General features: G+C 41.6%; 1 long non-coding RNA gene across 1 annotated transcript; it reads left to right on the top strand.

Annotated features, from left to right (window-relative positions):
- Positions 1–41,060: 41,060 nt before the first annotated feature.
- Positions 41,061–64,706, top strand: LOC124711234. Its single transcript, XR_007005445.1, has 3 exons — positions 41,061–41,156; positions 53,958–54,059; positions 64,574–64,706. It is a non-coding gene; the product is annotated as an uncharacterized LOC124711234 (long non-coding RNA).
- Positions 64,707–72,089: the final 7,383 nt, after the last annotated feature.

The following is a 72,089-nucleotide window of genomic DNA, read 5'->3' as shown; positions in this document are numbered from 1 at the left end:
CTTCTGTTCCTACAAAATTTTCCATATCAAATTTGGCCACATTTTCAGGTTTGATTGTCATTTTAGGAGCTTTTCAATCTGTGACTCATTGTACTTATTACTAGATGGTGGTCTGACCTTATTTCCACTCCTCAGATGGATCTTACTACTGCACAGATCGCCTTTCTATGTCTGTTACATATGAGAACATGGTCATTTTGTGTTACCATTTTCTTAATTCTTGAATTACAGGTTTCTTTATGTATATATTTTTGAGGAAAGGTCATGTTGCCAGTAATCATTCCTGTTGATGGAGCAAAATATATCAACCAAATGGCATAGTCATCACTTTCTTCATGTAAACTTTCATTTCTAATAGTAGATTTGGAAACATCCTCATACCCTACTTTTTCATTAAAATCCTCTATTTCTTTCTTGACATTGTGATTTGGTATCTTGTTCTGTAAATCTCAGCAGTTTTCATAGAAGTTATCCTTTACTTTGTCATTTATCATTGATGAACTAAAGCATTTTGGATCTCAGTCTGAGATAGCATAATCTTTCATCAACTGCTTCACAGACTATTACTACAGAAAGAGAGTCATTTTTTATGCAGAACACTGTTCTAAATTCATAAAAACCCCTTTCTCTACACCTTTAAAATTTTATTTTTATCGGTACCCATGTATATTCCTTCCCAACAGCTTAGTCTCCTGTATTGCTGCTATTGTTACACTGTAAATGTCCAGTTGTTCACTGTGCCACATGGAGGATCCCATTTTAAAAATATTTTGTACATTCGACATTCCCAATTTCATGTCAGTTTCCTAGGTACAGGTCATCATAGAATGAAATTTTCACTCTGCAGCAGAGTGTGCACTGATATGAAACTTCCTGGCAGATTAAAACTGTGTGCCAGACCAAGACTCAAACTCAGGACCTTTGCCTTTTGAGAGAAAGTGCTCTACAGACTGAGCTGCCCAGGCATGATTCACAACCCATAATCACAACTTTACTTCCACCAGTACCTTGTCTAATACCTTCCAAACTTCACGTAAGTCCTCCTGCAAGACTTGCAGGACTAGCACTTCTGGAAGGAAGAATATTACAGAGACATGGTTGAGCCATAGCCTGGCAGATGTTTCCATTCAGCAGAGCACTTGCATGTGGAAGGCAAAGATCCCAAGTTTGAGTCTTGATCTGCCACACAGTTTTAATCAGCCAAGGAGTTTCATATAAGCACACACTCTGCTGCAGAGTGAAAATTTTCGTTCTGGAAACATCCCACAGGATGTGGCTAAGCCATGTCTCCACAGTATTCTTTCTTCCAGAAGTGCTAGTCTTGTAAGTTTTGCAGGAGTCTGGAAGGTAAGAGACTAGGTACTGGCAAAAATAAAGCTGTGAGGATGGGTCATGAGTTGTGTTTGGGTAGCTCAGTCGGTAGTGTGAGTGTACAAGCTGTGGTGTGAGCTTAGAGCAGCAGTTTCCTCTGCAGAACACATGGCTGGCAGTTGCTACAAGGCCGTGGCGAGTGACTAGCGTGTATGTGGCATTGGAAAAACCTGAGTGGACGCTTGGCAGGGGCGCATATGGCCATGTTTGTGCTCTTGGAGAAATTTATATGCCACAGAAAAGTTGATAAAAACAAAACTAATAGTGACACGGAGGTGTGAGTTGGCACTCATGGACGGAAAAATTTGTAAAGCTAAATTATCTGGACGTGCCACAAAAATATATGACAGTTTAAAACTTATTGTTGTCTTAAAGATTATAAATTTATGGAAGTTTGAAAGCTAATCCCTTGGCAATGCTTTGCTGATTAATATGAACAAAGTGTCTACAGATGCAGCTACTAGAACTGCATCGAGCAATCATAACCGATTTAGCAAAACAGGTACCAGTTTTGAATGAGATGTTGGAATATGGGATTTGACTGAGAGAAACTGTGTTTTTGGTAATAATTAAATTTAAAGGGACAAAACCTAGAGGCAGCATTCTAAAGTTTAAAGAGGTAGATGAATAATTAAGTATGTATTTTTATTTGTTTATTTATGTTTAGTATAAAAAACTGAGAAAAGCAAAATCATGTCACAAGAACATTATTTGTGAAAAAACAATGGCAGATACAAAAAAAATTGGACTTTAAATTGTTGATGCCCTGGAAATTTCCATGTTTTTCAATATGTCATGTTTAGTTTTCGAATATTCATAATTTTTGTCAAACATTGTTTTGAGTTATGCAGTCATTTTGAGGGTGGATAGGGTGGCCATCTTTGAGGACAGTCAGTTTTGAGCGACGCTAAGAGCCGGACATGCCTTGCATCTGGCAGTGGTAGTGGATTGCTAGCCTTGTTCGGGGACAAGTATGTATGTAGCGATGTTTGAAAGAGATGAAGTTGAGTGCAGTATAGTGGTTTAGGACAGCAGACAATAGTGTATCACGACATATGAATTTTATAGTGAAGTGTTGTAGCCATCAGTTATTAATGGCCGCCCTTATGTAAGAGGCCCTCAGATCTCATTTTAAGTGTTTAATGAATATATTGAAGATAAATAAACTAGTTGTTCAAATTATAAATCAGCGTGAGTGACTCAATATTTTAAATTTCATCTCAATACCTGCCTGCATTGTTTTGTTATATTTTATTTCAGCTTAAAAATTGAGTTTACAACAGGTGTGAGCTGGCACCTTATGATGCAAAACGTAGCCAAACATTGAGACCAGCCACATCTCTGGGCCACTCAGTTAAGCTGAGTGTAACAAATATATATATATATATATATATATATATATATATATATATATATATATATATATATATATATATATAGGGAAACATTCCACGTGGGAAAAATATATCTAAAAAGAAAGATGATGAAACTTACCAAACAAAAGCGCTGGCAGGTCGATAGACACACTAACAAACACAAACATACACACAAAATTCTAGCTTTCGCAACCAATGGTTGCCTCGTCAACCATTGGTTGCGAAAGCTAGAATTTTGTGTGTATGTTTGTGTTTGTTAGTGTGTCTATCGACCTGCCAGCGCTTTTGTTTGGTAAGTTTCATCATCTTTCTTTTTAGATATATATATATATATATATATATATATATATATATATATATATATATATATATATATATATATATATATATATATATATATATATTTTCATGCCATAGCATATGGGGGTTCAAGCCAAACTACTCAAACTTGAACGTGTAGTGCCCAGTACAGTTGTAGTAGAGCACTTGTCCACTGTCCACAAACGGCAGAGGTCCTGTGTTTGATGTTTAGTTTGGCACACAGTTTTAATGTGCCGGGAAGTTTCATATCAGCACACACTCAACTGTAGAGTGAAAATTTCATTCAGGAAACATACCCAAAGATGTAGCTAAGCCATGTATCTGCAGCATCCATTTTGCCAGAAGTGCTAGTCTTGCAAATTTTGCAGGAGAACTTCTATGTAGTTTGGAAGGCAGGAGATGAGGTACTGGTGGAATTAAAGCTGTGAGGATTGGCTGTGAGTCATGTTTGGGTACTTCTGTCAGTAGAGCACATTCCAGCAAAAGGCAAAGGTCCCAAGTTCAAGTATCAGTCTGGCACGCAGTTTTAATCTGCCAGGAGGATTCAAAGGTTATCATGTTTTTGGGTTCATACTTCATCAGAGACATATATGAGTCAGTGTAGTCTCGGAATTTTTTCCATTGCTGGGTTGAGAGTCCTGCACAAAACCATAACCTGGAGGACTGGGTGTTTCCTGTAGCTATCTTTCTACCATAGACCATAGCCTTTGTATATTTTCTCAACCCACCACAAGACAGCAGTGTCATTGAAAAAAGAAAAAAAAAAAAAAAATTCAGCTCTGCAGCAAACAATATTTTGTCAAAGTTTAATTTCTTTCCATGTTGCCAACATTTAGGCTTGTGCTTCACAAGCTGATTTACAGGATATAGTGCTTTGACTTGACGTTGATTACTGCTTATTTATCTGCTATCACTTCAGGCAGTTTTGTGTGTACTCCTGCATAAAATCACTTAGTTTCATTGACATTAACATGCTGTTGAACTATTTACTACAATGCCCAGCTAGAATATCTCTCTCTTGAAACATATAATGTTTCCTTAACAGCTTATCAAGGACATTAGTCATCATTAATTTCAAATGAAATTAAATTTAGTCTTTATAGTGAGGTAAATTTGTTTTACTGCACCAGACTTAGTAAAGGAAATGTTACAGATGAGCAAAAGAATTGATTTCAAGAGACTCGTTAATTAGGTAAACTCTGGTCTCGAAATTGTGTCCCACAGGGGTGTGAGACCCTCTTATCTGTTTGTCTCACCATTATGAAAGAAAATCTGTGAGGTTGAGTTTCCAGCAGTCTCTTTCAGGCAGCTTTCTTTGGGATTGTGATCCTGGGGAAAAGAAAAACCAAATAAACAACAAGGCAGAAAACATGCTGACTAATGCTTGCCAGTCACATGTTTTGCCTGACAACTCAGCATGGTGGCATACTATAAAAGTTGCAAGACCCACTGCAGTAGCACAGTTGTTGATGCTGCGTTGTCAGACACCACCAACACCACTACTACCAACATAGTCATCACCTTTGTAAAAATGTGAACACAAAATGCACTACTACTAGTATAACCCATATGTATTTTGCTTATCAATACACTGTTGTAATACAAGAAAGCAGGGACTCAATTTTACAGACTTTTGAAGAATCTGGGTGATGGTAGCAGCACAGTAAGCACTGTGTAACTATCAACATTGGAGTAAGCATGTCTTCATTTGATATTGAGCATGAGACACATCAACACCAAATTTGGAGCGGCAGTGCTGGTTAATCTGAGGGAGTACAGCGAGTATCTGTTGCTGAGAGTCTCGACTATCAGTGCTGCTGAACCTGACTTTCTCAACAGCAGTATGGCATGCATGATATATTGGGGAAGAATGAACAATACAGACACAGTCAGTTTCGAAAATATTGGTACATAATATTTTATACTTGCTGTGTTTTTTTTTTAAATATGTTTCTATTCACAAAGGACATGCAATTGATTTGTACGAGTTATTAATATTGATTTCTAAAAGACTGTTGGCTTCTTGTTTAATTCACAATAGTGTTTAGTTCTAAAAACTTTTACAGAAGCGAATAAGAGACAAATAGACTCGCTTCAGAGGGAGCACTTTAGAGAGTCTGTACACGTTCTTATTTTTGAAGTTTAAGACAAGTAAGAATGTGTTTATTACCCAGAAATATCTCTGTTTCAGTACAACAAAATGGCTGATTTTTGCATTAAAATATATTATTCGCAGTGTATACTGTTTGCCCACAAAATGCACTTTGGTGCCATTTCAATTTTATTAAGGCAGGTGCAGAGGCAAAACTTGGTTTTATAATGGAGTTGTCCCAAAAATGTACTCAAAATGTAACATACTGCTGTTTTCAAAAGATGATGATCTAGAATGTGGGGAAGACAACAATTCCACTATGTGTGACAGTATAAACTGTTTGAGTTACCTATGAAAATTTGTTATATCCAAATTATTTTTATATATATTGTTTATTTTTCCTTTCATCCCTTCAGTAATAAATGAGGGGTGCTCTAAAGAAAAGGTGCAAAACAACTCTATGGGTATAATGGTAGTCTTTATTCAAAATTCATCACCAGAGGAATGAGAGCAACTGTCCTATTGTATCATAAGTGGAATGATTCCATATTCTCAGACTTCCTGTGACTCTGACAGGACACAGCTCTCTACTGTGTCCTTCAGTTCACCATCTGAGTTGAAGCACATCCCTGTAAGACATTTTTAGTGGACCACGCACATGGAAGTTTGCAAGGCGACATATCCAGGCTGTAGTAGAGCAGAAGGTCAAGCAGCTGGGACTTGAACTTGGTCATTACAACTTGTATGACCTTGGAGAGGTGTGGAGATACAGTACTGTGGAGAAGAATCATTTACTCCATCAGCAGCCCAGCCCATTTGCTCTTGATGGAGTTGCCAAGGAGTGTCTCACAGTACATCAGACTGTAACCCTCACCTTGCCCAATGAGGGCCATACTTTGAATTTTTCAGGAGGTGGTGGTGTTGCATGCTTCCACTGCCAATATGTCTGACACTACTATCCCAAAGCGCACTTGTTTAGTTAAATCCATCAAATCATTGTGTAATTTCGTAATTAGCAGGGGCAGATTTGCATTTTAATACCTGTCACGTGTAAACTCGCATAGCATCTGTCATTTGTTTATTCCTTTGTACGTTACTGGCAGTACAGTTAGCCTTCTTCTGCTGGACAGTGTGTCAGCAATGCGCAAGTAACAGCATTACTGCATTTACTAGGCAGTCTGATATTTTAATAACCGTTTTAATTTTTTGGCAAATTGTTTGTGCTCTCCGTAGATTAGTTCAGACGTTCTTTGCACAACAGTGTTTAGCATGGATAGGGACTGCGACTGCTGTGTTCGGATGCGGGCTGAGTTGGCATCCCTTCACTCTCAGCTTCAGGCAGTGTTGCCTTCGGTCACACAGCTTGAGGCTGTTGCCAGTAGGCATCACTGTGGAGGTCCAGAAGGGGGTTTCTTGGGGACAGCCAGCTCATCCCAAGCATCCCCCTCTCAGACTACGGCTGTGGCTGCCCAGGATACTGCCCACATTGAGGCTGACCCCATGGTAGAGTGGGAGGTCATCTCGAGGTGTGGCAGGGGGCAAAAGACATTCCGGAGGGCTGAAAGGAAGGCCTCTCCAGTTTGTCTGACGAACCGGTTTCAGGCTCTGTCTCCAGCTGATACTAATCTTCAGCTGGACATGGCTGCTAGTTCTGTTCCAGAGGTTGCCCCTCAGTCTGCAAGATGTGGGCAGTTGCAGAGGGTGGGCTTACTGGTAGTTGGGAGTTCTAATGTCAGGTGCGTAATGGGGCCCCTTAGGGATATGGCTGCAAGGGTGGGGAAGAAAACCAATGTGCAGTCCATGTGCATATTGGGGGGAGTCATTCCAGATGTGGAGAGGTTCCTTCCAGATGCCATGAGGGGTACGGGGTGCACCCATCCGCAGGTGGTCGCTCATGTTGGCACCAATGATGTGTGTCACTATGGAGCGGAGGAAATCCTCTCTGACTTCCAGCAACTATCTGATTTGGTGAAGACTGCCAGTCTTGCTAGCGGGATGAAAGCAGAGCTCACCATCTGCAGCATCGTCGACAGGACTGACTGCGGACCTTTGGTACAGAGCCGAGTGGAGGGTCTGAATCAGAGGGTCAGATGGTTCTGCGACCGTGTGGGCTGCAGACTCCTCGACTTGCGCCATAGGGTGGTGGGATTTCGGGTTCTGCTGGATAGGTCAGGAGTCCACTACACACAGCAAGCAGCTACACAGGTAACAGGGGTTATGTGGCGTGGGCTGGGCGGTGTTTTAGGTTACATGGCCTCGGGCAAGTACAGAAAGGGCAACAGCCTCAAAGGGTGCGGGGCAAAGTCAGGGCATGCGGGGACCAAGCAGCAATCGGTATTGTAATTGTGAACTGTCAAAGCTGCTTTGGTAGAGTACCGGAACTTCAAGCGCTTGTAGAAAGCACCGAAGCTGAAATCGTTATAGGTATGGAAAGCTGGCTGAAGCCAGAGATAAATTCTGCCGAAATTTTTACAAAGCCACAGACGGCGTTTAGAAAGGATAGATTGCATGCAACTGGTGGTGGCGTGTTTGTCGCTGTTAGTAGTAGTTTATCCTGTAGTGAAATAGAAGTGGGTAGTTCCTGTGAATTATTATGGGTGTAGGTTATATTCAACAAGCAAGCTAGGTTAATAATTGGTTCCTTTTACTGACCTCCTGACTCAGCAGCATTAGTGGCAGAACAACTGAGAGAAAATCTGGGATACATTTCACATATATTTCCTCAGCAAGTTACAGTCTTAGGTGGAGATTTCAATTTACCTGATATATAGACTGGGACACTCAGATATTTAGGACAGGTGGTAGGGAAAGAGCATCGAGTGACATTATACTGAGTGCACTATCCGAAAATTACCTCGAGCAATTAAACAGAGAACCGACTTGTGGAGATAACATCTTGGACCTACTGATAACAAACAGACCCGAACTTTTCGACTATGTAAGCGCAGAACAGGGAATCAGTGATCATAAGGCCGTTGCAGCATCCCTGAATATGGAAGTAAATAGGAATATAAAAAAAGGGAGGAAGGTTTATCTGTTTAGCAGATTTCAGACTACCTAACAGATCAAAGCGAAAATTTCTGTTCCGACACTGACAATGTTGAGTGTTTACGGAAAAAGTTCAAGACAAGCGTAAAATGCGTTTTAGACAGGTACGTGCCGAGTAAAACTGGGAGGGACGGGAAAAACCCACCGTGGTTCAACAACAAAGTTAGGAAACTATGCGAAAGCAAAGAGAGCTTAACTGCAAATTTAAATGCAGCCAAAACCTCTCAGACAAACAGAAGCTAAACGATGTCAAAGTTAGCGTAAGGAGGGCTGTGCGTGAAGCGTTCAGTGAATTCGAAAGTAAAATTCTATGCACCGATTTGACAGAAAATCCTAGAAAGTTCTGGTCTTACGTTAAATCAGTAAGTGGATCGAAACAACATATGCAGACACTGTGGGATGATGATGGCATTGAAACAGAGGATGACACGCGTAGAGCTGAAATACTAAACACCTTTTTCCAAAGCTGTTTCACAGAGGAAGACCACAGTGCAGTTCCATCTCTAAATCCTCGCACGAACGAAAAAATGGCTGACATCGAAATAAGTGTCCAAGGAATAGAAAAACAACTGAAATCACTCAACAGAGGAAAGTCTACTGGACCTGACGGGATACCAATTCGATTCTACACAGATTACGCGAAAGAACTTGCCCCCCTTTAAATTGCCATGTACCACAAGTCTCTAGAGGAACAGAAGGTTCCAAATGATTGGAAAAGAGCACAGGTAGTTGCAGTTTTCAGGAAGGATCGTCGAGCAGATGCGCAAAACTATAGGCCTATATCTCTGACATCGATCTGTTGTAGAATTTTAGAACATGTTTTTTGCTCGCGTGTAATGTCATTTATGGAAACCCAGAATCGACTCTGTAGGAATCAACATATATTCCGGAAACAGCGATCATGTGAAACCCAACCCGCTTTATTTGTTCATGAGGCTCAGAAAATATTAGATACAGGCTCCCAGGTAGATGCCATTTTCCTTCGGAAGGCGTTCAGTACAGTTCCTCACTGTCACCTGATAAACAAACTAAGAGCCTACGGAATATCAGACCAAGCTGTGTGGCTGGATTGAAGAGTTTGTAGCAAACTGAACACAGCATGTTGTTCTCAATGGAGAGACGTCTACAGACAGTAAAGTAACCTCTGGCGTGCCGCAGGGGACTGTTGTGGGACCATTGCTTTTCACAATGTATATAAATGCCCTAGTGTCGGAAGTTTCATGCAGCTTTTCGCGCATGATGCTGTAGTATACAGAGAAGTTGCAGCATTAGAAAATTGCAGCGAAATGCAGGAAGATCTGTAGCGAATAGGCACTTGGTGCAGGGAGTGGCAACTGACCCTTAACATAGACAAATGTAATGTATTGCGAATACACAGAAAGAAGGATCCTTTATTGTATGATTATATGATGGCGGAACAAACACTGGTAGCAGTTACTTCAGCAAAATATCTGGAGGTATGCGTACAGAACGATTTGAAGTGGAATGATCTATAAAATTAATTGTTGGCAGGGAGTGTGCGAGATTCATTGGGGGAGACCTTAGAAAATGTAGTCCATCAACAAAGAAGGTGGCTTACAAAACACTCATTTGACCTATACTTGAGTATTGCTCATCAGTGTGGGATCCCTACCAGGTCGGGTTGATGGAGGACATAGAGAAGATCCAAAGAACAGAGGCGCGTTTCGTCACAGGGTTATTTGGTAAACGTGATAGCGTTACGGAGATGTTTAGCAAACTAAAGTTACAGACTCTGCAAGAGAGGCGATGTGCATTGCGGTGTAGCTTGCTGTATAGGTTTCGAGAGGGTGCGTTTCTGGATGAGGTATCGAATATATTGCTTCCGCCTACTTATACCTCCCGAGGAGGTCACGAATGTAAAATTAGAGCGATTCGAGCGCCCACGGAGGCTTTCCGGTTGTTATTCCCACAAACCATACGCGACTGGAACAGGAAAGGGAGGTAATGACAGTGGCACATAAAGTGCCCTCCGCCACACACCGTTGGGTGGCTTCTGGAGTATAAATGTAGATGTAGATGTAGCAGTGTACACAAGTTTTATCTGGTTTGATTGTTATGAGATTTCATTGGAACATTTCTTATATTATAATGAAAAGTGAGATGTTGACTTTGTGTGTATGTGTGTGTGTGTGTGTGTGTGTGTGTGTGAGAGAGAGAGAGAGAGAGAGAGAGACAGAATGTGATTACCTTGTATGAGACAGATGACATGTGTAAGGAGTAAAGTATTTGACACATGAGATTTAATATTACATGGTGCAGAGGTGTGTGTGTGTGTGTGTGTGTGTGTGTGTGTGTGTGTGTGCGTGTATGTGTGTGTGTGTGTGTGTGTGTGCGTGTGCAATTTTATATAAATATCTTTGACTTTCATACAAATAATAACATTTAAAGAATAATCATGTTTCTGTATTAACATTACATCAGAGATATGTATGCACAAACGATTTTTCTTAAATATCAAAGAAACAATGCATATTTTGACCTCAGAGACATTTTACACATCATTTTAACATTACACTGGTCAACTACACAGAGTTTATAAATATATACAGCGAGTATAGTCTACTGTGCATGTTCTCAACATCAAACCAGGTTAGTCACATGATTTGGGGATGGCGTTGTTTTTCTACACTTTGTGGCAATAGAGAAATCTGAATATTACCTCAGTTTTTATATATGTTTAAGCTTGGGTTTTAGTAACAGCTATGGCGCAGAATTATCATTGCTACAGATGTAAAGACAAGTATGTGAATGGAGGACAAGTTACTTTTCATAAATATGTACAATAAATGTATAATTGTGAATGTCATATTATACGAGGCATTTTAAACTTTTAAAAATATGAAGTGTTGTATTGTAGAAATAATTTCTGTGATATTAAAGCCCCGTGATTACGAGGGATGTGCTAGATATATTTGCAATTGTGTCTGAGTACACTGCCAGTCACTGTATACATATTGGAGCTATACTAATATTCACATAAAATTTATACATGACAGTGATTAATTTCCTCCATTTTATGCAGTTTCTCAATGTCTTGTGCATATCTAAGTATCACAACGATATTTTTCAGTCGATATTTGTACTATCAAAGGTGGAAAGGCGGACAGATGAAAACTTGTAATCTGTACTACAGTTGACCTATGTAGGTCAACTGAAGAATAGTATACTAGTGCCCACAAAGATGAAAAAAGCCACATACGTGCCATTGGCATATTGTACCTCAGTTGAGCTGCAAACGTAGTATCCTGTTCTTCAGTTGACCTATATAGGTTAACTGTTATACAGGATACAAATCTTATGTATGTCTTTATGTTTCACCTTCACTGGCACTAGTATCCTATTCTTCAGTTGACATTCATAGGTCAACTGATGTATGGGATACAAATGTTGCTGTTTTAGTTTTTTGCCATTGCTAGTACTAATATGATAATTACCATTAGCATCAAAGCCTAAAAGTAAAATTTGTATCGCATACAATAATAAATTAGTAATTACTGTTGCACCTCAGAATGATATTTGACCTCAAGGTATAACGTATCCTATAAATGCAGTTGCTATAACTACTCTGCAAATTTTGGGATACAAATTTTATGAATGTCACTTTCTTTTGCCTTCGCGTCATTCAACTGTTGTACAGGATGGCAATGTTACATACGTCTATTTTTTCGTCTTTGCTAGCATTAGTATTCTATTCTTCAATTGACCTATATAGGTCAACTGAGGAATGGGATACAAAGTTTACGTTTCTTGTTTTTTTCGCCCACGCTAATACTAGCATCAGCTGAAGAATAGGATGTTAGTATAGCGGAGGCAAAAAAAGAAACACCTGTAAAATTTGCATCCCGTACTGCAGTTAACCTGGAGATGATGAACTGAAGTTTGGGATACAATTCATATCTGTCAACTGAGGCATTCCATGCTAATGTTACTTGTGTCCCTTTTTTTCCTTTCTTTCTTTTTTGCGCCAATGACCTGCTATATTGACTTCATTGGTAAGTCAATGACCTCAGTCATGTGACATCATAAATGTAAACAAAGTGGGCTGGAGTCACCGTAGCATTCTTACTATTATGATTTTAATGTCAGTCTTTGCTTCTTTAGCTCTTCCTTTTTCTTTTGTCTTTTTCTGTTCCTTAGTCAGGTAAGTCTCGTTTCAAATGGTATCAATTGGATGGACGTGTATGGGTGTGGAGACAACCTCATAAATCCATGGACCCTGCATGTCAGCAGGGCACTGTTCAAGCTGATGGAGGCTCTGTAATGATGTGTGGCGTGTGCAGTTGGAGGGATGTGGGACCCTTGATACATTTAGATAAAACTCTGACAGGTGACACGTGGTCCTGTCTGATCACCTGCATTCATTCATGTCCATTGTGCATTCCGACGGACTTGGGCAATTCCAGCAGGACAATACAACACGTCCATAATTGCTGAAGATTGGTTCCAGGAACACTCTTCTGAGTTTAAACACTACCGCTGGCCACCAAACTTCCCAGACGAGAATATTATTGAGCATCTCTGAAATGCCTTGCAACGTGCTGTTCAACAGAGATCAAGAATCAATAATTTTATTCGCCATTGATCATTTTACAGTGACATTGGCTTCATCATACAGGATGTAGAAGTACATACACAATAATAAAATAAACTAGTGTCAGTACATTAGAGAATACATTTTAAGCGTGGCAGTGTACCAAATTACACCAGGATGGTTTCTAAAAGTTAATGCAATAAGCTATGCTATAATCTAATATAATATTGTATTGTGTCGTGTATTGTATACACTACATAATTACACATGATTAACACAGGACACAATAATATGTTTAACAACAGAACTTTTAAATTCTAATATCCTCCTCAGGCATCTCAAAGAATTCTTTAGTGTCATAGAATGGATGATGTGACAGCCAGCTGTTCCACTTAATTAAAAAAAAAAAGTATATCGATAGACCGGACATGATTTGGAAGTTTACTGAACATTTTGAGTGGATTTATTTTGTGGGAATTTCCTGTTCTTGATAATCTGTGGCGCGGTACGTCTAAATTACCCTTAGCACTGGTGTTGTGTTCATGTATTTCCCCCCTGGCAATAAATTCTTAAATATTATTTTTAATGTAGGGTACAGACAAAAGATGTATAAATTTATAGTTGTGAGTATTCTGAGTCTGTAAAAAAGAGGACGACAGTGTTCCCTATGACCTCTTTTACATATTATGCGTAAGACTTTTTTTTTGTAATTTCAAGATGTTCCTGATGTGAGGGGAGTGCCCCCATATAATCAGACCATATGAAATATGTGACTGGAATAGCCCAAAGTATGTCACCCTAAGGTACTCCAAGCTCACTACCTCCATTAGTTTCAAGATAAGGTGTGCCACCACGACATGTTTCTTCCAAAAGAGTTTTGAGTCAATGTGAATACCTAAGAGTTTTACTGACGTATTGCCCACTTCTTTTGACATTCCCATTTGGTGTTGTTGGGTTTTATCAGGATTGCACAGGACCTAATTGGCTGCAAACCAGTTCAGGGCCTTGTCAAGTGTTTCTTTCATTAGGCTATTCAGATTAGAAATGTCCTGCAGATCTCCACCACCTCATACTCTTACGGATTTAAAGACAGCCCCGCAGGATTCATGGTGTCATTTCCCTCCAGCACTACTTCGAACATTAGTCGAGTCCATGGCATGTTGTATTGCAGCTCTTCTGTGTGCTTGCGGGGGCCCTACACTATACTAGGCAGGTGTACCAGTTTCTTTGGCTCTTCAGTGTAGGATGCAAAGTTCCATCAGACATGCATATATTGCATCACAGTTAAGAATAACACAGGCACTGCAATATCGTATTTATCCTCTAACATTGGATAAGCAAATTTCAAGTAAAATGTATCCCCTGTATAGAAATATGCATAATGGATGTATGAGTACAGGTTGTAGACACGTTGATGACATGTGCAAGTTTGGGTCTGCCGTGAGTCGTGCTCGGACAGCCAGCTACTAAGCTGACGACTCGCGATGAGTGAGAAGTCCGGGTTCGGGTACCGGTCAAGTACAAATTTCCATTGTTGCCATTCCATTTTACAGCAGATGTTTCTCCATATTCGCAATTGCGAATCCATTTCATGTATTTCTGAAGATTTAGCACGTGTCAGTCTTTCATTTGCATTAGAATAACAACAAAATACTTAATACATGAATTAGGCCATCTTCCAGTGATCTTACGAACCATGTTCTTGAGCAATGTAGCTGAAACCGGGTGTCAGGATGGCTTGATGTGGATGAGTGATCGTCTACTGGAGATGGATATGGGTGCAGCAGAAGAAGACAGCTTGTGAATGCAAAAGTCCCCTTTTTTTGTTGTTAACATTCGCTCGTTCCTCGTATGCTATGCTCGTATGCTTTTGATCCTCCTTGAGTGTGGCAAATACACTGACAGGGCGTTTTCTGGCGTGTTCACCACTAGTGACATCCAGAATAACTGGCCCACGTGCCGGCCACACTATGGTGTCTGCTGTTGTCTAGGAGAAGACGGCAGGGCGACCCAAAGCCCCGAGCTCCATATCGGAGGTTGGAGGCTAGCAAAGGTGGCGTTGGGCTTCAGTAGTGCAAGGCTGAACACTCCGTAACGCCAGGTTCTCATTCAAAATAATCGAAAATTAGATTTTTTATTGTGTTAGTTTGAATGATATATGTGTCTAGAATATTGGGACAAAAAGGTTCTTTTAATGCATGCGTTACAAAAGTTTCTACAGCCCATTGTTCATAGCAGTGTTATGGCCGCCGTGTGACGCTCTCAGCCAGAGATTGGTTTCGGTAGAAAACTTGTCGTGCCATGACGCACGTTCACAAAGTGATTTATACTGCAGTATGCATGCAAACATGTTAGCCGAACAAGCCGACGAACAAAGTGTGCAGGTTACCGAGTGCAGCATACGCAGCTCAGACAGATCGGGTTTTCTGGCCAAGAAGAATGACGGAATTGCTCTCCAGGAACAATTCGAGTTAGAGGAAGGGTTGGTATACGGTCCTGGAGTTTCAGAGTAAACGTGAGCAACGAAAACAACTTTTTTTGGTCACGTTTTGGACAAAATTGGCCAAAACATAATTTTTCGTCTGCCATATTGGATTATCCATTTTGAATTCTGAAAATCTGACTTCAGATTTGTGTTCTTAGACATTAAAAATGTATAACAACATGTAGTTTTTACACTAATTGAACTTAAATACGTGCAAAAGTTGTCCCAAAACTTTAATTAAGTTCTTCTCGATAAAATATTTTTCAGAACTGTGTGCAGCATAAAATAAAACGGTTCAACCTATTAACTTCAACCTCTGACCCCTGAAAACTAAACACTTTTCTTGGGAGCTTATACCTATAATATATGAAATTTGTTAATGTTAACTATTTTTTGTAAGGCTACAAAAAGTGAAAAACAACACGTTATCATTGTCGTTTTTGATTTCAGACAACTCCTGAGGGGCTACATTGCACGCAGTCTGCATACTTCAAACTCGCAGGCCCTTGATCAAACGATAATCGCGGGCGCCATTTCGTTTCGTTATGTATTGAAAATCTAAAATAAAGTTCAAAGTATGAACAATCATAATTCTAAAACACATCCGTTGTATGTCTTATCAGTGACTCAAAAACATTTCGAAACGTGGCCTATTTCTTAATCACTTGAATGAGAACCTGGACCTAATGCGAGCCCAGAAACATGGTGGCAGAGTGCAGGGTTGCCATGTGGCTGGACAATCGGGCAGCAGTAGTGGGTTCAAGGCCTGGTGACGGTGATGGCAGCTGTGTCCTAGGTATGTCACTTCCCACGCGGCAACGTCTGATACACGCTGACCGTCCTGACAGAGCCCCAACTGTCCCATGATGACTGGCTGGAAGCAGTGGGCGCATTGCTATCGGGATGCTGATCATTGCAAGAATTACCACTGCCACATTCCTCCATGTCATCGAACTCCTTTGCTAATACGAAAGCTTCCTAAAGGGTGTGTAGGGAAGCAGCATACTCACTCCTCATAAAATTCACATCAGTCTTTCCATTGTGTGCCAGCCTAGTCCACTGTAACTAGCTCTGACGTCATAAATATTGCGCAATACTTTAAAAATCAAATAAATAACCTGAAACGTTTCTAGTATGTCAGGAGTAATACTAAATGAATATGTGTTGAATATCAGTTCAATAACTTTAACCATTTTCGAAATTTGGACGTTTTTCTGTAAAAATCATTGGCGCAACAGAAACTTAAAAATTTATATTTAGATTCCTTTTGCATAATAATTTAGTAGAAACAGCATTCTGGACCTCACAAATTAAAATTTTAGTTGAAATTCATGATTTTCTGGTTTTTGTCTTAGAAATTAAGGAAGCATGATAGATTAAGTAGGCGAATAAATAAAGCTAGAATGCTTAAATTTAAGTAGAAGGGAGATCCGCTATAATCATAAAAATGTGAGAAGTTTCAACAGAATAACTATAAAACTATAGCTATAGCCTATCTCCAAAGAGCAAGTTCAGAGCTCGTCTACTGCGTGTAGTGTAATTCAATTAATTCTCTCGCCCAAAATATTTGACTTAGCCGCGTCAGACTTTTATTATGATTACTTACTTGTGTGCTGATTGCACAACTAAATTGAAAGCTTCATCGGCCATCAGCAAAGGAAGCAATGATTTATTCGATAACTTAAAGTGGTGCATTACTAGCCCAGCAGCTAGTCGGGAGAGCAAATTTGATGAGGCGTTTCCTTAGCCGTCCGCACTGCGGCTTTATATGTAAGAACACTGCGCGAGAGGAAAAGGCTCCAGTTCTCTCCAGACGCTGATTAGTGCACCACCTGTGCCGGGAGTCGCGTCGCGTCGGTATCGTTGATATAAACAGCCTCGGATGCAGTAATAAGTTACACGGGATACACGTAACCATGAAATCGTTTTCGAGTGAAGTGTTACTTTTGGGATGGCGTTAGTGATCTATCTTTAGTTTGCGTATGTCGTATTTTCACGTGCCACCGCGGGACAGACATTCTACCATTATTTAGTGTGGCGTTTGATTAACATTATCATCAAATTATGGCGAGCATTCACTTAAACATTTAGTTTGAACACTTACAGTTGCATCAGCGCATTAGACTCTGAACTGCTCTGGTAGTTGGAGTGTGTGGATTCTTTTTGGTCTGTGACTTTCAGAATATAGTGAACATTTTAGAGAGAATGGTTTTTGGTTATGAATCCCAGACAATCCCCTAATTCCTCAGAGCTATAAGCTGTAGCTATAAATGTATTTCTCAGACGAAGTGGGCACTAGGAATTCTAAATGCAGGCTTCACGTTTTGCTAATCACTTTCTGGTTGCCATTACTGTAGTTAGAGAGCCAGTGTTGAGAACGGCAAACAACAGCATTAAATAAATAATAGGAACATTCTCCAATTATTCCACCCGCCGCTCCACAGGTGGTCAGAATCTGTCGACCAAATTGCCTCATTTTTCAGCCTCTCTTTATCTTTTGCTTGTGACATCAGCATGCATAGCCGAACTATTGTTGTTGACAGTAATTTGCTATCGATTTTGGTAAGAATAATCCTATCATTGAACTGTTCATAGTAACGGACTCTCTGCCCTACTTTTCTATTTCTACCGAGTCCTACTCCCATTACATGATATTCTGCTGCTTTTGGTATTCGGCTATATTCGTCTGACCAGAAATCCTTAATACAGTTCACTTCACTGACCCTTGGTAAACCTGTACCGTGCCTTTGCATTTTCCTCTTCAGGTTTTCTAGCGCCCTACCACATTCAGTCCTCTAGCATTCCACACTCCGATTTGTAAAAGTTTGCCCTTTCGCTGGGTATTCAAACATTTCTCGCGGTCACCTCCCCCATGTCGATCTCCTCTAGAAGCTCGAATGAGAGACAAATGTTGAATCTTTTGACAAAGGAGGAATTTATTATGCTGTTCTTCAATTACAGGCCTCACATAGTGTGGTTATACTTTTTTTCCGCGGAGGTCTCCATTGCCATCTGCTTCTTCACACAATTGATCATTGCTGAGTCTTCCACCTTTTAAGAACAGTTTCCCATCTAAGGATAAGACGGTACCCTGAACCTCTACCTTCTCCTACGCCCTTTTTGACAAGGCCACTGGCAGAACACTGGTGACTACTAATACTGGAAGAATTCAGCTGCGCCGGCCGGAGTGCCCGAGTGATTCTAGGCACTACAGTCTGGAATCGCGCGACCGCTATGGTCGCAAGTTCGAATCCTTCCTCAGGCATGGATGTGTGTGATGTCCGTAGGTTGGTTAGGTTTAAGTAGTTCTAAGTTCTAGGGGACTGATGACCTCAGAAGTTAAGCCCCATAGTGCTCAGAGCCATTTGAACCATTTTCAGCTGCCACTGTTGGTGATTTTCATTCGAAATTGACGTAACGGCTGTGTTTGAACGAAGGACCCAGGAAGTATTTTATTCTGGCCAAAGACACTGCCACGAGACCACGATCTGCGTGTGGTTACTTGAAATTAAGCATTTAAATCTGTTGATAGCAGGACGTATAAGAGATAAGAAGTGAAATTAGGAACTAACGTAGTTTTAATTTAATTTCAAACAATTTATAATACATATCTTGAAGTAGTTCAATAATATGTACTAAAAAAAGGGAAAAAATGGACAACGCACCACGAACCAAATGGGTCGGAAATCGGCAGACGTGGTGTTCATGTAGAGACAAACAAATGATTACAATTTCAGAAAAAATGGGCGATTTATTCAAGAGAAACAGCTTCACAAGCTGAAAACACGTTGATCACTTCTGGCACATTACTGCTAAAGTTTTTGGATGTCCTCCTGAGGTATAGTCTGCCAAATTCTGTTCAATTGTCCTTTTAAATGGTCAAAATCCCAAGCTGGAGGAGGATGCTCTCCTTAATTGTCCAAAGGTTCTCAGTTGTGCCACAACTGAGACAAGCCAGTACAAACTCTCGCCGTGTACATGCGGCCATTAACTTGCTGAAACGTGAGGCTAGGATCGTCGACGTATCGCTGCGCCGTAAGTGTGCCGCGGATGGCAACCAAAGGGATCCTTGTATGAAAAGAAAAGACACCCCAGAACATCACTCCTGGTTGTCTGGCCGTATTGCGGGTGGCAGTCGGGTTGGTAGCCGACTGCTGTCTGGGGTGACTCCAGACACGTCTTTGGCCTGGAACCCCATTGATGGAGTAGTAACTGAGCCCCGATGACCAGCGAATCCGTGTCTGGAGATGCTTCAGAGAACGGAGGGATACCAAACCTACTGTAGCCAACCAGACGGTGCGGCAACCAGAAATGATGGTCTGGGGTCTGGGGCATTTCTTTCCACAGCAGGGCCCCTTTGGTTGCCATCAGTGGCACCCTCACAACATAGCGGTACACCGACGGTATGCTACGCCCCGTTTTGTTGCTCATCGCGTCGAATCATCCTGGGGTTACATTGCAGCAATATAATGCCCTCCCTCCCGATAACGGCGAGAGTTTGTACCACTTGTGTTCGTGCTTACAAAACCATCCCTTAGCAAGAAAGGTTGCCAGATCTTTCCCCAATTGGGAACCTGTGGAGCAGGGCGCTCCAACCAGCTCGGGATTTTGACGACTTGCCGCGCCAATTGGACACAATTTGGCACGATATCCCTCAAGAGCTCTTCTAACGTCTCTGTCAATCAGTGCTTGCATAAGGGCCAGAGATGGACCAACAAATTATTGACTTGCTCTTATTTTTGAATCAGTCTTCCAGTTTTCCTGATATTTAATCATTTGTTTGTCTATACATGTACATCATACCAACCGATTTCCATCCTATTCGGATAATTCCTTCGTGATGCGTCATTCTTCCTATCTTATTGTTGAGTGTATTATGATGCAGTTTGTGTAATAACACACTGTATTATGAAATTATGGCATATCTATTTTTTCCATTTATTTATTTAGCAGGAAGTGCAGTTTGTCAGTTACTATATAACAAACTCTGCTTATAATGCCAAGTAAATAAATAAATAACAAATGACATATTTCGGTGAAGGATACCCAGGGTATTAACATAGTGGTTTTGCCACTCGGGTACTTCATCGCTTAAGATTTTACACATTTGTAATTACATCAAGAAGAAGGTTAGATCACAAGTCTAGATATTACTATGTGTGGATTGTGAATTTGTAAAATGGCTATTGTAGAATTTACAGCGTTGAAAGCGTGAAACTGTACAGGGTGGCTGGATTGAAGAGTTTTTAGCAAACAGAACACAGCATGTTGTTCTCAATGGAGAGACGTCTACAGACGTTAAAGTAACCTCTGGTGTGCCACAGGGGAGTGTTATGGGACCACCGCTTTTCAAAAATGGTTCAAATGGCTCTGAGCACTATGGGACTTAACATCTATGGTCATCAGTCCCCTAGAACTTAGAGCTACTTAAACCTAACTAACCTAAGGACAGCACACAACACCCAGCCATCACGAGGCAGAGAAAATCCCTGACCCCGCCGGGAATCGAACCCGGGAACACGGGCGGACATGCGGCTTTTTGCGGATGATGCTGTAGTATACAGAGAAGCTGCAGCATTACAAAATTGCAGGCGAAATGCAGGAAGATCTGCAGCGGATAGGCACTTGGTGCAGGGAGTGGCAACTGACCCTTAACGTAGACAAATGTAATGTATTGCGAATACATAGAAAGAAGGATCTTTTACTGTATGATTATATGATAGCGGAACAAACACTGGTAGCAGTTACTTCTGCAAAATATCTGGAGGTATGTGTACGGAATGATTTGAAGTGGAATGATCTATAAAATTAATTGTTGGTAGGGCGTGTGCCAGGTTGAGATTCATTGGGGGAGACCTTAGAAAATGTAGTCCATCAACAAAGGAGGTGGCTTACAAAACACTTGTTCGACCTATACTTGAGTATTGCTCATCAGTGTGGGATCCGTACCAGGTCGGGTTGAGAGAGGAGATAGAGAAGATCCAAAGAAGAGCGGCTCGTTTCGTCACAGGGTTATTTGGTAAGCGTGATAGCGTTACGGAGATGTTTAGCAAACTCAAGTTGCAGACTCTGCAAGAGAGGCGCTCTGCATCGCGGTGTAGCTTGCTGTCCAGGTTTCGGGAGGGTGCGTTTCTGGATGAGGTATCGAATATATTGCTTCCCCCTACTTATACCTCCCGAGGAGATCACGAATGTAAAATTAGAGAGATTCGAGCGCGCACGGAGGCTTTCAGACAGTCGTTCTTTCGCGAACCGTATGCGACTGGAACAGGAAAGGGAGGTAATGACAGTGGCACGTAAAGTGCCCCCCGTCACACACCGTTGGGTGGCTTGCGGAGTATAAATGTAGATGTAGATAAAATTGGCCAAAAAAACATTTCATGCACGCAAGTTGCATCATCCGCATTCGAGGCAGACGATGTTACATCTACTACCTATGTGAAGGTGCGTGAAAAATTTTCCAGGGGAGTTTTACTTTCTGCACCCTCTATTTACAAACATGTTAAGAGAACTTCTATCGCTTTCAGTTACTGAATATTTACATTCCGAAACAATACATTAGTCTGCTGATTTACCCAGGCCCTAGAATTTCTTAGACGCAGATACTGCGCAACAATCACGGATATAGGTCACTTATTACGTGCAGGTTTGTATGCAGCATTTTTCTAGTGTCAAGAAAGTCGGTTCTTTGTAAACGGTGTGCTCAGATGTAGTGCTGTCTATAAAAATGTTGTTTCTATGCTTATAATAACACTGTGAGTTAATGGTGCAAGAGTTAATGCTAACTTACTTGCACGTAAGTCGTTCACTGAACTTAAATATTCCTTGTTAAATAGCTCTTATTACGGTCGTGGCGTCGTGCCAAATTATGTATCCAGTTCGATTATGTAACCTTGTTGTCAAAGCTGATTCAGGTGAGAATCGATCATGTAATTTCGGCTGCTGCTGTACCACCAGAAGGTAATTAAAGGCTTTCCGCTTTGGTCTGTATTCGCTTAGAATTCACTTTGAATAATGTTCTTGCAATTATCGATCAGTCTAGCTTTCTGCTCTTTGCGGTCGGCACGCGAAGATAATAGGCGTACAGCAGTGCCTGCGGCTTAGAGATGGAGTTTTTCTCATCATGGGGCAACATAGCCAGTAGTTTTAGTTGAAATTTTCATTGCTTCTCTAGGACGGATAATTGTCCGCTACGCGCCTAAGGCCGTTAGTCGTCGTAAAGGTACGGAAACAAGGACAAACAATTCGGTCTCTGTAAATCAGATGGAAAGCGAGACTTACTGTGGTAGAGATTGGGGAATGTCACGTGCGTTAGACTGGAAGGAGGCTACCAGTTCAGTTATGAAGCACAACATGGTCATTCTGTGGTTCAGTGGTGTGTGGCCTCTACCCGGTTCCTTCACTTTCGCAGCGTACAGCACTTTTGTATTCGCACTGTGCGTCGGTGACGTTATTCTGGCCGTAATCTCCATCTGCTCCAACTGGGGGAACTTTGCGGAGGTGATACTCGCAATGATGAATGCTCTCATAGTCAGCTGCGGCGTCATCAAAATGACTTGTTTCGTGATGAACCGTAGCAGGTATGGGATCCTCGTTCGGCGGTTAGACGGTCTGATCGGCGCGCAGGCGAAAATCTACGACACTGACCGGGAAATGAAGGCCTTAATTCGGAATTCGTGCAACAAGTCCGTAAGGTTTTCCGTTGTTTCTCACGTAAACATCGTCGTGCAAGGCGTCACCTGGTTCCTCACGCCACTCTTTATCAAAAACAGCGAAAGGAGGTTGCCGTACGTGCACCTAGCAGCCATTGAATCAATGAGCGAACTAAGTTTCCAGTTACTGTACACTTTACAGTGCCTTTCCGGCATATATTCCACACTCATACTTTTTGGAATGGATTGCTTCTTCACAGTCGTTATGTATCACGTGGCAGTACAGCTGAAAATTCTGATTTGGCGAATTTCGAATCTGGGCTCTGACAAATTTGCTTTAAATCTAAAGGCGGAAGACAATGGCCATTCAAAAACGGTAGCTATGAAATCAAATGACAGTGTCTATGACGAGCTATGTCGCTGCATAGAGTGTCACCAGGAGATCATAAGGTATGTAACAACAGCAATGAGTTGATCATATGGTGTAAGATAAAAGAATGGGTTCTCAAAGTTTATTCATTAATACATACTCCAAAATTTAACAGAAAGCGATGTGTACTCTATCATTCGTTGAAAGGTCAGAGGGGGTACATTTCACTGTACGGTGGAAAGAAGACAGGTTGTACACAGACCGAAACGGAAAGTGTTACATTTGGTAACTGATGAAAAATTCACAAGCCAAGATCGCTACAAAAATATTTTAGTGGATAACTGGTTCCGACAGGGCTATGCTGTCATCAGCGGATCTTACGCTTTTGAATTTTTACACTATATTATCGATCAGTGTTTGAAATCGCTCCACATTGGATATGCACTTACCGCTACCATGATCACCACACATCAGTAAGTCAAATGTGGAAGTATACTCGTACAAACATAAACTTAACTATATTGCACCGACTGCAAGTGGTCATGTTCACTACCAGCTGGCAACTGACAGAAGCGGTGTAAACACAACGACTTGCATGTACGTCCACTAGACGGTACTTTGTCACCCCTTGACAAAGTGCTACTAGACTGATACGCCAGAAGAAAACCATTCCAACAGATAAAGAAAGGTGCTAGCCTATGATGGCTACAGGGAGTGTTACTGGAATTTTAAAGGTGGAGATCGCTACACAGAAAGCATGGAGGAATTACAAGTGTAGCGCATCACGATCTTTCTGAAGTCGAGAAAGGTTGAAACATTGGCATGATGGACAATGGATCATCATACCGTCAGGTCACCAACAGTCAGCTGTGGTGCAGAACGAGTGGTCACGTGAGTGACTCAGGACAACCATTGTAGCAAGAACTGTCAGCACGGTGCTTCCAGAATGACTACACCAGCAGAAAATTGTAGAACTTTTTGAATGGCTCTTAGGAACTGGGGGATGGCAATAGCTGAAATACGAGAAGAGTTTATAAACAGAGGGTCATCTCGAACATATTACAGGAAGCGTGGTTGAAGTCTCGAGTTGTCGTGCCGTTTACTGCTGACACCATACCACAGACAGCCGACATTTGCATGGTGTAAAGACAGAGCCAGCTGGGACGTTGAGTTTCACTTCTGTTTGTGGTGGTGAGATCGACACCAACCGCGCCCGCAGTCTTCCTGGTGAATATCAAAGCACCGATTCTTGAGACTCACAACTGTCTATGGTTCTTTTGTATGATGATAAAAGAGATAGTGAAGATTCGTTCCAGGACATAGCCTACTCCTCTAGAATGTGATGTATGTTTGTATACTGAAGTGACGAATGAAAATTTATGCCGAGGCCAGGATTGGAACGCAGGTCTCCTGGTCACTAGGCGGAGGCACTAACCACTACGCCACACTGGCACAATGGTTTTGCACAACTGTATGAAGTACCCCAGCACACCTCCACCCTCACTCCAAACCCCATTCACGCTTCAACCTGTTTGATATTCCTTCTATAATCGAATCGCATTGCTGGGGCTCCCCAACTGTATTGGAACAGTGAGAAATGAAAATTTGTACCATTTGTGACTAGTAGGCTGAGGCGTGAACGGGAATTTGGATTGAGGAGGGAGACGTGCTAGGCTAGACACCGCAGTTGTTCAATGCCATTGTGCCATGGTGGCGTAGTGATTAACGCATCTGCCTAGTGAGCAGGAGAACTGGGTTCGAATCCTGGGCTTGTTACAAGTTATCGTTCATTGCTTCAGTCTGCATAGACACATCACATGTGCTTAAGACTTAAAAAGGTCTCTGGAGCCGTATAGTTTAATTTCATCCTCTCGATCAGTACAAGGGAGACTGCCAGTCTTAATCTCCTGATCCGACAGATGGATCACCATCAACAGTGTTGCAATCCCTCGCTTCACGAGAGGTTTGGATTTTAATGCACTACAGTGGAGCGATATCTGGTGATAGGAACCTTTCACTACAAACTCTCCTCTCCTGCTAGCTAAATACTAGTTGTGGCAATTTCTTCCAGCACCAGGATTTGAGTTGGCTACATCTGAGTGACACAGCATAGGCATGCATTAGTGACCACGGTACAGAAGTATGTTGATACGGCCGGCCGAAGTGGCCGAGCGGTTCTAGGCGCTACAGTCTGGAACCGCGTGACCGCTACGGTCGCAGGTTCGAATCCTGCCTCGGGCATGGATGTTTGTGATGTCCTTAGGTTAGTTAGGTTTAAGTAGTTCTAAGTTCTAGGGGACTGATGACCTCAGAAGTTAAGTCCCATAGTGCTCAGAGCCCTTTGAACCATAGGTCGATACGACTCGTGATAAATCTCATACTAAGTTGTACACGAGTGAAAAGCGAGACCATAATTATGCAGTAGTCTGACGCCAGCAGTGTGGATTGGCAGGTATAATTAGTCACTTCCGACCAAGGACAATTTTTGCAAATAGGAATGTACTATCCCTTTTTCAGAGTTGCTGGGAATTTTTCGCTGCTCTAGTGACCTACTCCTATCATAAAAAGTGTCGACGGTCGGCTCAACTGACTGTTTCGATATTGTCCGTAACATCTGAAGTGAGACATCTCTCACCCACCTGTATCCAGCAAAGAAGTGATTTCTGGGGTTTCCCAAGGAAGTGTTGCAGACGTCCGGTGTTCTTGGTCTATATAAAAGATATCGCAAACGATATGAATAGCCTTTTTAGATTGTTTTCGGATGACGCTGTCTCTAGAAAAGTCACCAGAAGATCAGAGTGCTCTGAAAAATGATTTACAGAAAATCTGTGCATGACTCCCACCTACTTAGTGAGAAATGGCCATCATAATTAAAAAAATCAGAGTTCACACGGAATGATTTAGATGTTCTTATTTCCCAGGTGCTGTTCAAGAGTGCAACGGTCGATAGTCGTGAAAGAGTTTCTGTGAACACAATTAAACACTTAAGTCTGAAAGGCAGAGTAATCATGTATAAGCAGATGCAGGAAAAAGATTATACTTTTTCTTCCTGTCGACGACCAGGTAATTAGAGATGGAGACAAGCTCGGATTGGGGAAGGAAAGGAATAAAACTCGAACATGTATGAGGCCATGTCGCCATCTTTCGTTGTTCCAGGCTGTCCCAGAGATTTTCAGGCAGACTTCGTATCCGGCGATTTTGAGAACCAAAATAAACGATCCTCACATCAGTCACACCCATAGCCCAAAAGACAGAAAAAGTGTATCTTGGGAGATGAGACGGGTTGATTGTACTTTTATTGTAGCTTGATGGAGAACTTTCGGTAAAGATACTTGGTACCTCAGTCAGAAGATCCATTTCCCATTACAATCAAAACACTACGAAAGCAGATGGATCAAAATACAGATTATCACGAAGTGCAATACATGCTTGCATATGCAAATGGTTACACGCTGTCCAGTCTCGTTAATGTGACCACACGTCAAACCTTTTACAGCACGGACCGCTGCCAGACGTGCAGGAAGAGGATGAGTGAGGTTCTGGAAGGTACCTACAGGAATGTGGATACATGGTGACTCCACTACCGCGGCCAGTTGCGCTAGGTGTCTCGGCTGAGGATCCATGGTGCAAACAGCCCGGTCGAGGTGGCCCCACAGATTCTCGATTGGTTTTAAACCCGGGGATTTTGGTGGCCAATGGAGAACGGTAAACTCATCCTGGTGCATTTCGATCACACAAATTTTCTGCCAGCTGTGTGACATGTTGCATTGTTCTGCTGGTAGATACCATTGTGGCAGTAGAAAGCAAACTGCATGCAGGGGTTGACACGATCCCCAAGGACAGAGGCTTGCTTCTGTGTCTTACATAATGACAAGATCACTCAGTGAATGCCACGAAAACATTCCCCAAGCCACGACGAATGTAGGGTGTTGACTTTCACGTGTTTCACACAGTACACGCAATGGGCATCTGTCCAATGGAGCATAAAACGCGATTCATCCGAGAAGGTCACCTGTCGCTATTCAGCGGACGTCCAGTTACGGTATTGGCGTGTAGAAACTATCCTTCGTCGCCGATGAACAGCGGTCAGCATGGGCACATGAAACAGGTGTCTACTGCTAAGGTCCATATGCAGCAACGTTCAAAAATGGCTCTGAGCACTATGGGACTTAACATCTGAGGTCATCAGTCCCCTAGACTTAGAACTACTTAAACCTAACCAACCTAAGGACAGCACACACATCCATGCCCGTGGCAGGATTCGAACCTGCGACCGTAGCAGCAGCGCGGTTCCGGACTGAAGCGCCTAGAACCGATCGTCCACAGCAGCTGGCACAGCAACGTTCGCTGAACGGTCATTGAGGAGACACTGTTGATAGCCGCTTGGTTCATCTGGGTGGCCAGCTACTCAACAGTTGCGCGTCTATTCGCCGGTACACATTCCCGGATCAGTCATTCACTCTTGCCGTCTATGGCCTTTGCTGCAGCACAGTTGCCTCAGTGCTGGTTTGGGACAGCGCTGTCTTGCCGTGCACGGTGTACTTCAATCAAGGCGGCGCGCAACAGTTTACAGACTTAGCCATTTTGGAAATACTTCCAGCCTTAGCCTGAAAGCCAATGATCATGTCCTTTACGACTGCAGCTCCACTGTTTCGCGCATCCCTCCATCACGCCTTATATAACCTCCAACGATAGTGGTGATACCTGCCGGCTATAAGTGATTACTGCGCGATGACGTCAAACATAGGTGACTGGACCGTGCACAAGGGGCAGTCAAATGAAGATGAGAGAGGTGACAAAATAGCAACTAAACTGCTTTATTTCAGAACTAATCCCCATAACTATTAACATATTTATCCCACTGTGACACAAGATTGTCAGTGCTTTCATGGAAAATATTTGCAATAGCAAATACGGAACCATGATAGCATCCAGGCATGCACCTCTTCGTCTGAAGTAAATCGACAGTCACGAATATCTTTCTTAGGGCTCCAAAAATATGGAAACCATGTTGGGAGAGATAGGGACTGTATGGAGGATGTGTATACGGTAAGGTTTCTCAGCGAAACTTCTGGAGCGTAGTCAAAAACAACTTGCCAGTAAAATGTCTGCTCACGTTCTGCCAAGGTTGTTTTGACTACGCTGCAGAAGTTTCACTGGGAAACCTTGCCCCTTACACATCCTCCATACACTCCCGATATCTCGCCATGTCATTTCCATATTTTTTTTGGCCTGCAGAAAGAAGTTCGTGGCCATCGATTTGCCTAAAAGGAAGAGGTGTACTCCTGGTCACAGTCATGGAACCCGCAAACATTTTTCCATGAAGGCAGTGACCATTCTGTCTCACTGTGGGATAAATATATTAACAGCTACAACGATTACTGTTGAAATAAGAAACAGATTATCTACTTTTCTCCCATCTGTCTCGTTTCCAGCTGACTGCCCCTTATCATTTCGGTGTAACCACACTCTGTAGGAGCCACCTCATCTACGTTCTGTACATAAGGAATGATTACACATCGAGTTTCTTATTCAGGAATTGCATTTAAACGTTGTTTTTTGGTGTGTGAGAAGATCGTGGTAAGCTTTGTGTAAGAAGGAAGCGTCTGTTAGGCTTCCCGGTGTTCCCCAATACTACAATGCTATAACTAGTTAATGACTTTTTACATCAGGAAATTGTGGGCAGAAAGTTTTTATAACTGCATGTGTAACCTGTAGAGAATTTGTATCATAGGGGCCGTAGTGCAAGTGACGGAGAACAAGCAGAGAGATGGACAGGGGGCCATAAATTCTGAATGCAGCGACCTGGCTGTGCGAGTGATTCTGGAAAGCAGCTCTCAGTAGATTGTACTTACAGAGGGATTTCTGGCCGACACCTTCTCGTCTTCCGCTTAGGGCCGGAGAGAAGGGCCACGGTTTGCAAAACATTTTACCTGGGCCATCGAGAGTGAGGTCTATAATAAACTTCGATACAGCTGTCGGATTGGTCAGGATCCCTAAGACGTATGTGAATGTAGATTGATGGATGCGCGTGGGCTTTTGTCAACACCATGCACGGTCTCAGACCCACGCGACTAGCATCCGAGAGGCCGGACATATTGTTCTCTCAATCACGTCGGATCATACAGTCACATCACGTAGCTTCAACTGGGAAAATGCACTTGTTTGCAGACTGCTGACGTCTAGCGCAACAAGAACTGTAAAAGCGGTGACCTCTTTGTGGCTTCCTTTGATGTACAACCAGAGAGAGGAATGTGGACAGTGGCATGGCCAGTGGCAATACTGGACACAGGAGTGCCCCCACGTCGTCTATTCAGGCGACTCCCAGATCTGCTTACAGCACCATGAAGCACGCATCCAAATTTACAAGCTCCGAGGAGAACATACTTTGCCATTCTGCTTTCGTCATTGTCATACGGGCCTAGCACCTGGTGAAATGATATGGAGTGCTACATTACACAAGCACCTATGTCTTGCACAGCCAGCAACTTGAAGAGCAGCCGATCCAGTTTGTGCTCATACTTCGTGGTCTGCATGACACTATGTTCCAAAAGGTTAGTGCATGCTGTTATGTTTTCTGTGCCCTCCGGAACTACTCGGGCGAGAAAAAGCATTACGTTAGCCTGCTTGATAGCGTGTGGGTTCACATTTGGAACGATGTATGACAGCGATTCTGCCCGACTTGGATTCAACAAGTCCTTGGTAGGTTTCCGGAGATATGTGTCAAAAGACAAATCAGTGCAGTTCACACAGTTTCCGTAAATTACCGGCCGATGGATTGCGTGCGGGAAACTGGTGCCTGATAGCGTCCCAGATGTCCTACATCTGATCCAGATCAGGCGAATAGGTGACTGTGAGTTCAGTATCACGCTGCTCAAACTACTGTAGCACTTATATGGACTTAAACATAGACAGTTATTTTGCTGGAAAATGCCGTAACGGGCAATGAAGACATCAAGTGTGAAGTGATACAAGTGTTCCACAGTAATGTCCACGTAATATATGACTGTTATGATGCCTTAGATTACTACCACTGGTCCAATGGGAGATCAGGTGAATGACCCTCACAGCGTAATACTGCTCCGACAACTGCTGTGGAGCATATTATGAGCAGCAGTTCATCTGAATGAAGGTATATACGGATACGACCATCGACCTGGCGTAATTCATCCGACTAGGCAACATGTATCCATTGACTCATGATCCAATCCCGATGATTCCACAATTACTTGCAATCTTAGTTGATTATGGCGTTGGGTCAGTATGGGAGCAGTTAGCAGATTGCCTGCTACGGAGGTCAATGCTCAACAGAGTGCACTGAACAGTATTCTCCGACACGTTTCTGCTTGCACCAGATTAGTACTCCAGCGTCAGACTGTCACAGATCTCCGCTTATCATTCTTTACAGCATGGGTAAGCCTCTGACCTCCACATTCTGTGATGAGGTGTGGACGTGCAACACCTTGTCACCTACTCCTGGTCTCACCATCCTTCAACCACTTTCCATAGATGCTCGGGAAAGTAGTAATTGAACAGCCAACAAGTTTCGCCCTTTCTGAGATGCTTATTCCCTGGCGTCGGGCCACGACAATCTGCTCTTTGTCAAAGTCGCTAACGTCAGCGTATTGTGCAGCCCGTATCGTCGCTAGAGTGACTCCCTATTCCTTGCTGCCACTGAATTACTTTCCGTACCGCGACGCTTCATGCAATCAGGCTTCATTGTCTCAACGGTGTACCTCTCGATGTAGAGAGTGTTCGATAGTTCGGCTGGCTAGCACGTTCCCCAGATCTCTCACTTAGTGAAAACATCTGGTCATGTGTTGCTGAGAAACTACCACGCCGCCACTCGCCAGTAATTCCGATGAACGAATTCTGGTGTAGAGATGAAGCAGCATGCAATGACGTATCCGCTTATGTCATCCATCTCAGTGTAGATGCCTAGTCTGTAATTCACAATTAAGTGCCCGGCAGAGGGTTCATTGACCCAACTTCAAGCTATTTTTCTACCGTTCCATCCTTGAACAGTACACGGGAAAAACGAACACATAAATCTTTGCTGCGAGCTCTGATTTCTTCCCATGTAGGTGGGTGCCAGCAAAATATTTTCGCTTCCGGAGGACAAAGATAGTGATTAAAATTTCGTCAAAAGAACTTTCCGCAGCGAGAAACGTCTTTATTTTAATGATTGTTAACCCAAATCGCATATCACATCCGTGACACTCTCTCCCCTATACAGATGCACTGCCTTTCTTTGAACTTTTCTGACGTCCTCCGTCAATCCTATCTGAGGCGGATCCTAGATTCCACACCGTCCAACAGTACTCCAGAAGAGGACGGCTAAGCTTGTGTGAGCAGTCTTCTTAGCAGACCTGTGGTATCTTCTACGTGTTCTGCCAATAAATCATCGTCTTTGGTTTGCCTTCCCTACATCATTATGTATGTGATCATTCCGCTTCAAGTTATTCGTAAACTGTAAATCAAAAGTATTTAGTTGAATTCACAACCTTCAGATTTGTCTGATCATCTAACCGAAATTTAGCAGACTCCTTTTAGTTCTCAAGTGGATAGCCTCGCACTTTTCATTATTTAGATTCAGTTGGCACCTTTTGCACCGTACAGATCTCCTGTCCAAATTACGTGGAAACAATGTAAGAGGGCTGCTCAGTTTGTCTCCTAAATCGTTTATATAGACTGGGAACTGGAGAGAGCCTAGAACAGTCCCTTTAGGAATGTCAGATATCATTTCCGGTTGACACGATGACTTTCACTCAGTCTGCGATTTATGACACTAAGTCGCGAACCCAGCAGCACAACTGAGATGATACTCCATTATGAGTGGGAAGGTAGAGGATTACTAAGAGAACGAACACACTTTGTCCTGATATTAGCAATGCAAAGAATGTACATACTAATCTCTCAAGAGTGCCCATGAAGGTTTGTGAACTGAAGGGTGTGGAGTCTTATGACAGTGATCACATTTACAGTAGCCTGTGATGAAAATGTCAAAGACCAGATGAACATTAATCCCATGTACAAACGGAGAAGTAAAAATTGGGATCTGCTAAGCGAAAATTTTGTGGTTTTGTACTGGTCTTTGATCAGTTTTGATGCTAACAAAACAGCAGAAGACTGCAGCAATGCAATGCAGCGACAGCAGTGCTGACAGCAGCAATGGACTCTGTCCCACTGTCCCAACCAGGACAAACGCCCACACCTAAAGCCTCTAGGACACCTGAGCTCCAACGTCTCCTACATAAATGCAGACGAGTGTGATGTCACTACTAGAGTGGCCTTGGCGACGATCAGATACGAGCCACTTGCACGGTTCAGGCAGGCTAATGCAGTGTTTAAGAAGCAACCGAACATGGTGTGGATTGAGAGAGAGCAGGCCTTCGTGTGTCAGAGCTTGGCTGGGGACCCCTGGGGAACTCTGTATAATAATACTGCTTTGAAGATAAGGGTGATGATTACTGCGTCCACCCTGAGGAAAATTGATGCAAGCCATCCAAGGCAAAGGAGGAAGTCTGCGGGGAAGTTAATGTGCACTTCATTACCAGACCGTAGCAGCCAAGACAAGACTGAGCAGTACAATAATCTGAGACGACAACTAGCTGAGCTATATGACGACGTGACAGAGGTCGTCCCTTCCTCCGAATGTGAAGCTACAGATGCCATTCTTGAGATGAAACGTAATAAGGAGACAGGCCAGATGGCATCTCTGCAGACGCCTGTCATCACAGGACGAAAGTTTCAGAGAGGAATGGTTGCCCAATACCTGGTCAATGGCTCAAGAAAGGGGAAGACAGTAAACCAGTGGCTAAAGTCATATCGATCTGTCGACCTCCTGAATAACATGACAAAGCTACCAGAGATGTACCTAAGCTGCAAGCTAGAGCAGTATCGAACACCAGTGGTCATAGCCCCAACCAATATGGTTTCATTTGGCTTATGGACAGCTACCATGACAGGCATGCAGTTTGAAAGTGCCTTGGACAAGTGGTTCAGCAGTGGATCACTATGGGATTTGGTCTGTCACCCAGTCTTCTAGGACACTGGACTTGACCTGGTGTGATGAATCGAGGCATATCCAGATGATATTACTCTGCTAAAGTGCGCGTCATATATCTTGGCGGCCGAGTTTAGGTTCGTTCTGCGCATCTGACGTCACAAAACACAGTCAGCCAATGAACAGAGAACGACGTTGCCAGATCTCGACAGCAGTGCAGAGCACGGACGAGTGTCTTCAGTTTTAGAAACGTTCAGTCATAAATAAAGTAATAGAACAAAAGCAATGTCTTGATAGCAGACTTTCTTTTACAGAAAGTTTGGAAAAAGCATTCTTTATACCAATTGCTTCATATTCTATTAATTAATTAAACCAAACAAGCAATAAGACTCCTAATTCAGGCGATAGCAAGAAAAGGTGTTTGTTTCAGTCTCACGAACTGCTTTTTCGCAATAAAGAACAGCGGTAATTGTTTATTTCCTACTGCACTTCGATGAAGCGTGAGTAATTCATAGTCATACCAACAGTGTTTATAAGGAGTTGCGTGAGGTGTTAGAGTCCTAATGGATTTACAGTGTCCAATGAGCTGAGGTAGCGGAACGGTTAAGGTGTTGGGCTGCAAAATGAAAGGTTATGGGTTCAAACCTTGTGTGGTGCTTAGTATATTCTTTATTTAAAAACAATATTGAAGTGCCTTACTTCACGAATTTTATTCGTTTGAATGAAATTTCTAGTGCTTTGCCTCTTCATTAACTTTTTCGCTGCTGCAGACACGTGCTGGTCGCACTCCGCGCTGTGCGCGATTTTGTCATCACTGCACTTCTAACCTGTGCAGACACATGGTGATGCCACTGCTTTGACACACTTATCATTCGATTTCACAAAAACTATTTGGCCAAAAAATTTGATTTTTACACGTCTTCTTGCCTGATACCTTCCCCCCATAAATGACTTAATTTTGTTTTGATGTGCAGCATTAAATGTAGTAAACCATTGCACGAAAATTTGAAGAGTTTGCAGAGGTAAAAGTCCATAGCGTATACTTTCCGTATGGTCGATTTTAGTTGCCACAATGTTGAGAATGAAATGTGGACAAGATACCTAAATTTCATATAATATTTACTGTATAACAATGTCTCATTTAATTTAAGTACCACATAGGTGTCGTATGTAATATTGAGAAATATTCCGTCTTTCGCGACTGTAATAAAAGTTTTATATACACACGGCACGTTTGGCATTATTTTAAAGCACTTCCATCGGTGAAAGGTATGGCACATACACAATGGTATTCATGTTCTATTTCTTGTTTTTGTTCCACAGTCGCAGTTTTACCAATGGTATTGAAATATATCCCTCTTCTGCAACTGTAATAAGCGACTTATTTAGACCAGACGCGTTTCTCTCTTTTGAAGCATCATAAGAGGACTGTATTTTGTGTCCTCCATTGCCAAGTCACCTTTCGTAGTTTTGTGCTGCGGTAGCTCAATATTCAACGTTTTTGTTGGCTCATCAGTGTTTTAGCAAATAAATGCTGTTTGTGTGTGCCACACACAAAATTATATTTGACATAGGTCTGAGCACTTCACTGACAGACGGTATATTCAAGTCCTAATGTTTTTGTAAGTCCACAGTTTTGTTTAATGTATTTTGTCTACTTCCTTTTGATTGATTGAAGTGCTTTAAAATAAAGCCAAACGTTCCCAGTGTAAGTAAAACTTTTGTTACAGTCGCGAAAGGTGGAATATTTCTCAATATTACATACGACACTTATGCGGTACTTAAATTAAATGAAATGTATAGGTATCTTGTCCACATTTCATTCTCAACATTGTGGCAACTAAAATCGACCATACGGAAAGTATACTCTATGGACTTTTACCTCTGCAAACTCTTCAAAATTTCGTGCAAAGGTTTACTATATTTAATGCTGCATAATAACTGCGTTGAACATCGAAACAAAATTAAGTCATTTAATTTTTGAGCCAAATAGTTTTTGTGGAATCGAATGATAAAGAGTGTCAAAGCAGTCGGAACACAATGTGTCTGCACAGGCGAGCAGTGCAGTGACAAAATCGCCCACAACGCGGAATGCAGGGAGCACGTCTTTGTAACAGCGAAAGGGTTAATGCTGCCGTGGTGGCTTTACTTCATGAACTGCGCGCTCCCCCCTAAACGTAAGCTTGCGAACTATGCTATACTATGGCGCTGCTTCTATTGGCGCGTGCGTCGTGTGCAACTGGCAACGCAGCAATCTCCAGCGTCTGGGCGGGCATGCGCGAGCCGCCAAGATAAAAGAATTGAACTATAGTACAGGGTGACTTTATAATGATTCTTAAAGCAAACAGCTGTGTTGCACCAGACGCATGACAGTAGAGGTGCTACAAAATCAAATTACAACTGTCTACAGAAAAGACACATCTGTTACGCCTATGACTAGAAAGACATCCTATAGTCATAATTAATAACAGAATTGTACATCGACAGCATGTTTCCAGATATCTCTAAGCATTCACTAAAATGAGTCCAGGCTGTTCTCAGTGCATACCGAAAGAGTATGTCGAAAGTGTCTTATCCTGTTCAACAAAATAGCCATCATCAGAAACAATCAGTAGGCCTACCATCTGCAGTTAATGACTGTCGGGCTATAACACTCAAATCTACCAGGATATATTGCATACGTTGAGACAGTGTTGGGCAGCATCCTTTCCAAAACACCAAATTGGCTGTGGCAGTGGGGCGAATACATAATTGCCTTGTTTTTAAACCATAGCACTGCCGATGCCTCTACCCGTCATAACAGTAATACCCAACTTGCCTGTCATGTCGGGGAATTTTTTGCACTATACTAGTTGTAGGAGGACAATATTAAAGGCACGAATATTTTAGGTTGACTTACAAACAGCGTGGCTCTTGGACGAGTGGTAAAGGCGATGGACGAGTTCTTACTGGTCGGTGTGTGCGTCCAATATTCCCTGACATGAGAGAAAAAATGGAACTACCATTCCTGAAGCCCCGTAGAGGTCTGGTGCACTTTCTTATGAGACATGAGCTCTATGCAGGGTGTCTGCATAAGACAGGCAAAAGTTGCAATGGTAGTTGTTACTGCAATGGTGCTACATCAACTGATCACGCTATATGGGACTGTTCACTTGATTCTGATGTGCAGGGGAACAGACTCCCACCTACAGAAGATACTGAAGCACCACTGAGGAACTCTACCCACTGGGAAGCACTGAACACTTTAGCAACAGTCCCTCAGGTAACTCTTTTCTTTTATGTGGCTGAAACAGACAATGGCTGGCCTGGAGGGAAATGGCAAAACAGCCCATCTCCGATGAAGGCAAGGTAGTCAGCTTTGATGGGTAAATACTCTCTCGCTCTATGCCGAGAACCGAATGCGGTTTTTGAATGAGAAACTCGCTGCATAATCAATCCTAATAATGGAGTTGCTGAGAACAATAAGGATCTTAAGCATTCCGTCATCGATTTTGAGACGTTAACAAGTATGCATGCTCCTGACGCCTGTTGGTCTCAGGCTGAACCAGCTTTATCCAAGCTGTACCCCTACGCTGTACATTTTAACATTTGCGAAAAGCAGTCTGAGCGATTTCTCTGATATTCATTTCCATATCAGCCCAAAGCACAAATTTTCGTTGCTGTAGGAACGCTCACTGGCTACACTGACGCCTACGTCATACACTCTCGAAGCTGTTGAAGGAATGCCCCACCACAACCTCACGTTCCATGGATTCAGCATTCAAGTCTGTAAAATGGGCACTGTGGATTTCAGAACCTTTAACACTGCTATCGATCTCATTACGAAACGAAAAGTTCATGTTCATGGTAACAATGTACATTTCAGAAATTTTACAATAATTAAGTTCCAACAGTTTTCCGTGAACTGTTGGGAGGCCACAATTTGCTTCAAATCACACTGAGGTAGACAACAATTTGTCATTTTCCCACGGTTTTTAGACGTCTTAAAAAATCTACGTATGTGGAAGGCAAACGTCGACCGTTATGCATAGAGACTTAAAAAATCTAGAAGATCAAATGTGGAACACACATATTTAACATGACTACTCGACTTAATGCCTGAAGGAACAGACAGTTTTATCTGAACCTCAAGCCAGAGAACGTGCTTAACGAAAATGAGGACAACGAAGAAAATGAAGGAATAGGTCACAAATGTGTGTGTGGTTTATTTAATATCTGTTTTTTATATTCTGATTTTGGTTTCATATGAACTGCAAAGTATACAACAGTCAAAAAGACACTATTGAAACCTACATACGAAAATTTTGTGAATTGACATGAATAATAATAATTCTGTACAGTAATTAAAAATTCACAACTTATAGTTGGTACATTATTTTTTTTTACCGGAAATACAGGATGTTTTGTCTTTATTATTTAATAAGTCAAACATGTGAGCCTTGTGGTTTATCTACAGTTTTGATTTTCTAAAACACTATTTTCTTAAAATTTTGTGCCTGTGCTTTGGGACCTTATGGTTCTCAGTGTATGATTGGCGTTACTCTTACTATGCACGGCTGCAATGAAATACTGATCATTTGCATGTCCAAGCACGTAGCACCCTTCAGGCCAGGTTCATGTTTAATGCGCCACTTTCACGGTGTTTCAGTTTAGAAACCTGTGGAGCAGTTAGTTGCGACAGTGGATTTGTTTTTAATAACAGAAAGAGGTATTGCGATTACAAGAAGTATAATGATAGCTGTAGTAGTAAATATAGATTCGTTAGTTGTCTATGTAATACAATAATGTTTGATGCTTATAATAGCAATCTAAATTATGATGAATACAGTCTGTGTTATAATTATAGTTAGCAGTCTATAATGAAAGGAATAAAAAATAAAATGAATAAACTTCAGAGTAGGCGTGACTAAGATTGAGACGCTGCTTATTGAGAGGACATTGCATAACTTCTACACACACAAACACCGAGTACTCCACTCCAGAACTGTGCTCGACGCAGAGTACAAATTTTTAAATGTCACTATAATTTTGAGGAAACAACACGAGAACAAGCACAATAACAAGTCCCTGAAATTACGAAAGAGTTATACAACGCTGTTGTATCTTAAAACGACGATCAGATTTCCACAATTACATCTATAATAATACTCCGTAAGCCACCGGATGGTTAGTGGCGAAGGATACTTTTGGTACCAGTGTCTGATCTCCCCTTTCCATTCGTAAATGGGCCGCGGAAAGAATGATCGTCGGGAAGCCTCTACATTAGCTCGTATTTCTCCCGTCGTGGCGATTTCGCGAGGCCTATGTGGGAGGAAGTAATATGTTGTCTGTCTCTCGCGAAATTTCAATAGTAAACCTCTTCGTGATGCACAAAGCCTCCCTTGTAGCGTCTTCCACTGGAGTTTCTTGAGCATCTCTTGAACGATCTCGCGCGAATAAAAGGTTTCCGTGATAAAACGTGGCGCTCTTCGTTGAATCTTGTCTATCTCTTGTATCAGTCCTATCTAGCAAGATGCCAGATCGATGAAAAATGCTCAAAAATCGGTCGAGCGACCGTCTTGTAAGCCACTTCTTTAGTGGATGAATTATAGTTCCTTAAGATTCTTCCTATAAATCGCAGTCTGGCACCTGTTTTTACTACTATTTGTTTTACATGGTCATTCCACTGAAGATACAAGTGGAGTCAGCGAAACAAATACTCAAAAAGCTGATCCATGCAATGCAGCGCAACACATTGTGGGAATTTAAAATCGGCAGTATAAGATTAATTAATATTACTGGTAATAATATTTAATATTCAAAATCAGTGTTTTACAAAATTTTAAATGAGATTAAATATCGACACTGGGGAACATGAGTTGTGAATCGGGACTAACAAAAATTTATAGACACGATTTGTTTGAGGCAGTTAAATATGAATTTGTGTGTCTCTAAATTTCTACCTGAATTCATACGAGGCTTTTATTATTCTGAACCAGGCCTTACACGTGGTAGCAGCGAACTCGACGTATCTCCATAGCTCTAGGAAGCATCATCAGCAAAACCTTGCTTCTGTTTAGCTGCTTTACAGATTGACGACAGTTTTGACGTTTAATGTGTGCCTGCCATTTTCGTTCACAATTTTATTTGTTCGCACAAGTTTTTCTTTACATCTTTATTTACTGTTAATATCATTTCGCCTACATTTTTCATTTACGTATTTCTTCAGCCTTTCATTTCTGGCTGATATGATTTCGTCTACTTTATTTATAACGGCTTTCTTTGCAATCTTACTTCTACAGCTACATACACACCTACGTATATGCCCCGCAAACCACCGAACGGTGCATGGCGGAGGGTAACTTGTACCGCTACAAGTCATTTCCTTTCCGTTCGTACGCAAATAGAGCCTTAATTTCTCGTAGCTTATCTTCATGGAGTTTACGCGAAATGTACGTTGGCGGCAGTAGAATCGCTACGCAGACGGCCTCAAATGCTGGTTCTCCAAATTTTCTTAATAGCGCCTTGAGAAAAGAGCGTTGTCTTCCCTCCAGGGATTCCCACTTGAGTCCACGAAGCATCTCCGCAATACTTGCGTGCTGATCGAAACTACCGCTAACAAATCTAACAGCACTCCTCTGAATTGCTTTGATGTCTTCCCTTACTCCGTCCAGGTGGGAATCACAAACACTGGAGCAGTAAGTACTAAGAATGAATCGCACTAGCATTCTACAGACCGTCTCCTTTATGGATGAGGAACACTTCCCCAAAATCCTCCCAATAAAACGAACATTCGCCTTCCCTAATACCAGCCTGATGTGCCCATTCCATTTCATATGCCTTTGCAACATTGCGCCTATTGTAACGTCAAAGGACTATATATCTTACTCATCCGCATTAACTTACGTTTTTCTACATTTAGAGCAAGGTGCCATTTGTAATACCAGTTAGAAATTTTGTCTGAGTCATGTCCTTCTACAGTCAGTCAACTGCGTCACTTTACCTTACACTACATCATCATCAACAAACAACTGCAGATTGTCGCCCACTCGTCCGTAAAATCATTTATCTATATAGAAGATAATAACGGTCTTTTTACACTTTCCTGGGCCACTCCTGACGATACCCATGTCTCTGATAAACGCTTGCCGTCAAGGGCGACATACTGGGTTATATTATTTAAGAAGTCTTCGAGCCACTCACTTATCTGGGAACCAATTCCCTATGCTCCATCTTCGTCTGCAGCGTGACATCACGTCCAGTAGTTTCCGGAAATCTAGATATGTGGATCTGCTTGTTGCCCTTCATCCATAGTTCGTAGTTCATCATGTGCGAAAATGGCAAACAGACTTTCACATGAGCGATGCTTTCTAAATCCGTGGTGATATGTGGACAGGAGCTTTTCTGTCTCAAGGGAATTTACTATATTCGAACTCAGAATGTGTTCAAGAATTCTGCAGCAAAACCGATGCTAACATCTTTCTTCAAATTGATGCAGGTTTTTATTATCAACATTGACTTCCAAGATTTATGGTTCTCGCTTACCTACTTTCTACTTTTCTTTGTAATTCTAGTGTTGCGAAAGTTCTGGTAACGGATAACACACTGAAAATATATATTTAACCTGATGTCAAATTGATCGCGAGGTAAACAATTTAACATAATGATTTAATTATTAAACAATAAATTATATTATGTACTTTTACTGATCTGTAATGTAGACAGTCTTTTGTAATGCAATAAATACGCTTTGTTTCTGCTTCTACATTGTAACTCCACGTCATAGGTTGTTTTCTGCTTCCAGGCTTGTCAACTACATGGGCAAGCTGATGAGTCCCGTTGCCATGACGCAGTTCATGTCGGGCGTAATGGTTGCCTGCTGGACGCTGTTCCAAGCCACATACGTAAGGACAACATACGAGACAGTATTAAACCTAAAGAATCAACGCTTGTATCCGACAGTGATTCGGGTTCCGCAACAGCGTTTGCTGCTAGCAAGTGGTAACTGTTTCCCGCAGTTACACAGGCTGCGCAAGCAGCAGTAGTGTACGATGGACACGCACTCTGGAGGACTTCGGTGCTTAAATAAGTCTCTCTGTCACTTAAGCCTACAGCGCGCCGGCACTCAATGTAGCGCGTCGTCGGTGCGCAGCTGAATTGAGCCTGAATTGGCACTGCAGCGATTCAGATGCGCATACAAAGAGCGCAGCTGAATTGAGCCTGAATTGGCACTGCAGCGATTCAGATGCGCATACAAAGAGTACTAAGAAGGTCTTGCAAACATATTTATTTATTTAATTTTCGCGAAGTAATTTCCACCGCATTGAATACACCTCTCCATCCTGCGAATCCAATCCCTAAACCAGTTCTCCCAAGTTGCTGTAGAGACTAAGGCACACTGGTCGTCCCCAGCTCTCAGGAGTTTCTCGTCATTTGAAAACTGTACTCCTTTCAGCTTCATTTACACCTGCGTGAAGAGTGCACAGCCACAAGGAGCAAGGTATGGACTGTAAGGAGGGTGCTCAAGAAGTTTCAGTCCTGTACCCCGCAAATATTCGGTGCATGCTTTGGCGCGGTGAGCTGGAGCGTTGTCGTGCTGGAGGAACCAAGTGTCCATTCTTGACTTCGGTCGCAGGTTCTTCAAAGATTGGATGACTTTGGGCAGGCACTGCTCAGTGTACCACTTAGCTGTTACTGTCTTCTGTATGTCCCAAAACATCACGCTCCACAATTCCACTCGATATGGAAAAACAGTTATCATTTTCTACTTTACTAGTCGGGATTTTCTGACAGCTACGGGTTTGTCGTCATATTTAAAGACCCAAACTTTATTTTGAGTCTTAGTCAGCACATCATAATAGTAGAGCCAAGTCTACACGAAGTTATTCACATACTGAGACTGTCCCTTAGAAAACTTTTTTAACATCTCCCGGAACCAAGTCACACGTCGCGTCATCTGCTCTACCGTTAGTCTGTGCAGCATCCACAGAAAACAATGTTTCTTTACTTGCAAATGCTCATGCAGAGTCGAGCGAACTGATGAGGAATTTAGCCATAAGGTATCCTCTATCTGCTGATAAGTCGCCCACCTGTCTTCGTCTAGCATTTTCCTCACAACATCAATGTTTTCCTCCGTAACTGATGATCGTGGCCTTCCCAGCGTAATTCTAGAGAGAATTTCCTCTTTGGAATTCTCTGTACCATCTGAATATAATTGTACGATGTGGACACATCGACAAGTGCAAGAGTGATTTCTTCTAAGCACTGGTTTATGTTTAAACAGCGCGCGAAGTTGTACCGCAAAAGTGCCCGACCACGGAGCCATACCTTGTTAGTGACCGACTGGACCCAGACTTGGCACAGCGGCTACAATGCAAGTATGTAGTATTCTCAGAACACAGCAACAATGAGCCTCCTGCGATTTATTGTTGCGTCGTATTGCAAAACTTTCCTAGTTTCCGCTCTATGTTCCCGTATCCCCGGAAGTAATGCGGGTATAAAGTCATACAAGATTTCAGTCTCATCGAAACAGGATTCTCCCAACAGTGTTGCGCAACATTGCCAGTGGGGACGTTTTCAGGTGAAGCTTGGCTAGGGTGAGCATATTTTCTTCGGACAAAAGTGGGACTTTCATACATTTTCTTGGCCAAAAAGTGGGACAACTTTTATTTCTCGTTAAATATCACTTCTAATGCTAACATTTCTTCTTCCTCTGCAAATATTGACGCCCCCACTTGAACCATTTTCTGCAAATATAGCCTTCACTGATATTTGTGTGTGTGTGTGTGTGTGTGTACAAAACCAAACAAAGAATGGAAAGACTGGAAAGAAGTACATTTCAAGTTTTCAGAAATTTACTTATTAAGAAATGTAACCTTTATAACACAGAATGTAGAACATACAGTAACAATCACCACAAAAAAAGTTCTTACTGAGCACAAGGAATTTATGGTTTTGTGGATTCCATACTGCAATCATATTTCTTCGAAGATGAAATTTCATTCAGCAACTCAGGTTTTCCTAATAGGTACGAATAGAAGTCAGTGCAACTGTATTTACTGAAGTTTAAACAGGTCAGTAAAATACACTTAACGCTCCTCACCGTAAATGTACTCCTCTCATCTTTCCACTGTGACAATAGTAAGCTGAAAATTCTTTCAACATTTGCATTGTGGGCAGGGAGTGAAAAGAAGTACTGCACTATATTAAGCGATTCTCTGAACTGTTCATTACACTGGCAAGATCTGAAAAACCTACACCATTTTTCATGTGCCATCAATTCATTCCATTGTTCACTGTCTGTTTCCACTTGTTGTTTTACAAATGACTGTATATGAACTATTTCATCAAATAAGAGGCTGTCATTTACTAGAATGCCCTTTTCATTTAGCCACATTAAAGTATTTTCAACTACTGACTATTCTGGTGGTTCCGTGAGCATGAGCCATAAGAATACAGAAAACTCAGCTATTCCCTGTAACCATGAGGATAAATAGTCTACTGAAGCATCATAAAACGTTGATACTGCTATGTCAAATTTCTTAACAGACTGGTCATCACAATCAGTCAGCAGTTTTTTTACACTTAGTCGTACAAAATATTCATGTTTCCTTGAATTTAGACTTGTCAAAGCTTTATTTAAGACTGCTAATACTTCATATATGGAATTATTCTGTTTCTCAATGCTCAGATTGGGTTATTGGAAAACACTCATTTGTGAATGTACAAAAAGTAAATAAAATTCATTTATAGGATCACTGAAAAAACTGTTTAAGGTTGCAGGGCACTTTGAGTTAGACTGTGACAAAAAGTAAGATTTCAATGGTTCATACATGTTGAAGATCCTTTCTATGGCTGGCAACACTGAAAGCCACCTTGTTTTGGAAAAGGAAAGTAAATTTTTGTAAGTAAAACATCACAAGCACTTTGAAGTGTGTTATGAACAACATGTGCTGGACAACCTGTGCCAACAAAGTTAGAGTTTCTTAATTTTTCTTTCAGATGTGTTAAAACATTATTACCCTCTTTCTTCATTAACCCCCCAAAATTACTGTTAGTATTGTCTGCACCAAATGCAACACACTTTGAGATGATACTGAATGACTGTATAACATGAGAAAGATAATTAGAAATTGTTTTGGACTTTACGTTCTACAATTCTTCATGAACAAGCAATTTCGTCTGCAGTCCACCCTCACTTACAGAAAAATACTGAACCATCACAGGAAAAATTTTCTGATGCCCATGGTTGCTAGCATCAGTAGATATTGAAAAGTATTTTGCGCTGTTTACAGCAGCTATTAGCTGTTTCTGGGAATGCGGAGCTATAACATTGTTGATAATTGCTTCACACTTTGTTCTTCCACACGAAACATTTTCTGCAATCTTAGAATGAGGAAAAATTTTTTTGTTTAGCTGAACACTGCAGTCATTAGAATGATAGCTTTGGTGGTGTTTAACAACATGGAATGGCAGGGTTCCTTCTGCTGCAGCTACGTTTTTCTGTTCCTGTGTATTTGAAGTTACAAAATATCTCGTAATTTTTTGCGAGGAACCTGCCGATCGAAGATTCTTCCTGTGTTTCTCTGATTCCATATGATGCTTGAGATCTGCAGCATCACCATTAGACACGGATACAGCACAGTTACGTACGCTACATTTTGCTGAACAGTCATTGTCTGTAGCAGTGAAGCAAGGAAATTTACTCTGAAGCTCTTCCGAAAACTCTGATTTTCGTTTCGACATCGCCACGATGTGTTAGCACTTCACGAAACTGATACTGAGTGCTGACAGCAATGGCAAGCAAAAGCAAAGAAAATAAGTGTACGCAACAATTATAGTGCTTAAGCTGATCATTATCAGGGGTACCAATGCACGGAATGTCAGTTTCAATTGATAGTTTATAAAATCGACACTCAGAAAATATTTTAACCATTTTGTAAATGTCTGAAAATAATCCTTGAAAATCGGGACAAATTGCTTGTTTTTTAAAAAAAAGTCGGGACAAATTTTTGAGCCTCGAAAAACTGGACAATCCCGATTAATCGGGACGTATGGTCACCCTAAGCTTGGCTCACTCTGACATGTTGTCGTAAGTGTTGTTGTCGTCAATGACCATGGTTGTATTTCAAATTTTCCAATATGTGAACGACTGAAACTACACGAAAATAACTGAAGATCTTGTGGGATATCACACGTATCAAATACAGAAACCGCGAAAAACGAGGAAGTGGCATTAATATGTCTGTCTGAAATGTCTGTCTAAAATGTTTGATGTTTTAATGGCGGAAATGGAAAAGTAATTCACATTCTGAAAAGGTAGTTTCGGGGGAAAACAAGAAATTAGAGGAAAGCGAGTGAGACTTCCTTTAAAAATTTTCACGGTTTGGATATCAAACTCTCATATTCCTCCTGCTTGCGAACGAATTAAGAGGAAGACGTAGGACTGATGTGGAAAAATATAATATAAGAGAATATAAAAGTAATATTTGTATAAACTTTAAATTACATAAATCTTTTTCTTTTTAGAAATGCAGAATAAACATTAATAAAGTGCAGCTTCTATCCATTTTTTCAATTGCCAGTGAACCTTCAGATGACACAAAGTAACCTCTAAATTCGCTTCTGATTTCCTGAAGTTCATTTGGTAATCTCGGTACAGTTTGTAACCTCAGAAGTTGTATTCTTTAGTTCTAATCGCTGTGATCCATGTATAAAGTTCCCATCAGTATCGCCCTTGTCAAAAGTGCCTGGTAGAACGTAATTTTGTTTTTGAAGGGCACTGCAAAAAGCTATGCAAATAGGCACTCGTAAGAACCACTGTTTCCACTTTACTGGGACGTAGTGATATAAGTTTCAGTAAAACTCAAAATTCCGTTGCCCATATCCCAAAACCATTTTCATTAACGCGGCGTACACGACTCATACAGTAATTCAATGATCTATCAGCATGTGATAATGATCGAATGTTACAGACAGGGTATTGCTCCATCAAATTTCGTTTCAGAGGAAACACCTCATCAGCTACAAATACGAAGTGGACGAAGTTGTCTCTGCCTGGGAATGATGTACTCTTAAGCGAACCCAACGTTCCATTACTAATTTTTTAATGAAGTATTGTGTATTTAAATACCCTATCGTCATAATTTCTTCCTTGACGCCCAACATCCAAATATGTGAAACTGTAATTGGCATTAGCCACCACAAGTACAATAAAGTCGAGGCGCTCCTTATAATTAAAACTGGTATGTCTATTGTGTTCTGGAGACACTATCTGCAGTATTTTTTTTTTTCAGGCCAGAAGTAAAAGCGAAACAAGTGGACCTGCCCAGGCTAGTTCCCGAGAAATATAAAACACTTTATTCGCAAAATTTCCATTGTTTTGAAATGTTGGATTATTACAGAAATTGGGAAAATCGATCAGCACTATTTTAATAATGAAACCCGCAGTTAGAAACAAGAAACAAACGCATGATATAAAGAATCGGAAGAGCACTGCAGAGATGATAACGAATCTTTGGCGAGGCCTATTAGACGGTAAGCGCTACATGCAGTGTACAAGAGCTGCCCGCAGCTGATCTACAAGGTAATTTCTCACTATCCTAGGACTTCAGATGTATAACAGCAATAAAACAGTAAATCGCTTATTTTACAAACCGGCTATTTTGCGCGATTTTAACAGCGGTGTAAGCGAAAACCGGTTTGTACAACGACAACCACCTTCTGTACTTTGACGTCGTTCTCGGCTTGGCAGATCCTAAACATCGTGTATCAAAACGTTCGTCTCGACTTCCCCTACACCATTGTGTTAGGTTGTAAACAATTATTGTTTGCACCCTACCTATCTTGTTGTACAGATTCTCACTTCCGGTATCCACTGCAGAATGCCCCTGTACCCTTACGACGACATTGCTGTGCTTCGGATTCTGTTTCTATCAAGTCGTTCACCATGGGAACTTAGCCGTTTCCAGCCGGCCGGAGTGGGCGAGCGGTTGTAGGCGCTACAGTAAGGAACCGCGCGACCACTACGGTCGCAGGTTCGAATCCTGCCTCGGGCATAGATGTGTGTGATGTCCTTAGCTCAGTTAGGTTTAAGTAGTTCTAAGTTCTAGGGGACTGATGACCTCAGATGTTAAGTCCCATAGTGCTCAGAGCCATTTGAACCATTTAGCCGCTTCCGACCACCAGGAAGTGCAGTTTGGTCGACCATTCACCGCATCTCTACACACCGAGTGATACTGATGTTCCCTGTGCCGAAGAGAACAGTAACGCAACAATAACACATGTGAAACTTTCTGGCAGATTAAAACTGTGTGCCGGACCGAGACTCGAACTCGGGATCTTTGCCTTTCGCGGGCAAGTGCTCTACCATCTGAGCTACCCAAGCACGACTCACGCCCCGTTCTCACAGCTTTACTTCTGCCAGTATCTCGTCTCCTACCGTCCAAACTTTACAGAAGCTCTCCTGCGAACCTTGCAGAACCAGCACTCCTGAAAGAAAGGATACTGTGGAGACATGGCTTAGCCACAGGATGTTTCAAGAATGAGTTTTTCACTCTGCAGAGGAGTGTGCGCTGATATGAAACTTCCTGGCAGATTAAAACTGTGTGCCAAACCGAGACCGAGACTAATAACACATGTGCCTGCAATAAATTTTATACCAATGAGTAGGTAACGGCCAAAAGCGATTAGGATTTGCGGGACTGTACGTGAAGGCAGACTTTGTGAAAGTACGTGAAGGCAGACTTTGGGAAAGTGTATTTGTGTATCCCATTAAGTTCCTCAGTAACAGTCTCAAAACATCATGCTGTGGAAACAAAGAAGGCTGTGACATGTCGCTGGGATATAGTAGTGTGATTCGCAAAAGGGTACAGATTTTAATATGGTGGTATGGCCGAAGCTGATGATTTTCTCTAAGAATTATTGAGCTCGTTCGGAGAGAAAACAATGAAAAAATACTCCACCTGGTGTGCCAGATGTACGAGAATGCCAAAACATCTCGACTTCAAGAAGAACGTAGGAGTGTCAATCAAAAGGCATTTTTTGTCCTTAATTATAATTTCTTAGTGAAAAATTTGAATGTGGTGCTGTTCCGCAAAGCACCTTCTCAAATCCAGTGCAGTGCGTCGACAGGAGACACTACTGTAGTCACTTGCAAAATGGAAATGGAAATGCCGTGTGGTTAGGGCCTCCCGTCGGGTAGACCGTTCGCCTGGTGCAAGTCTTTCGAGTTGACGCCACTTCGGCGACTTGCGTGTCGATGGGGATGAAATGATGATGAAAGACACACAACACCCAGTCATCACGAGGCAGAGAAAATCCCTGGCCCCGCCGGGAATCGAACCCGGGACCCCTTGCGCGAGATGCGAGAACGCTACCGCAAGACCACGAGCTGCGGACACTTGCAAAATGGCCGACATCGATGTTTTTATTAGAAAGAGTACTGTGACAGATTGCTCGAATACAAAAGATGAAACGGCCATTCACATTAATAAAAGATTGAAAAGTGTGTTAGGTGATGCAACAGTGGATATCAAGACACGGTAACGAAGCTGAAGAGCAAACATTGTTGGCCGACGAAACGTGGAATGGCAGGCCGGTGACTACAGTTACTCCACACAACATTCAGCGAGTCGATGACATCGTCCGTGGTAAGCGTCTAGTGGCTGCAGATGATTTTTGTTGCATGCCTCCCTCAGCAATGGCAGCGTGATGACGATTATTCACCAACTGGGATACTCAAAGGTTTTTGCAACCTGGGTACCAAAAATGTTATCCAACCAGAATAAAGAGACAAGAAAAACAATTGCCTCCTAAATATTGTAGGACTTCCGTTTAGAGGGACAGGAGTTCCTAGAAAAAACTGCGACAGGAGACGAAATATACGAGGCCTGTTTAAAAAATTCCCGAACTTTCTCCACAAAATTTTTCTACTGTTGCCTTTCATGGCCTCCATCAAGATACTCTCCTCCACAATTGATACACGGCTCCCAACGCCGTTTCGATTTCCGGAAGCAGTCTTGGTAGCGCCGTCTGTGAATTTGCTTTTGTCTCGTCTATCGCTGAAAATCTTTTTCCTTGAAATGGGGTTTTCAAATAGAAAGAGGCCACAGAGGCTAGGTCTGGAGAGTACGGACGATGAGGCAGCACAGTGATTTCGTTTATTCTGCAGTAGCCATGCACCAACAGAGATGTATGTACGGGTGCGTTATCGTGATGCAAGAGCTATACATTGTCTCGCCACATTTCAGACCGTTCCCTTCTCACAGCATTTCAGGACATGATCCAGCTGAAATGTCACACTCTTCTACAATCTCTCGGACAGTCAGTAATCGATTGTCACGCACAATTTCATTGGAACGGCAGGAGGATGAGTTCAAAACCGTGCAATCGGCAGGGAAAGTTATGGCTACAGTATTCTGGGATGAAGAGGGTGTGATTATAGCTGACTTATTGGGAGCAGGGATACACAATAAATTATGTCCAGTACGTCTGAACTCTCAAACAGCTGAAGCACGTCTTCAGCGATTTCGTCCAACAAAAGGTATGGCAGAGGTTCTTCTGGTGCCTGACAATGCAAGACCACACAGCAGTCGTCACACTAATGAGGATATTGTGAAAAATGGATGGGAAGTCTTGTCTCATCTCCTATATAGCCCTGACATGGCACCATCAGATTTCTATCTGAGTCGCTGAAAGGATTTCAACATGGGATTCATTTTCAAGATGAGGAGGATGCGTAAATGTCCGTACGTCAATGGCTTCAGCAGAACGACCGTGCGTTTTACCACACTTTGCATACATGCAATTGATAAAAGATGGAAAAACAGTGAAGATGGACGGAGATCATAATAAAAAGCCATAAATGAATCTTCGATGTTGTGGTTTTCAACCTATGTAGTTGCATTTAAAATTCCTGTCAAATAAAAAAAAAAAAAAAGATGCGTTCCTTTTTTGACTGACTCTCGTAATAATTCCAGTTACAAAGATGGCAGATGCTGACAACTGTGAGTATTACCGAACTATCAGTTTAATATGCTGACGGACCAAGACTTAAAGACCATTGCTCACCACAAGATTGATATGTTCAAGAATGTTCAAATGTGTGTGAAATCTTATGGGACTTAACTGTAAGGTCATCAGTCCCTAAGCATACACACTACTTAACCTAAATTATCCTAAGGACAAACACACACACCCATGCCCGAGGGAGGACTCGAACCTCCGCCGGGACCAGCCGCACAGTCCATGACTGCAGCGCCTGAGATCGCTCGGCTAATCCCGCGCGGCTCAATATTGATATCCACATAGTGGAATTACGGGCACATGACACGTCAAGATAAGTATATAAGGGAGAAGGAGAAGCACGAGATTTCATTCTAGCAACGACACAGGCTGTAAATGGGGATAAAAATTGACCTAAGTGGCGTTGACAAATGACTTTCGAATGCATGCTGTTGTTTTGCTTTTTGCTTATACATTACATGCTGTCACTCTTCCACTCAGTCCTCCTGTTAATTTCCTGTTTACCCACATTCGTTAAAGCAGGTTTACCTAATGTCTGTACATCTAAATGGCATTTCATATATTTCCCATTAACTTTATCTCAAGACATGTATGACGCGAGATACATCTGTAATATTTTTCGCATTTATTGTTACCACTTCGTCTACAGATTTCATCTTTTATTTTCATTGTCACGTCTGATCTACTTTTGTATGTTTTATACCTGCCACTACGATTGTTTAAAACTGTAACCGTTTGCAAATAAAGGTTATTATAGACAACACAGTCTCATGTGATTTTTGAAATCCATGCAAAACTGCTACTGTATCGCATACCAGAGATGGGCCAACACGCTGTTAATCAGTTCAGCGTAAATTTTTGGCTCATCAATATAAGTCATTGTCGGAAAGTAATGACACGGACTAACTATAAAAGAATGTAGAAACGTGAAGCCGACGTCAGGGAATATCAGTTTGGGTTGCAAATGTAGGAACAAGCGAGACAGCTCTGAACCTATGATTTATCTTAGACTGAAGAAAGCCAAACCTAGGTTAAGAGAATTTGTAGACTTGAAGAAAGCTTTTGATAATGGTGACTGGAATACACACCGACATTCTGAAGACAGCAGGGATAAAATACACGGAGCAAATGGTTATGAGCAACTTGTACAGGAACCAGACTTCAGTAGTAAGAGTCCAAGGACATGAAATAAAAGCAGTAGTTAGGACAGGAGTCAGACGATGTTGGAGCCAATCCCTGGTACTATCTAATCTGTACATTCACTAAGCAGTGAAGAAAAAAGAGGAGAAATTTGGAATGGAAATTAAAGATCAGGGAAAAGAAATAAAAATTCTGATGGTTTCCAAAAATACTGTAATACTCAAAAGAGGCAAGGGACTTGAAAGAGCAGTTAAATAGTGCAAATCGTTATGTTGGAAAGGGGTTACTGGATGAACGGCAAAGAAACTAAAACAAAGGTAGAGGATTATGGTAAAATTAAATGAGGTGGCTTTGACTAAATTAAATGAGGAAATGAGATAGCACAGTGTCAATGAGTTTTGTTTTTTACTAGCAGAAATGCTGATGATGGCTAAAATGGAAAAGATATGCAGACTAGCAACAACAAGATAAACATTTATGAGAAAGAGGAATTTGAAAAATGTGGAGGTGGGAGTGGAAGTAGGTCACGTGCAGATCGTCTTCGAAATGAAATACTGACACTGATGCGTTAAGAACAAAGGCACAACATCTTTACAGAGCTGTCAGAAGAGTCAAACCGGAAGATCTCAACTTACAGATGGTACCCACGGTTCAGTCGTTGCCATATTGACGCTCTGAACTGACGACACAATAACCATGGTGTGAGTATGTTCGATACTCATCTAAGGATTAATACAGTTTAGAAGAGGAAAAAATCTAGGAACTGATAGCCATGGAACTATTTGAGTCTTTGTGTAGGAATGGATGAACATACATACTTGTGGTGGTGGATTTTTTTTAGTCATGTGAGGTTTTATTCCCTGTGTAGAGCATATGAAAAGGTTCTAGTAGATAAACTGGAAAAATGTCATTTTCTTCACATAGGAAAACATCTGTCACCACTTTCAGACAATGGTCTGCTGCCAGTAGCTAAGAAGTTAGCGGAAATGTTATCGAAAAACAGCAATAGATACATTCCGTAAGGTAACCCCGATTAGCATTTCATGAAAGAAGTGAATATGTTGTGTCGAAGTTTCCATCATAGAAACAATATCATCTAGGTCAGTTTATTTTGACAATCACAGAGATTGACAATAACCTGTGACTCGAGGTGACAGAGTTTTCTCGCTGCAAATTGATGTTTGGCTAAAAGCCAACTAATATCATTGCCGAAGGTATAAGTTTTCGGTGTGGGGCAGGTGTCGGCAAGAGAGGAAATTGCGAAAATGATCAGAGTAGCATAAGAAGGTCAAGAGAGCAAAATGCGGAATGTCAAGAGGGCAAATTGTAGCCTCTTTAGGCATGGGCACTTGGTGGCGGTGAAAAGCAAGGACAGATAGAGCAAAATACATAAATCAAAATTTTTTTACTTGTTTACCACGAGCCACTTTTGCTGCAAATGTCTCCTTATCCGAATACATAGTGATTAGTACACCGTAAGTGAAAGAAGCCATTTTGCCTAAGGACTGTAGCAGAATTTGAGAGGCACATTAATTAGTGGCGTAGAGTCCCCAGTTACTTTTGGAACGTTTGCAGTTGGGTGGCTGTGCTCACTCAAGGTGGGTAGCAACTTTCTCCTTCCCTGGTTCTGCTCCCTTGGTTTGGTTCTCTTTCCTTCCTGGTACTCTCGTTAAGTCTATTTCGCGTTTTATTCATAATGTTTTAGTTAATAAGATAGATCTTTTATAAACGCGACCTTCACCCAGGGCTGTCCGAAAGTGACTCCTAATTACAAGCGTGAAAACATCAGAGCTGGTACCCCTCCCCACAACACATAAGTTTCTGCTACTTGAGCCACATTAGATGTACTGAATTCTGTAAATGAATGAATGCTTACTAAATCTCTTTATTAGGTTATTACCATAAATAATTCTTAATCCGGAGCGACTATTTTACGACGTTCGCGATACGTCGAGATAACGCACAGCAAGGATTTCTCTTAGACGTAGCCATTCCGCGTGCTTTTTAGATCACGAACGGTCTGCTTATGTGAAGATTTTGTGGAACGGTAAAGTTACTCTCTGATTACCCGCGCAAATGACACACCCACTTACTTCCGGCAACGATAATTGTAGAGCCATCCCGCGCGTAGGGAGCCATCGCCTCCTATATATAACTTCCACGCATCCGTCTGCCTGATGTCATTTCATACGCTCTCTCTTACGTGAATACTGTAATTTAAGACAACATTGAGTTACGAAATAAATAGTTTAATCACATCACCTTGTGGGTGGCGTGATTTCTTCTCTTTAAATTTAGGTGCATTCTTTATAGTTATTATTATTATTATTAATAGTACCAGAAAAAAATATTGTGACTTTAAAAGAGAAGAGGAAGGTGAAGTGGGAGACATTTATGCAATAATACATAATTAAGTTGTATGTCATACAATTTTCTTCTGAATTCCAATAAATACAATATTGTTCAAATTTTGTAAACTATTATAATTTTGAATATGCATGATACACAGCTCTGCAATTATAATTAATACTTGTTCACAGAGTCCTGATGACACTACTGTTTACAAATGCGCTGCTTGGCTTCCGACGCCCACTCTGCAAATATTTATGTACTGCTGGGGAGGCCACAGCATCATGGAGAAGGTAAGGGTTGCCTCAGTGACGTAAACAGATTGATTCATGCATTCTTGTGGATAAAAAAAATGATGTGCATCTGATGGTTGAGTTGCTTTGCTGTTGCCAGGAACAAAGGTAATCTACCTTAGATATTTTATGAACAACACAAGTGAGACATTTTATTTTCGAGCAAGATATAGTTCAGCTAGCCCTGCTAAGCACACAAGACAGAAAACTAATTTGACTTAACTAATAACTACTAAAATAACAACTGTATTTTCGCTTAAACAATGTGGGAAGCATAAGAAACACGGCAACAGCCAGCTCTAGTGTCTTACATAGTGATAGGTACTGCATAAATAGGTTCGAATAACTACCTCGTTGAAAATTTATAGCGTTCAGTACGTTGTTATCATCGTTTCTCACCTAATGCTTTGTTACTATAGTCAGGCATTTGTTTAGATAGGAAGCCCCATTAATAGTGAGATGAGCTTGAGTTGTCCTCTGCTGGGAAATTTGTGTCGCAAAATACTCCTAATTTTTGCTGTGTTCGGTAGCCTAGGTTCCCTTGTTTCAAATGAAGACAGCAGCGTGTGGCAGACATTCCCAGAAGGTATGAAGAGATGATTGTGGTGATGGGACATTTCCTACAGAACGAAAACGCACTCTTCTCTAAAAGGAACGTCTGCTCCAGTTCATCCATCATCGGGAAAAATGCGTCGCATTGAAGAGTGACTATGTGGAGCAGGACTAGCACCTTGTTCACGTTTTATGGTGGCAACAAACCGAACGCGCTATTTCGTGGCTAACTTCGGTTCATTTAAATGAACGTTTTCGTTCTTCTAGCCAAGGGATGCCCTCTGTAATGAGAAATTTAAATTGAAATATTAATGTTGCATTGTTCGGAAGTCTAAATGTTCGGAAGTCGGGACACATCACAGTGACCATTGCAGGAACAGTATATGGAAAGCGTCATAAGACAATTTTAATTCTTAGTAATGTATCCTGCAGATGGCATGTTTAAGTTGATTTTATTACCTGCTTCAGTAGTAGTCAGATTCAGAATTTGTGTTAGTGAGCAGATAAGTTGGGTGATGTCGGACCGTGATTGCATGACGTATAATGCAACAAAGTGATTTCCGTTACATTACAACTACGAGTCAAATTTCGTTAAAGCAATTTAGATAGCAGAGGTTCGATTTTTCTTTATATTGTACATATGCGCACATAATGACGCGCGGACAGAGCTCAGATCGACACGTTACCAAACCTAACGCTTTCCAAAGTAATTAGCACTGAAACATAACAAAAATCACTGCGTTCGTATTGGGTAGTAATATCAATCTTGAAAAAAAAAAACATAGACTAAGTTACGTATGATTATTATTTCGAATATGCTACGAACAAATAACATGAAGTGCTTACACTAGGCTAGATTAACAAGGAAGACAAGTCACAAGAGACGAGAGGCAAATCGTGCCTAAAATATTTTTAAAATGAACCATCGAAATTCATGAGAGATGTCAGATAATGACACTATTACACTGAAGCGCCAGAGAAACTCGTATAGGTATGCACATTCAAATACAGAGGAGACTAAACAGGCAGAATACGGCGATGCGGTCGGCAACGCCGATGTAAGACAGTTGTTAGATCTGTTACTGCTGCTACAATGGCAAGGTTATCAAGATTTAAGTGAGTCTAAACGTGGTGTTGTAGTCGGCGCACGAGCGATGGGAGACAGCATCTCCGAGGTAGCGCTGAAGTGAGGATTTTCCCGTACGACCATTTCGCGAGTGTACCATGAATATCAGGAATCCGGAAAAAACATCAAATCTCTGACATCGCTGAGACCAAGAAGAGATTCTGCAAGAACAGGGCCAACGACGACTGAAGAGAATCGTTCGGCGTGATAGAAGTGCAACCCTCCCGCAAACTGCTACAGACTTCAATGCTGGGCCATCAACAAGTGTCAGCGTGTGAACCATTCAACGAAACATCATCGCTATGGGCTTTCGGAGCTGAAGGCCCTTTCGTGTACCCTTGACGACTGCACGACTCAAAACCTTACGCCTTGCCTGTGTCCGTCAACACCGACATTGGACTGTTGATGACGGGAAACATGTTTTGCCTGGTCGGACGAGTCTCGTTTCAAATTGTATCGAGCGGATGGACGTGTACGTGTTTGGGGACGAACTCATGAATCCATAGAGGCTGCTTGTCGGCAGAGGACTGTTCAAGCTGGGGGAGACTCTGCAATTCTGTGGATCTTGTGCAGCTGGAGTGGTATGGGACTCCTGATACGTCTAGATACGACTCTGACAGGTGACACGTACGTAAGCACGATTTCTGATCACCTGCATCCAATCATGCCCGTTGTGCATTCCGACGGGCTCGGGTAGTTCGAACAGGACAATTCGACATCCCCCACGTACAGAATTTTTACAGAGTGCCTCCAGGAACACTCTTCTGAGTTTAAACACTTCCTCTGGCCATTAAATTCCCCAGACATGAACATTATAAAGCATACCTTCGATGCATTTCAATGTGCAGTTCAGAAGAGAACTCCACCCCTTTGCACTCTTACGGATTTATAGACAGGATTCGTGGTATCAGTTTCCTCCAGCACTACTTCAGACATTAGTCGAGTCCATGCTCGTCGTGTTGAGGCACTTCTGCGTGCTCGCAGGGGCCCTGCACGATTTTAGATAGGTGTACCATTTTCTTTGGCTCTTCAGCATGTACGGCACTCCGAATTTTTTGCTTTGTTTTAAACACAATAAATTAATTCATTACACCTCACAGATATACTTCGTCGTTAAAATAACAAATCGCAGGAAGTATCACGACCTAGCGTTACTCCACCCAGTGAGTGGTACCGGGCCCTTTACGGAAAGTTTCCATCTGGCCAGATAGGGATCTCGCTCTGTACGCCTCTCTTGCGAGAAAATCCCCAATGTCGAATATGCAACCTCTCAGTGCCCTCTTCCGTGCCTAATACGAGCTCAGTATAGCATGTGAAAACAATTAAGCTCAAATAAATTAACTAACAAAAATTCTTTGCTGTATAGCACTACTAGTTCACAAAAAAATCAATTTTCGTAATCAGATCATTACATTGACGGATCGGAATGAAACATAACGTCAAAATATTACACAATGAATTGAAAAAGTAAGCGTTCTTACAAGCCGTCAACTTAAGATCCATGTTTCGAAAATGAAGGAGAACACAAAGAATTAAAAAAAAGCTCCGTGTATTGTCTTATAAATAGTATCTGATGTGTTTATGAAACAATAGGAAGAGAGTCGTCCTAGAATTCCAAAAACATCGATATGAAAAAGTAAAATTTGTAAAGGACAGTCTTGAGAAAACTTGTATCATAAACTTCTGAGATTGAGATTTGAATATGTATATACAAGGTGATTCAAAAAGAATACCACAACTTTAGGAATTTAAAACTATGCAATGACAAAAGGCAGAGCTAAGCACTATCTGTCGGCGAATTAAGGGAGCTATAAAGTTTCATTTAGTTGTACATTTGTTCGCTTGAGGCACTGTTGACTAGGCGTCAGCGTCAGTTGATGCTAAGATGGCGACCGCTCAACAGAAAGCTTTTTGTGTTATTGAGTACGGCAGAAGTGAATCGACGACAGTTGTTCAGTGTGCATTTCGAACGAAGTATGGTGTTAAACCTCCTGATAGGTGGTGTATTAAACGTTGGTATAAACAGTTTACAGAGAATGGGTGTTTGTGCAAAGGGAAAAGTTCTGGACGGCCGAGAACGAGTGATGAAAATGTAGCACGCATCCAGCAAGCATTTGTTCGCAGCCCAGGAAAATCGACTCGCAGAGCTAGCAGAGAGCTGCAAATTCCACAATCAACTGTATGGAGAGTCCTACGAAAAAGGATGGAGCGCCACCACATTGGCACTTATCTGTCCGTAACTACCTGAACGTCAACTACCCGAGGCGATGGATCGGCCGCCAGGCAGCCCGTGACATCACTGGCCTCCAAGAAGCCCTGATCTTACCCCCTGCGATTTTTTCTTATGGGGGTATGTTAAGGATATGGTGTTTCGACCACCTCTCCCAGCCACCATTGATGATTTGAAACGAGAAATAATAGCAGCTATCCAAACTGTTACGCCTGATATGCTACAGAGAGTGTGGAACGAGTTGGAGTATCGGGTTGATATTGCTCGTGTGTCTGGAGGGGGCCATATTGAACATCTCTGAACTTGTTTTTGAGTGAAAAAAAAACCTTTTTAAATACTCTTTGTAATGATGTATAACAGAAGGTTATATTACGTTTCTTTCATTAAATACACATTTTTAAAGTTGTGGTATTCTTTTTGAATCACCCTGTATATCAGCAGTTTAGGATACAAGATTTCTCTCTATCTCTCTCTCTCTCTCTCTCTCTCTCTCTCTCTCTCTCTCTCTCTCTCTCTCTCTCTATATATATATATATATATATATATATATATATATATATATATTCACTTCTCAGCAGTTTAGGATACAAGATATCTGAAGACTGTCCTTTCCAAATTTTACTTTTTCCCATTTGAAACTTTGCGTTATTTTCTGTCTGCTTCCTTGTGGCCTACTACTAATTTTTTCCGGAAGTAATCACAGTCGTGGTGAATTAATAAATTATTTCCTTCATTCGGATCCCACAGTCCGACCTTGTGTATCACGGATGGTATCTCGTAACATCAATATCACTGGGCTAAGTTAATTGTCGTTGTGTTGACGTTGAGAGTACTGTGAACTCATTCACGATTCGGTTAACCAAGCTCCAGTGTCATACAGCGATATAATTTTTCTGGCAGTGGAGAGAGTTGTACGTGGGCACCCTTTTCTGTTTCAGTTTTCTATTTCGAAAAAATAGCATTCTATTTTACGTGCTGCAATCTTTTTATAAAAATTACAAAAACTACTCCAGAATAAGGAGGTTTTTCCAAATGTTCCGTGGTACAGCAAGCTCGTGTACCTTGGCAAAAATCGACGTGGTTACATGCTATGGAACCAACTTCAAAATCTACATATTGAGCTACAGATGTTTCAGCACAGTTTTATGTATAAAATGCAAGTACGACATTATCCCAAAAGCAACTGTCGCAATACAAACACTATGGAGTCGAAACTGGAGTTCGTCCCTCACTGTTTATCTTAAAATTTAACGGGGATCTGGTTCTTGTGCTTTGTAGTTGGAAAGAATGAAAACGAAGCAATACATATATAACAGAAATAATAACAGTTTATAATTCATGCTTGAACAATCTTTATTCACAATGTCAACGTAAGAGTAGCAAAATGAAGAAGTAAATACATGAAAAGTGGAAACACTATCGCAAATTCACTACTATTCTGTTGTTCTTTATAAACCTTTATGAAAGTAGATACTTCAATACTTAAGGTAACAGTATTATTGTTGTTCTTAATTATATTAATACATTATTCCTACATGATTCGTTTTCACCGCAATCACGATAGGCTACAATTCGACCTTTATCAAAGTCGGAAACGTGATGGTACGCATTTCTCCTCCTTACACGAGGCATCACAACAACGTTTCACCAGGCAACGCCGGTCAACTGCTGTTTGTGTATGAGAAATCGGTTGGAAACTTTCCTCATGTCAGCAACTTGTGTGAATGCTCTGAAAAGCTAATCATTTGCATATCACAGCATCTTCTTCCTGTCGGTTAAATTTCACGTCTGTAGCACGTCATCTTCGTGGTGTAGTAATTTTAATGGCCAGTAGTGTTGTTAACATTGTTATTCTGTATGTCATGCTTTCTGTTGGCTGTTTTTTTAACGGTTAAGTACTCTAAAAGTTTTGCTTTGCCACACTGTTGACTTGAAGAACTTGTTTTTCTGGCTTGCTGCATAATAGTGATGTAATATTCTGGTGTACACAGCTTTTGTCGCCTTTTTAGTGCAGTTTCTGTATCACCAGAGTCACTGCCTTAACGAACGAATGACCGGAAAGAAGAAGTTTTAGGGTAATAATTTTAAGGGTGGCATGTTTGTATAGGGCAGTCTTCAACATCAAAATCACTATTATGTTCCTTTTATGCCCTCCACAAGAAACGTGCGACAAAATTAGTAATTTCTGTCGATCACAGAGACACCAAGAACTTTCCTCTGGATAGCATCTCTATGAAAACGGTATGTCTCTTTAACCAGTAACATACAAGAAAGTACACACCTCGTAATTACCAGTTAATTACTTATGTTTTAACTCCAATACGTAAACAAGCAAAACATGTGACATTCTTGAGTGGATTTGGTTCCATATTGCAAATCATTGCCGCATCGATACAGCAACTGGCGGTTCACTCAGACCTCTCTCGCGAGCAGCACGTTATGAAATAGACTTGGTTCTATTTGCATGACATACTACACATATTCCATCACAGTTTGCAACAGACAGTCAGAAATCTGAAGAATTGTAGTTCGTTCCAAAATGCGTGACTACGTACAAATATCCGATTGAAATTGTAGTGAGTACTATATTTAATAGCCTACCTCTACATCATTACCGTACTACACACTAATAATCAGTAAGTGAAATCTATAATCAAAAACCAGTTACAAAGATCAATACGTTTTAAAATAGAAACTATTCGAAACTAAAACAAATTTCCATTTTCAAGACAAGTAAGTCTGTTAACACTTCATTTACACGTATCGTACGTACCTCGCTAAAATGGTTCAAATGGCTCTGAGCACTACGGGACTTAACTCCTGAGGTCATCAGTCCCCTAGAACTTAGAAATACTTAAACCTAACTAACCTAAGGACATCACACACATCCATGCTCGAGGCAGGATTCGAACCTGCGACCGTAGCGGTCGCGCGGTTCCAGAATGTAGCGCCTAGAACCGCTCGGCCACTCCGGCCAGCTCTCGCTAAAAGATCTCCTCTGTTTCAAGTTACAAGATGCCCCACGACCGGCGAAGTATGACTTACCTTTTCACATGTTATATAAATATTTTGAAAAATATGTATCCGAAGAATTAATGATATATTCCAAATAGTTTTAGTATATTATACAGCAATTATACAGCAATTAAACGTGTATTACGCGAATTACACATAAACGCTGCTCAAAACAAAACCTCATGTCTCACAACAAGAAAAACTATAGAAAACGGCGGAAACTGCTTATGGAGGTCTCCAGGGCGCATTACTTCCTGTGAGTCAAAAATCGCTTTCTAGGCTCAATTACCGATCAAACAACATCGTGTACGTCCAGATTCACTACTCAGACGCAGCAAGCTGTCATCCGAGAAGAGCACGCGACCCCGCTCCTCTTTAGTCCTGTCCCTATGCTTTCGGCACCATCACAGACGGTGCCGCTGACGTATTGGTGCCAACGGAAGACAACGTACTGATGGTCAGGGAAAGAAACCACCCCCAGGCAGTCGCCGTGGCAATGTGGAGCGTGAGATTGCGTGGCTCACAGTCCTGTTAAATGTGGTTGCAGTTGCAACCGATGTTTGATTTGTGTCCCTCCTTGCTTGTTGCACATCGTAGCGGTCATCTGCTGTCCTGAGGGCAGCAATGACTGTGGTTCGGAACAGTGCTCTTGCAGGTGAAACAATGCTATGAGCAATACCAAACTCCTGGGCTACATTCGTCACTTCGTCTTTCTTCCAGCTTCCCTATGATTCTTCCCCGTGTGAAGACATCTAGATGTTGTCTCTGGACCATGTTTTAACCCTTTCGTGAGCCGTGGGAAACATGCTTCCCACTACAATGAACTCGCTCCTAGTCCCGTGGGATTCACAGTTCCCAACTCTTTACGGTGTTACTACCTAGTGAACAGTATAGGGTACTACTTCCAATCGGAAGTTCCCGCCGTTTTTGCTGTACCTTCGCGCAGAGGCATTGTATAACTTTTCAGTGCTGTTTGCGTGACATTTCGTGATATTTTCCTCAAAGCTATAGTATAAGGTAAATACTTTTGATTTACCCAAATTTATGAAGGAACGCGTAAAATTGGAACGAGGAGAATTCCAGTTTGAAACAAAAGGAGCCATTTATGCAGTAAAATGGATGGATAACCGTCCGGTCACTTTCCTCTCCTCAATTCATGACCCATGAGAAACAGCCACAGCGCAAAGGAAACACAAGAATGGTACTAGTACAAAGATTTCTTGTCCTGAAGTTGTGGCAGAATACAACAAAGTAATGGGTGGTGTCGATAAGTTTGATCAATTACGAGAAAGGTATGCTATTATCAGACGTTCTGTAAAATTGTGGCACGGAATATTTTGTTTCCTGGTGGACGTTACTGCAGTGAACAGTTTTATCCTGTGGAAAATAAGTGAAAGAGAAAGTGGACAGCATGATCAGCTCACATACAGGATCCATCTAACCAGACAATTGATCGCTGGCATCTCATCCTAAAAAAGGCGTGGACAAAAACCTGTCTTTCTGGCAAAAAGGGGTAAAGTACCTGAAGATTTTCGTCATGTGGCTGTAGGGGAGCATCAACCCATTTTAGGAGAAACCTACTGGACGTGCCGTCATTGTAGTACCAAAGCTGCGGAAAAGAGCTCTCGCTGTGTTTGTACATATTGTCAAATACCACTTCGCATAGACACATGTTTCAGAAAATTTCATGGCAAGTAATTGTGAACAATCATTGTAACAAGAGAAGCAAATTTATCAAATAAATTTGACATATATTGAAAAAGTTATTTTTGTCATTTAACTCCAAGGAAGGACAGTGGGAAGAATACTTCCCACCTTGTTGTGTGACCTCACTTCCACAGTTGGAGCAAATTTTATATTCTGTATGATAAATATACCTATCTGTTAACTACTATCTGCTCTCCATTCATTAAAAAAAAACTGCTCAATAATTTTTCCCACGAAAGGGTTAATGAAGAATACTGCCACAGTATACTTTTAACTGCTCGCTGATTGACACACACCGTTGTTTCCTGTTCCTTCAAATGCTCCTTGTGGTGGGACCAGTTTATTTGGTGCCATAATCACGCTGAACTCACGCCATGTGATGTCCAACTTCCCGTGAACGATTGGGAGATCTCTGGCAACATGTTCCTCACTTTTTCATTTCCACCGACTAGCAGCGATTTTTTATTACTTTATCTATGTTGTCCTCACGTTTTGCACAGCACTGTACACTGAGGCGACAAAAATCATGGGATGCCTCCCAGTGTCGTGTTGGATCTCCTTTTCCCTGGCGAAGTGCAGCAACTCGACGTAGTATGGACTCAACAAGTCGTTGAAAGTTCCCAGCAGATACACTGAGTCATACCTCCTCTATGGCGTCATTATTTGCGAAAGTGTTTCCGGTGTAGGATTTTGTGCACGAACTAACCTCTACATAATGTCCCATAAATGTTCATGGCATTCACGTCCAGTGATCTGGGTAGCCAAATCATTCGCTCGAACTGTCCAGAATGCTCTCCAAAACCAGTCGCGAAGAAATATGGCCGGAGACATGGCGCGTTGTCATCCATAAAAATACCGTCACAGTTTGGGAACATTAAGTCTGTGAACGACTGCATATGGTCCTGATGTAACCGAATATAACCATTTTCAGTCAATGATCGGTTGTTCACTTAGACCAGAGGGCCCAGTCCATTCCATGTAAACACAGCCCACACCATCATGGAACAACTCCAGCTTACTCAGGGCATTATTGACAATTTGGGTCCATAACGTCGTTGACAATTTGGGTCCATAGCGTCGTGGGTTCCGCACCACACTCGAACCCTATCTTCAGCTATTACCAACTGAAATCGGGACTCACCTGACCCAGCCACGGTTTTCCAGTCGTGTAGGGTGCAACCGATACGGTCACGAGGATAGGAGAGACGCTGCACGCGATGTGGTGCTGTTAGCAAAGGCACTTGCGTCGGTCGCCTGCCGCCATAGACCACTACGCTGAATTTCGCCGCAGTGACCTAGCGCGCACGTTCGTCGTTACGTCACACACCGAGTTCTGCAGCTAATTCCACGCAGTGTTGCTAGTCTGTTAGCAATGACAACTCTACGCAAAAGTCGATGCTCTCAGTCGTTAAGTCATAGCCGTCGGCCATTGCGTTGTCTGTGGAGAGAGGGATTGCCTGAAATTTGTTATTTTCGGCACAGTCTTGACACTGTGGATCTTGAAATATTGAAATATTTTAAAGATTTCCGAAATGAAATGTCTCATGCATCTAGTTCCAACTATCACTCTGCGTTCAAAGACTGTTAATTCCCGTCATGCTGCTGTAACCACGTCGGAAACCATTTCACATGAATCACCTGGGCACAAATAACAGTTCCGCCAATGCTCTGCCCCTTTATACCTTGCGTACGGGATACTATCGCCATCTGTATATGTGCATGACTTCCGTCACCTCATCGTAAAATGACTGTCTCCTCTTCCTTAGGACTGATCGTCTGAAGGTGACTGGTCGCAAACAGTTACGGCATTTTGAAATGCTCATTTGACGGTGTGCGAATTAAGTACAGAAAATAAAATAACATCATTTTTTTGTTTGTTTTCAGGTATGTGTTGCAATCCTGGTAAACACTTGATGCCTCGCAGACGTCGCTAGAAGTGCAACGCAGAACGCAGCAGCTCATTTCCAATTTTTCAATGAACAGCACAATTGTTTTGGATCCACTTGCGGCCTCCTACGGTACTATGGTGCACAGCATTCAAAGTGTGCAAGGACTGCAGACACATGTCTGCAATCAAACAAAAAATTCACTATGCACCGTAAACTGGGGTGACTTCGTGCCACTTCTGAAGATTTTCTTCAAAGGTGTTTTCTAGAAAAACGTTTTTGGCAAATGCTAAAGACGTATATAAGCCGAACACACGCCTCATCCTAAAAATTTTTGTATCTGTTTTCTTTAGTACACCTTACTACCAAAGATATTGTCAGAAACTGGCCACCAAGTCACCCCATATAGGAGAATGACTTTGTGCCACTGTCTTGTTCTTGGGTTTTTAGATGCTAAACAGCAAGTGGTCTAGTACCAACCATCTACAAGGTAATTCTGTGACAATAAAAGGTAAGAACTCCAAAATAATTTGACTTTGTTGGTTATTTAATATATTACTGCAATTTTATACCATGTTACAAACTTACTGGTCATATATATATATATATACGAGGCCTGTTCAGAAAGTAAGCTCCGATTGATTGCCAAATTGAAACCACAGTGAACATCAGAAATGTTTTACTTCTAACAATTAGCTACACCTTTCAGCTACTTCTCTACGTAGTCGCCGTTCTGACTTAGACTTTTGTCATAGCGTTGTACCAACTATTCAATAGCCTCATCATAGAAGGCAGCCGCCAGTGCTTTCCGCCAATTCTCCACGCTGGCCTACACCTCGTTGTCTGTGTCAAAATGTTGTCTTCAAAGACAGCGGTTCATGTGACCAGAGATGAAACTCAGGGGGAGACAATTGCGGACTGTATTGTGGGTAATCTAACATTTCCATTTGAAAACGATGCAGGAGCATCTTCATTGCCCCTGCAGAATGCGGCTGAGAATTGTCTTGAAGAAGAAACAGCACGACAGTTATGTAATGTTAGCTGCATAGCTTCAGGCGAAATTTCTCACCAGGCCCTCGTACTTGGCGGCAGACACTATTTTCTAGACATCTTTACGCACTCACTGCGAGCTCAGAAATGAGAAGAGCGACGTGATGCTAACTGGGGTTATACTAGAGACACTACCCAACACAACTGTGCAAAGCTTTATCGGATTTTCATAGTCGTTTCCATTTCGTGACCGATCGGAGCTTACTTTCTGAACGCCCCTCGTATATATATAATCGGGAATACAAAGATGGGATGCCACTCTGCAACCACTACGGTCGAGATACACTTTTACAGCGGACCGCAAAACCAGTAATGAAAATATGAAACCATCATCACACATTGTGCAGCTAACATATCCTAGTCTTCTTTACTGAATACAGATTGTTCACCGACTGGTGGATGATGTTTACCATGCAATTTTTTGATTAAGGTTTCGGTGAATACCAAATTTGTTAGCTGCTGCATTAACTGAGATTTTATTGTCACGAATTTCTTTAAGCGCATTCTCAAACGAATCACCAGTGTAGCTGTCGTCGGGAACCAATGAGCTACTTTTTCTTTTTGTCCATGGCCTCTTCTGCAACAGTATTGTCTACAGTAAATTAGGATTCTGAAGACCGGTACAGCATATTATTGAAAAGTCACACACATACTTAAGCGGACATTGTATGTCCTATGCCACCAATGTTAAATTATCGAGTTTTGTGACCCATTGTCTTTGAAACTTTTTGAGACACGAACTTACAATTTTCCACAATTATTGAATGCACCTTTCTAGATGCACTGAACTAGAATTTTTACTGAAATTGTATGAAGGGAGATGTTATCTTTTTTTCTTTCGAACACTCAATTTTTTGACAGAATTTGGTAAATAAATGAACATTAAAACAAAAGAACTAAGGATAGTTTAATTATTCTAGTTCTATATGTGTTGAATCTCACACTTGGCATGCTGTGAAAATTTCATGTCTCTGCCATCAGTACTTTTTTAGAAAACTGGTCATTTATTGCAAAAATGTAGTTCAGAGATATTAAGGTTTAAAACTTTTTTTATTACAAATTCTTATACAGTCTTACATTTCTGCATGTTTTATGCACTATAATTGCCCTGGCCCATAGCCTGTGTCTTCTTCGGTGTCACAACAGCCCAGTGCTTGGCCTCCTCCTCTTCTTTCTTGCTTCTTTTGTCATTTGCTGAGCAGATGACTCTGCTTCACGTACACGAAGCTCATCCAGTTTCCGCAGTCCTTTAGCTGTGTTCTGTCCAAATTTTACACCTAACTTCCCCAGAACCTTAAGTTTTTCATAGTTCCCACCATGAAAAGTTGTTACAGCATGAGACACTGCTAACTTTAGAGTCATAATGTCAACAAATACATTTTCAGGCACACGGCACCACACAACATTACTGAAGGACTCATTAACATTCTGGGTCTTCCCATGTAAACACTTATTTAGCAACTCAGGATTTTCCAAAGCTCTGTAAATAAATTTGATTGCCTCCATTACTGCCAAAGGAAGAGAATGTTTATGTATAAATTCATGCAGGGTTCCAGGACATTCAGAAGTCACCACGCCCCCTAGTGCATCACCAGAAACTTTATCGTGGTTTCCTTCACTGCTAGCACAATTATTTTCAAGTACTTCGGAAGAAAATGCAGGTGTCACATATCTGTTACTCGCAAGTTTGAGTTTCTTGAAGTTGTTTTTACGCTAAGTCATTTTATTTACATATAGAAAGCAATAGAAGTTAGCTTACTACAAAAATAGCCGATAATCACAATACTTTCAACAAAATTAGTATCAGAAACAGAGGACTGATTTGTTTATTCGTAACACCAACTTCTGAGACGTAGCAATAGGCACAAAACAAAGCAATTAACAGCCTTCTACACTGTGTAATTCTCAAGATATGACTGCTCAACTGTGGCAGTATATGCATAATTGCGGAATTTGACAGTCACACGTCAACATTCAAAATATTATTTAAACGACTCACAATTGTCTGATTTTAATGAATTATACACCAAAATGTTCAGGAAAGTCCAAAGTACATTACTGAGTAGAAAACAAAGATTTCAAATTTCAATAAATATCATGTACAATGTCCCCTTAATAGGTGTCACTAAGTCCGCCCTGCATCCTTTAGTTTTTAACAACTCTCACTAATATGGCAAAACCATTATTGAGAGAACATTCATATTGTCGCATGATAGCAATGAATAGTTTAGCAAACCTATGCACTAACCAGAGTTTGTTGGTATTCTTCCTTCTAAGAGACACAGCAGAAAGTTACGGACAAACATGCTCGCACGGTAAAATACTTAGACTGCAGATGGCAGCACTATCCAGCAAAGTTTCAGTTACTGCAGCTCTTCTGATGGGGACGTTACGAAATGCTAGGACGTATTTCTTTTTTCAAAAGAAAGTGCAAGTGGCACAAGTCGCCTGCACGGCGCAAAATCACCCTGGCTTACGCTAACTGTAATTTTTTCGAGGTTTCGATAAAGATTTTGTGACGACCCGTGCTAAACTGTGTCCTGCTGACGCAGTCGAGTCGTCTAAATATATGGGCGTAACGATGAGAAGCGATACGACGTGGAACGAGCATGTGAAAACTGTGGTAGGGAAGGCAAATGGTCGACTTCGGTTAACTGGGAGAATTTTAGGAAAAGAGACAGTATGTATAGCGCTGGTATGACCTATTCTTGAGTACTTCTCGAGTGTCTGGCATCCGTGCCAGGTCGGATTGAAGGAAGACATTGAAGCAGTTCAGAGGCGGGATATTAGATTTGTTATTGGTAGGTTCGAACAGTACGTAAGTGCTACGGAGATGCTTCGCGAACTGAAATGGGAATGCCTGGTGCAAAGGCGGCGCTCTTTCCGAGAAACACTATTGAGAAAATTTAGAGAACCGGCATTTGAAGCTGGCTGCAGAATGATTCTACAGCCGCCAACATATATCGTGACTAAGGACCACGAGGATAAGATACGAGAAATTAGGGCTCATACGAGGTGTACAGACAGTCGTTTTTCTTTCGCTCTATTTGGAACAGGAGGGGAAATGACAAATAGTGGTACAGAGTACCTTCCGCCACGCACCTTACGGTGGCTTGCGCAGTATATATGTAGATGTATATGTAGAAACTATATTGCATATCGTCAGGCTGTGAGGTCTCCAGCAGAACACAGACAATGGGTATTGCTCTCTGCCACAGGCGGAGGAGCTGTCCCAGGCAGCATACAACAGTGCGTGGGTGGACAGGGCGGCAAACTTCAAGAGCAGCATGCGCGTCCTGATGTGTCGCGGCCAGAAGCCACTGCTGCTCAACGCGGGGGGCGTCTACCCTGTCAACAGGGCCTCCTTCGTCTCGGTTGGTAGTATATGCAAGCGAGCAGGAACTGCTGAATGTCGCTCTCTGCTTTATTTTCTGTGTGAAGAAATGCATCGTCTCGATAGCGATAGTTCTACAGTGGGAGAATCCTCCACCTAAACGACATAAAAAATACGTGTGATAAGTTTCACGTGCGTGTTTTTGTAGCTTCAGGGTCACATAATTATACTTTCGGCCTACAGTCGGCATTAATACCTTTTACAAGTAACCATTCTTGATCTGACAAAAGCCAAGAGATATCATTAATTATTTCCATCGCTGAAAAAAAGAATGACTACATTTCAGGCCAACACTTTCTGGGTATCTGCCGTTATTGTACAAATACTCTCGACGGTGAAAGTTTAATACAATTCTTACACTGAAAAAATGTGGGAATTAATTTAATCGGACTTTGATATTGACAAAGATTTGTGTCTTTCTCTATTAAGAGAATGATTGACGGAATACCACAAATGAAACTCGTCGTTGAACAACCCGGGTCCAACTTTTTCAAAATGGCCTCTGAAATTCGTGAATAATAAATCTAATTCAGAAAATATTATTTCAAATGAGGTACATCATCTCATTTTAAGAAATGAAACAGTCGAATAATTAATTTTGAAGTTATTATTCCGTAAGCTAACGGTACAAATAACTTACGTGTTGCTTATACCACGATCCGACAAAGAAAGATGAGTGAGTAGTGAAAAGACAATTAAAGCTAAGGAACAAGCTTAAAACAAAGAGGTAACATAGAAAATGCCACTGGGGCTCGGCTTATTAGCAATATACATTGGCATATAGAGGTAATCGAATTAGTTTTTTTATTATTTTAACTTAAAATACTGTGTCTGCAGAAAGTAACATTTTGTCACGTAGCATAGTGTTATGAGTAAAGAAGTGGTGGTATAGTGGCTGAGCGTCCCCTGATGTCCAACTGAACGCTTTCTGCGTGACGATGGACAATGTCTTCTAGAGTGTACAGTCTGATTTTTCGATGTACAGATAGTGCTGAAAGGGATCGAAAAATCAGTATCCACAGAGAATTTAGAAAAAATTACATACTATCCCTAGACATTAATTGACTGATTGATATGTTGTATTATCTATTATCTATTTTTGCTGGCACAGTCACAAAGGCATTTCACAAATCTGTTATGTGTAAAAACTGTTTTTGGCCTGCCACTGGTATTCTTCAGACCGACAGGGGATCAAAAGAGAAGTCAAAGAATCATTATTGAAGTTGCTATCTACAAAATGATGAGGAAGGGGTTCCCATTGCGTTCTCAATCGTTTCAAATAGCTTGTAGCGTGTGATTTTAGGTATAATTTTAATCTTTTTCATCATGACGTGGACAATGATTTGGCAAATTTTATAAAGCTTGAAAGGACCCTTTATCTTCTCTTTTAATCGTCTGACAACTGGCTGGTCGAAACTAGATTTTACAAAAGTGAAAAAAAAAACAGAAGAAAGAGGGGGGCGTTGTGAATCGCTCTTATTATATGGATTGATCGATGAGAGGATACGGAACAAAAAAGGTCTAACGAACTTATGTCCGGAAATGCATGATTTCCATGCTAGAGACCATTTAATCAATCATACATTGTCAAAGAGACTGCGGTCTAACATGCGCTGTACCATGCAGTTAGAGTAGATGTTGAAAATGGTTTCCATGTGCTTCAACGGATGCGTGTTCTCGCCTTAGCATTTTCTGTCTCACACGTTCACATCGCCAGGCTGCATCTGAACAGCGTCAAAGGCAGATTCAATAAGCTTGTCGTCTCCACATCTGGAATGGGCTTTGCATACGCCATACTTTTGAGATGGCCCAGCGACAAGAAATCGCACGGGTTGAGAGCCAGTTAACGAGCAGGCCATGCAACTGGACCGCCACGTCCGATCCATCGACCAGGGAAGACGTTATTGAGATACGTCAGCATATAACGGCGAAGTGGGCTGGAACACCATTATGTAGTAGCTACATAAGCCTTGGAATCATCAATGGCAAATCTTGCAGCAGGGAAGCACAGTCACCCACAAGAAACATCTATAGTTCCGGGTTGTTAGGCGACGTGGAAGGAAGACTGGTCCCAAAATACGTCGTCAATTATTCCGGTCTATATATTCCGGCTTCACCGATGCTGATGATTCGCTGTCTCCATACCATGGGGGTTTTGCATACTACCACACATATGACTGTCACGAAAGATGAAGATACCACTCCGCGTAAAGATGGCCTCATCTGTGAAAAGGATGGATGACACAAACCCTGGAATTGTGGTTTCTTGGTGAAGAAACCAGTGACAAAACTGCTCCCGTGTGGCAAGTCTGACGCTAGTAAGCTCTGCACACGCTATAAGTAATAAGGGTAGTAACAACAGTCGTCTGGAATACCCTGTACTTGGTAGGGCAACTGCCTGGTGCTGACACGGCGGTGGCCATACACAGTGTTAATCACATTTTCCTCTAAGTCTGGTGTCTGAACATTTCGGGTACGTCCTTCATGATTTCCTGCGACAAACGGCGAAACACTTTTGCAGAAATTCAATATTGTGGGGTTGTTGTGGGCGGGGATAGGTCTTCTTACACAACCTTGCTGCCCACTGCCCATTGGATTTTGCCTTTCCATAAGTAAACACCATGTCGGGAAGCTCTCGATACGAATACTGAACAATTTTGTATAACGCTGTATCACAACCATTACAAGGTGACTGAGCAAGAGAAGCGAATCGGATACATTACCAATTGCTAAATTGCTATGGCAGGAAAGGGCGTTAGGGCATGATTGAGGAACAGTACCACCCTCTAGTATATGTATATGATTTGGCAAATTTTATAAAGCTTGAAAGGACCCTTTATGTTCTCTTTTAATCGTCTGACAACTGGCTGGTCGAAACTGGATTTTACAAAAGTGATTATATATATGTTGTTATTGTGGTCTTCAGTCCTGAGACTGGTTTGATGCAGCTCTCCATGCTACTCTATCCTGTGCAAGCTTCTTCATCTCCCAGTGCCTACTGCAACCTACATCCTTCTGAATCTGCTTAGTGTATTCATCTCTTGGTCTCCCTCTACGATTTTTACCCTCC

This window comes from Schistocerca piceifrons, chromosome 8, assembly GCF_021461385.2.
Source record: "Schistocerca piceifrons isolate TAMUIC-IGC-003096 chromosome 8, iqSchPice1.1, whole genome shotgun sequence".
Lineage (NCBI taxonomy): Eukaryota > Metazoa > Arthropoda > Insecta > Orthoptera > Acrididae > Schistocerca > Schistocerca piceifrons.
The sequence above is the reverse complement of the archived record's forward strand: the minus strand, read 5'-3'. Positions and strand labels throughout refer to the sequence as shown.